At 43.4% G+C, this 72089-nt stretch overlaps 2 protein-coding genes, 1 long non-coding RNA gene and 1 pseudogene across 4 annotated transcripts; 3 read left to right on the forward strand and 1 right to left on the reverse strand.

Annotated features, from left to right (window-relative positions):
* The first annotated feature begins 294 nt into the window (after positions 1–294).
* On the forward strand, positions 295–9122 carry LOC129654965 (pepsin B-like; annotated as a pseudogene).
* A 10578-nt stretch (positions 9123–19700) lies between these two features.
* On the forward strand, positions 19701–36016 carry LOC129654969 (uncharacterized). The gene is made up of 4 exons (XR_008715685.1): positions 19701–19929; positions 26286–26414; positions 27678–27742; positions 35827–36016. It is a non-coding gene; the product is annotated as an uncharacterized LOC129654969 (long non-coding RNA).
* LOC129654967 (protein pitchfork) lies at positions 21351–26827 on the reverse strand. Of its 2 annotated transcripts, XM_055584761.1 has the most exons (6): positions 26809–26827; positions 26428–26574; positions 25708–25799; positions 24807–24937; positions 22798–22915; positions 21351–21419 (listed from the first exon to the last, which is right to left on the reverse strand). In XM_055584761.1, exons 1-6 carry the CDS (start codon positions 26825–26827, stop codon positions 21351–21353), a joined length of 576 nt encoding a protein of 191 aa, XP_055440736.1. The 2 variants fall into 2 exon arrangements, with proteins under 2 accessions (XP_055440736.1, XP_055440737.1); XM_055584762.1 differs by lacking the exon at positions 25708–25799 and having other exon boundaries at positions 26432–26574.
* A 16539-nt stretch (positions 36017–52555) lies between the features above and the next one.
* LOC129656101 (oviduct-specific glycoprotein-like) lies at positions 52556–63263 on the forward strand. The gene is given in 12 exon segments (XM_055586874.1): positions 52556–52580; positions 53102–53131; positions 53517–53721; positions 54665–54721; positions 55545–55710; positions 56587–56711; positions 57990–58098; positions 58198–58233; positions 58235–58384; positions 60050–60166; positions 61832–61967; positions 62797–63263. Coding segments are annotated over 12 exon segments (1623 nt in total).
* The last annotated feature ends 8826 nt before the right edge of the window (positions 63264–72089 follow it).

Genomic DNA, 72089 nt, shown 5'->3' on the forward strand with positions numbered 1-72089 from the left:
TTTTACAATATTGTATTGGTTTTGGATTCCCTCAGCAAAGCCATTAATTGCTTTTTAAGTTGACTACAAAGTGGATATTAAAGTCCTTGATACTTGCCAGAGGGAAAAACAAACAGGATCCATGAATGTGCAGGGGCACAGGCTGGTACAAAGATAGGAAAGCCGATGTGCCCAGAAATGAAAAGCACAAGGTAAATCAGGGCATAAGAGAGAGACCCAACCTCTTTCTGTGCATCCCAACCCTTGGGTCCGCCACTGTGTTCTGTGTGCTGGTAAACAGTGGAAATCAGCACCATGAAGATCCTGGTCTTGGTCTTGGTTTGTCTACAGTTCTCAGAGGGCATGGTAAGGTGTGTACTGGGATTTCGTTTCATCATGAATTTGTGTGAATGAGCATGACAATCTAGGGAAGAACAGAGGACTTCTCTCATAAGTCTCTTGGAAAGGCAGTCAGATTGTTCCTTGATATCATGAACCAGTGTTGGGCCACTGCTGTGGGTCAAGACTTAAATGAATGGTATGTGTGTGTGTGTGTGTGAGAAAGAGAGACAGAGAGAGAGAGAGAGAGAGAGATTGTGTGTTGGGTGTTTTGTTGCTTAAGAAGAAAGGACGCATGATCCCTGCCTCAGCTTACAGGAGGGACTGGGGAGAAACAGACATTTCTTCTCTGGAAACAATTTATAAGTACAAAACAAAATATATGGTGCAGTGTATTTCCATGCTGGAAATGCTTGAGTGACTGTGGTGGTCAGAAATTGCTCTGGGAGCACTTTCTAAAAGAGGCTTTTTGGGTAGAGTACTGAAGAAGTTTGGAGGACCTAGGTTAGGTCCTTGAAGGGACTGCTGTGATGGGATGTGTGAAGCTCATTCGTTTGGTTTACCCTATGTTCTGCAGAATCATCCTGAGGAAAGGCAAGTCTATCTGAGAGGCAAAGGAGGAGTAGGGTATACTGGAGAAATTCCTAAAGAACCTCCCAAATGTTGGTCCGGTTGCTAAGTATCATTTTGGTATTACAAGCCCTTACTTGCTTACAAGCCCTCCACCAACTACCTGGATGTAAGTGAAGTGGGATGTGGTGTTCATGACCCTCAGCTAATAACCATTGTTAAATACTTATTTGTGCCTCTCGTTAGCTTTGATTTTGTACTAGTTATTGAACCTAAGTTTCACATTCCTGTGGAAAGTATCTGAAAGTTACAAGTTGGTGCTGATAGTATGGGCTTCTCAGGTGGCTCAGTGGTAAAGAATCTGCCTGCCAGTGCGGGAACTGCAGGAGACACAGATTTGATCCCTGGGTCAGGAAGATCCCCTAGAAAATGAAATGGCAACCCACTCCAATATTCTTGCTTGGAAAATCCCATGGACAGAGGAGCTGATGGGCTATAGTCCATGGGGTCTCAAAGAGTCAGAAGCAACTGAGCTCGCACGCAGGGCTGCTAATAGTATAGTAGCTCCCTTTCTTTCTTTCTTTCCTCTCTTCTTTATTCCTCTTTTCCTCCCTCCTTTTCTCTTATTACTGGCTCATCTCTCTACAGCCTTGTCTTTGTAGTAAAGTGATTCATAGTGGGAGTGTTCGAGTCAATTGAGAGACTGAAAGAACATCCTAACAATGAGCTGCAGGGAAAGAAGGAAAACACATGCAAGTCCACCAGCCAAAATATCCAGTGGCTCCACACACTGTATACAATCTCCCTTTTCTGAAAAGATTCACAGGAACCTAGAGCAATTGTTTGAATGTTCTTGAGGCTACAATATCGGCATAGGCATCTTAACATACATAGAGTCTCAGAGCTGGAAGGTACTTTAATGGATCTCCTATTTCAAATCCCACATTTTACAGATAGAGGAGCTAGAGGCAGGTAAATGACACAATGGACCCCAATTCACCTAGAACTAAAACTATCTCTTCTTTTCTCTCCATGCTACCTTTCACTCAAGACTCTCTAGCTCCCTTTGCAAGTATGTGACCAGGAAGGAGGAGAATGGTGGTGGAAGTATCTCACACTGGAAGAGAAGGGGAGACTAGTATGTATGTGTGCATGTGTGAATGTAGGCGTGTGTCTGTAAAGCTGGACAGTGGATAGACACTGGGAAAAGAGAAAAAAGTGATTCTTCTCCTTCTTTGGGTAGTCTGATATTACAAACCAGAAAACACTTTTGGAAGAGGATATTGTCTTTCCAGACCAGGTCTTAGCTGGTCAAAGGTTTGCAATTAGGGATAAAAAAGTGGAATACTGAGAACATTTGACTCCAGGTGGAAAGGAGAATTGGAGGCAGAAGCCTCTTATTCCCCAAGGGAATCATTTGGGCAAAATGTGACTTCAAGTGGGCCAACTTCTTCCCCATCCTTTGGACAAGGCTTGGCTGCTTAATGAGGGCGACATACCTTTCTTTGCAGTCTTTCTACTTTGGGGCGATCAGCATTGGGGCACCACCCCAAATTTCCTGGTCCTCTTTGACACAGGCTCCTCCAACCTGTGGCTGCTGTCCACCTACTGCCAGATCGAGGCCTGCTGTGAGCACACCACCATCACTACCACCCCTGAGTGGGAGGGGCAGCGTCCAAATTGAGCACAGGCTTATACTACTAAGTCCAGAGTTCTTGCTGCATAAACATTATCTCTTTCTGCTAAAGTTGGGAACATCTGGACGTCTTGCCTTTGGTCTACGTTTCAGAAGTGCTGACAGTTCTGGGAAGAGACAGCAGACACAGACTGAGGCTTCCATTCCTTTCTACTTTGTTTTTTCCCTCAGCTCTCTCCCATGGGCTGGAATGCCTGGCATTTTTGAAGAGATCCATCCCTCAGGGATGGTGGGTTGGAGAGAATTTTGGCAATGTATGTTATCCATGGGGACAGGCTTTGCTGTGGCCAACATAGTGTGTCTACAGCACAAAATTGCTGAGGCTGAGGCCCTATCACATCTGTGGTCTGATGATCCTAGGTTGTCAAGGGTAAGTTGTCTCCAAGTATTTTGGGAATTAATGATTGACACTAGTATTTCATCTTCCTATAGCCACTCACAATAGGTTCAACCCCAGCAAGTCCTCCACCTTCAGTCTCAGTGGACAAACCTTTATGCTGTCCTATGGGAGTGGAAGCCTGAGTATGGTCCTGGGATATGACACTGTGACTGTGAGTGATAGTCTCATAGCTGTGGAGGCTCTGTGGTTTGCCTCCTAGTTTCTAGAGCCTCAAGCTTCCAGAAAAATCCATAATTACCAATTTAGTACAACCTCCATGGAAGCTAAGAGTTGGAAAGGATGTCAAAGGCCATGTAATTCAATCTTCCTCCCAAGACAGGCTTCCACAGCAGTCCTGACTGCAGAAAGCTCTTTATGGGATGCTAAGGTTGCTGTGTCTTGTGACTTTGTTTCCTAGTCTTAACTCTGCCCCCTGGAACCACCTAGAATAAATCCTCTCTCTCCTCCACACCATTTCAATTTGGATATTTGATGACTTGTTCTTTCACTATTTTCTTATTTCCTCATGTCTAATTCTCAAAGTTCTCTGTTGTTCTTGCACATGGACTGTTGAGCATAAAACCAGTTTTATGGTTTTATAAATAGAAAAATAAATAGAAGAATAGAAAAAAACTATTCTTTCACTGTAAATGGATGTGGAAACTATAACCCCAGAAAATGATTGCCTCTGCTTCCCCAAGACCTAGCTATTTTTTTCTGGGATACACATGGTTGAGTGATACTGTTGCCCTTTCCCCTTTCACCCTTCCCCTCATGTTTGAGCTCAGCATGAAAAAAGCCAACTTCCTCTCCTGGGAGGGGTTCTACATCCCAGACCCTGGGTACCTAAGTCTGGAAGAATTTACCCACCTGAACTCTGAAGCTCTCTGTCTGCTCACTCCAGGTTCAGAACATTGTCATTGATAACCATGAATTTGGCCTGAGTGAGAATGAGCCCAGCGACCCTTTCTACTATTCAAACTTTGATGGGATTATGGAAATGGCCTACCCCAGCTTGGCGGTCTGGGGCACCCCAGCAGCCATGCAGAACATGCTGCAGCGGGACAAGCTGACCCAACCCTTCTTCAGCTTCTACTTCTCTTGGTAAGAACCCTTGTCCAGGGAAGGACCCATCAAATGAGGCTCTGTGGGGGCTTTGGACAACTCAGCATCAGACAGAGCCCGGGTCAAAAAAGTTTCCTGATACAATGGGTATAATGTGCTATATACAACCCCACATATATTTCTGAAAATTTGTAATTACATTTTGGGGGGAATTTTATTTTAAATGCACTGGAAGAATTTTTAACAATGGCCATACTAGCCATATGATGACTCTCTTCTTAAAAATGGGCAATGCTCCTTCAACATTTATTCAGTAAATCCAGAGATTGCTGTGTTAGATATGCACAGCTGTAGAGTGATTGAATAAGCTCCATGAGCATTTACTATAAAGAGAACAGAAGTGAAGTGATAACTATAATAACACCTCCAGCTTTATATTGAGTGCAGCACTTTCACAGCATCATCTTTCAGGATTTGAAATAGCTCAACTGGAATTCCATCACCTCCACTAGCAGTCCATCCTAAAGGAGCTCAGTCCTAGGTGTTCATTGGAAAGACTGATGCTGAAGCTGAAACTCCAATACTTTGGCCACCTCATGCAAAGAGTTGAATCATAGGAAAAGACCCTGATGCTGGGAGGGATTGGGGCAGGAGGAGAAGGGGACGACAGAGGATGAGATGGCTGGATGGCATCACTGACTTGATGCACAAGAGTCGGACACAACTGAGCGACTGAACTGAACTGGCTTTATAAAATATTCTTGTAGCAATAACTTCAAATGACATCTGAAAAATCCTATTAGCCCCATTTTGCCAATGAGGAAATGGAGGCTTAAACATGTTGTGAATGTTAAACAAGTTCAGTCTTTGGTAGGCATGAAGCCAAGACTCCAGCTCAAAAATCTTGATCAGAAATCAAGTACCTTTCGTCTGGACTCAAACTTCATGGCAAACTTTATTCCCTGACCCTTTATTCCTAAACACATGGTCCTCAGGGTATCTGATCCAAATGGCTTACTGTAATGACTGGCAGGCCAAGATAGTAAACACAGGAGACCTAGAAACTCTTCAGATTATCTAGTTATCAAATTGACCCTGATAGGAGCGTCTCCATCATGGCCCGCTTGGGGTCTCTGTCAGGCCCCATCCCAGGCACTCTCAGTGGGGTTTCTTCTTATCCTCTCCCTGTCCGGGGAAGGCCTCTCTGGGATATGCTTATAGTCTGTTTTCAGGTTCCTGTCCTCTCTGTTATGATGCAGTCTGTGTTTCCAAGTCTCTGACATTTTGGGTGTTTCTCTGAGAATTCTCTTGATTGTACCTTGAGCAAGGTGGTGTCTGAGGAGCAGCTGAGAGGATAGCACACCCTTGTTCTGCAGTTCCTCTGTGTCTGAAGGAGAGAGGAAAGGGGGGAGGAGAGAGAGAGGAACTGCTTGACCCATCTGTGCTGCAGGACTCATGCACTTGGCCTTTCTCCCCAGACAGCTGACTTATCAGTATGGTGGAGAGCTTATCCTAGGAGACGAGGACACTCAGCTCTATTCTGGTGAGATCATCAGAACCCCTGTCACTTGGGAGCTGTACTGGCAGATTGTCATCCAGGAGTAAGTATAGTGGACAGTTTCTGGGATTATGGGCACTCCCATAGTCCCCCAGCATGACAGTATTGCCTGTTCCTCTCAAGACATGAATTTCTTAAAGAATCACCAAACCCCCGGCTGAAGTCGTCCTGGAGCCCAGTAGATGCTGGCGTCTAGCTCTTGACTGAACCTTTAGAACTGGCCACTGAGCTTTGCCATGCCAGCAGGTTGGTCATTCCTAGGCCCTGTGAATTCACAGCTTTGTTCTTAAAACTTCATTATACCATCAGCATAATCTCTACCCACTTCCATCATCAGTAACAGTAATGCTGTCACTTTTTCTTGGGGATGGTCTTGATCACCGCCTCTTGTACAATGTCACGAATCTCCGTCCATAGTTCTTCAGGCACTCTGTCAATCAGATCTAATTCCTTGAATCAGTTTGTCACTTCTACTGTATAATGTAAGGGATTTGATTTGGTCGTACCTGAATGGTTTAGTGGTTTTCCCTACTTTCTTCAATTTAAGTCTGAATTTTGCAATAAGGAGTTCATGATCTGAGCCACAGTCAGCTCCCAGCCTTGTTTTGCTGACTGTATAGAGCTTCTCCATCTTTGGCTTCAAAGAATATAATCAGTCTGATTTTGGTATTGACCATTTGGCTTTTGAACTGTGGCATTGGAGAAGACTCTTGAGAGTTTCTTGGACTGCAAGGAGATCCAACCAGTCCATCCTAAAGGAAATCAGTCCTGAATATACATTGGAAGGACTGATGTTGAAGCTGAAACTCCAATACTTTGGCCACCTGATGTGAAGAACTGACTTTTTGGAAAAGAGTCTGATGCTGGGAAAGATTGAAGGCGGGAGGAGAAGGGGACAACAGAAGATGAGGTGGTTGTATGGAATCACCGACTCGATGGACATGAGTTTGAATAAGCTCTGGGAGTTGGACAGGGAAGCCTGGTGTGCTGTGGTCAACGGGGTTGCAAAGAGTCAGACATGACTGAGAGGCTGAACCAAACTGAATTGAATGCGGTCACTGGTGTTTTCCACATTCCAGATATGCTAAATATTTTACTATACCATTGCATATAAGAATATACAACACTATAAGGATGTCAGCATCATATTGCATTCTATAGATAAAAAGAAATCAAGGCTGGGAGGTTAGTAAGTTAACCAAAGTCACACATTTCAAGAATTTTAAAATTTGAGCACAAGCTTATCAGATCTCCAATTCATGATCATGAGTCTGTTACTTCTACACTTAAAGCCGCCAAGTATTTTCCATCACATGCAAGTTTAAAGACAAAATGCCTTGGCCTTGTACTCAAGACCATACAAAACCTAGGCCTTACCTATCAATACAGCCTTCCCACTACTTCCTGATCTGAAGCATAGATGTCATCAAGTCCTTGCACCTTGTCATAACTTTCTGGCTTCTTTTGTTTGTATCACCTGGTGTACCCCTCTTCTCCTCTGTGCTTATTTGAACTTTAGGCAAACTTCAGAGCCTGGATTAATTCCTATCTCCTCCAAAACCTCTCCTGGAGGCCCAGTCTATGGTGATCTCTCTTTGAATCCCTCTTCTAGAAGCCCAGTCTATGGTGATCTCTCTTTGAATCCGTCTCCTGGAGGCCCAGTCTATGGTGATGTCTCTTTGAATCCCTCTCCTGGAGGTCCAGTCTATGGTGATCTCTCTTTGAATCCAATAGTATTTACCTGTGCTCGTATCACAGGTTGTATGTCCTAATCGCTGCGTAAGCACTGGAAAAACCTGGCACAAGTAGATTAAAGAAGACATGCACAGTTTTTGCTTTCCAAGGACTGGAGAGGTCACCAGTCCAAGACTGAGGTTATTATTCCAGTAATTACAAAGGCCCAGTAGCATCACGTGGGCAGATGTGTCATAGAGTGGCCCTGCTTCCTGGAAGATGCAGAATGTTAGAGCTCCTGAACTGGTGGGTGATAAGAGGAGGACAAGGCTCATGTTTGCAGAAGAGGCACCTGACTTTTTCTTTGTACTGGTGTCTCTGTCAGGTTTGCAGTTGTGACCAGGCCACTGGTTGTTGTTCCGAAGGCTGCCAGGCCATTGTGGATACAGGGACTTTCCTGCTGGCTGTTCCCCAGCAGTTCATGACCTCCTTCCTGCAGGCAATGGGAGCCCAGGATAATGAGGATGGTGATGTGAATAACTAGAAGCCAATGGTTTCTCTGCACATCCAGGTAGCCTCAGGACAGGAGCCCGACAGCATGAGTTCATGAGAGGAAGGAGGAAGCATTGCAGGGGACCCAAACCCCTGGCAGGACAGATCCGGTGGAAACAAAGCTTGAAACTCCAATGCAAAAAAGGGAAAGGGGAGGGAGTAATACTAACTCCATCCAGACTGTGAGGTTGCACTGAGTGGTTGTCAGGAGGTGCTGCTTGTCCACTGTAGGTTCTAGGGGCACATTTCAGCTCAGTCTGGCTGCTGTCATTTGCATGAAATAGAGTCAGGGCACAATGTACTTCTCCATTCCACTTGGTTTTCTTCCTTCACTAAGAATGTACCTTTGGGCTTTACTCTAAATAGCCTTCTGTCCCCTTCTGTCTGCTCCCCTTGGTACCCATATCTTGTTTGCTTTTCCTTGCATGCAAATATCTGTGTGTGTGTGTGTGAGAGAGAGAGAGAGAAAGAGAGAGATGAATACATGGACTGGTGCATACACACATGGACATGAGAGGGTGTGACTGTACTTGTACAAATGTGTGCCCATGCCTTTTCTCTATGATTTGAGGTTAGAATTTGGTCCTGGAAAAGCCTAACTCCTTATGACCATCTGTACTCCCAAAATCTAAGAGCTGAGATGTGTTTAAGGGAGGAGTCAAGAAGCCAGAGGGTTGGTCAGTGTTGCCCATGGGAGTCAGGCCTGGTCTTCCAGTTTCTGCAACAGTCTCTGCTGGACGATGGGGAAGAGAGTCCCACAGGAAAAGGGGGCCTTGGGCCCTTTTCTGGGCCCACAGCCCCAGGCGTTCTGCAGCGTTGTCTCTTCTCTCTCAGTTTGTGGTAAGCTGCAACTCTGTGCAAAGCCTGCCTACCATCACCTTCACCATCGGCAGGCCCCAGCTCCCACTGCCGCCCTCCACCTATGTCTTCAATGTACATATTCGCCCCAGGGTTCCTGCATGTGTGCCTAGATGGGTCCAGAGGCTGTTCTGTGTCCCAGCTCGCATCTGGGCACCTATGGGCGATTCCCAGGGGCAGGATTGAGGGTGAACAAGAAGTCAGGGACCCCCAGGTGTTGTGGGACATAGAGTGGGGGACATTTCCATGGGGCAAGGCCTCTGCAATGCCCCTGGTGATGGCCTGTCCACTGTCTCTTCAGAACGATGACTACTGCGCGTTGGGGATTGAGGCCACTTACCTGTCCTCCTCCAGCAGGGAGCCCCTGTGGATTCTGGTTGATGTCTTCTTCAAGGAGTTTTACTGTCTTTGACATGGCCCACAGCTATGTGGGCTTTGCCCTCTCCACCTAGAGGAGTGCGAGGCAGCCATCTCCACTCTCCCTGAGGACTCTGCGGTTGCCCTGATGCCTCTGGGGTGAGGGCAATGTTTCAAACAACCCTGATTCCTTCAGCTCACAAGAACCTTTCTTCATGAAACTAATAAACTCAAAAATCTTCAAACATCTTTGAGGTTCCTTCCAATGAACAACTTAGTATTTAATTCTAATTTGAAAGTTAGCAACAGCTGTTGGGGGATCTGTTAATTGATGGACGAGAACAGGAGGCATGGTATCTGGCTGCATGTAGCCTGGGTGTCAAGGACACGGTGGTTTCTGCATGAGGGTCCCTGGTTAGAGGTTTTCACCACACCTAGCACTCTCTTCTCCATCACTATTTTCTCTCCATTCTTAAAAAAGAAAGTGAACCAGAGCAATTGATGACTCAAGAATTTTTAAGTAAACAGAAACCCAAGATAGCTTTTTAAACAGGTGCTCTGATGGCCAAATCTGATCAGAAAACAGTTTTTGTGTGTGTTTGTTATTGAGAAGAGCAGTACAGTTTTAATGAATCTGAATACTCTCTGACTTTTTTGCCATTATACCCTACATGCACTCTCAGGCTGCCTAACAGATTCACGTTACCTGCCTGGGCCTGAAAGCATTTGAGTTTAACACCCCAATCTTATTTTACAGTGGAAAGAACTGAGGCATTGAATGACAATTACGTAGTTAGTGTTAAAATCAGATCCAGACATATTTATCATATTGCTATATAATGAAACTGATTGTGTGCAAGTTACCGGGGCATGTAAATATAGGTGAGGCTTGGCTCTGGCCCTCTAGTAATTTTCAGTCAAGTGGAGCATATTGCTTGTTTTCTTTTTAAAAAATTTTTTTAATTTTGTATTTAAAAATTTTTAAGTTTTTTATTTACTTTTATTTTTTCTTCCAGTTTTATTGAGATATAATTGACATACAGCATCGTCTATGATTAAGGGCTTCCCTGGTGGCTCAGATGGTAAAGAATCTGCCTACAATGCAAGAGACCCAGGTTCAATCCCTGGGTCCGGAAGATCCCCTCAAGAAGGGAATGGCACCCCACTCCAGTATTCTTGCTTGGAGAATTTCATGGAGAGAAGGAGTCTGGCGAGCTACAGTCCACAGGGTTGCGAAGAGGTGGATACAACCTAGCAACTAACACTTTCATAATGATTTGACTCACATACATCACGAAATGATTACCACAATAAGTTTAGTGAACATCCAGTCATCTCATATAGACACAAAAGAAAAAGAAAAAAAATATTTTTCCTTGTGATGAGAACTCTTAGGATTTATTTCCTTAACAACTTTCATATATAGTTGTTTAGTCACTCAGTCATGTCCAACTCTTTGCAACACAACTATAGAACATAAAGCAGTGTTAATCATATTTATCATGTTGTACATTACATCCCTAGTACTTACTTACAACAAAAAGTATATCTTTTCACCACCTTCATCCAATTCCCCCATCCCTCCACACTTTGTCTCTGGTAACCACAAATCTGGCCTCTTTTCCTGATGATTTTTTTTTTGTCTGTTCATTTGTTTTTGAAGTATAATGGACCTACAACACTGCGTTAGTTCCTGGTGCACAATATAGTGATTTGATGTGACTGGCTGATGGGCAGGTAGGCTGCCAGCTCTAGTAGACTTGAGTAAGGATTCCAAAGGGTCACTTTCCAGTACTAGAGTTCTCATGCTGGAAGGAGTACCCCTGATGGCTACTGCCAGTGTCTGTGTCCACAGGGAACGTCCCAGTTCCCTCCTGCCTCTACAAGAGGTCTCCAAGATCAGCAAGTGGGTCAGACTGGAATCCCTTCAAATTATTGCCTCTGCCCTGGGTCTCAGAGTGGGTGAGATTTGCACGTGTCTTTTAGGAGTGCAGTCTCTGCTTCCTACAGCCCTTTGGTTCTCCTGTAGGCAAGTCCCACTCACCTTTAAAGTCAGACATTCTTGTCATCCTAGTTACAGGATCCCCAGGCTAGGGAGCTCAATGTGGAGCTTGAATCCCTCACTTTTGGGGGAGAATTTCTGCATTTGTGATTATCTTCCTGTTTGTGGGCCACTTACCTGGGTGTGTGAGTCTAGACTATACCACATCTCTGTTTTTCCTACCCATCTCATTGTGATTCCTTCTTTATATTGCTAAATGTGGGAAATCTTTTCAACTAGTTTTCAGGTCATTCTCATCAATAGTTACTCTGTAAATAACTGTAATTTTGATGTGTCCATAGGATGAGGTGAGCTGAGGGTCTTCCTACTCTGCCATCTTGGCCACTCCCCTTGATAGGACATTTTACTTTTGGGGCACTTTTTCTGTTTGAAGTAAGCTCACTAGCTGAATTTGCATTACCTCATTATCAGTGATCATCTGGAGCGGTTCTTCTCACACAGAAATGCTGCCTCCAGGAAATTAAAGACAGTTATTGCTCTGGGACCTCAAAACTACTTCAACCAATGTAATTAGGACATATCTGGAAAGGAAGATGTAAAGTATTATCAGTCCAGATATATGTAAGTTGTTGATGGTGGATGTAGGTATGTATTTTTCTAGGGGCTTCCCTGGTAGCTCAGCTGGCAAAGAATCTGCCTGCAATGCAGAAGACCCTGGTTTGATTCCTGGGTTGGGAAGATCCCCTGGAGAAGGGATAGGAACTGCAGTATTCTCGCCTGGAGAGTGTTATGGACAGAGGAATCTGGCAGGCTACATAACACATAATGCATTGATTTTATTGAACTGAGTTGTGTCTACCTTATTTCTTTTCTGTTGCATTTCTCTGATGAAAGAAATAGAGTCTTTGTGTCAAAGGGAAGGGAGCTGCACGTTAGCCCCAGTTCACCTCCATCCTCATCCCCTGGCCTGTCAGCCACTGTCCCTGCCTCAGTTTCTCCTTTATTCATGCTCTGGCCTCTGGGATCAACTACATAGAACAAAGATCTTGAGTTAGAGATGTAATTTCTGGGAATTTCTCAATACCTAGATACAACCAGATGCAAGCTATCATGAGTCACCTGAAATTCATCGGCAAGCACAAACCTGCTGGGACAACATAGGATAGTACTGGTAAAGCCAGAGCTAGAGAATTCTATTTGCTTCTGGATTCTAGAAAATAACACCCAACAGAAACTGCTCCACAGATTAAGCTCTGTTCTGCCTTGACTATCGCTGTGGGACGTGGACTCGATTTACTAATATGAGACTATTCCTTCATATTTCACTAGCACCCCTTTGGCTCCACCATGCTAAATAAGATCTTGACTGACCAATTATCATATTTTCTGCTATAGAGAATTAGAGGAGTGAAAGGAGAGAGAGAACTTGTCTAGAGAAGTAGGAAGATAGAGGAAAATATTTAGTTGAAAGAGCTGACAGAGAATGTGGAAGTGAAAATAGTGGTAATTGTGGAAGGTGGAGGAGAAGATAGAGATCTGGAATCTGTTGGGGAAAATGTTGCAGAGCAACATCTCTGAAGGGGGATGTATGATGGAGATTTTGAGAAACGTTGCTTATGCTTACAAATTCTAATTTTTATCAGTCTTCAAGTGATATAAGATTGGAATCCTCTTTAATTATCATTGGCAGCTGTAATGTGCTTTTAAAACTGAATTCATGCAGACAGTGGCCATATGGGACCCTAGCTGATAGTTTGAATGTATTTGTTAGTAGGAATTGATCAGGTAGGAAAAGTTAAAGGCAACTCATGCAGCAAAAAAAAAAAAGCAAAGAACAGTCCAGAGGCTCAGAAGAGTTTGTGCCATTGTAGACCAGCAAGGAATCTGAACTGACTGCAGCACCCAGTACCTGGAAATGATGGCAGGGAACGAGGCTGCCAGGTGGATTGGATCAGATGAGCCTTGATAAAGTTTGGAGTTTATTATCCAATCAATGGGAACCACCGTGGGTTTAGAGGAAGAGAGAGACATGATCAGATCTTTGTTTTAGGTAGAGAGTCCTACTGGCAGAGCCCCATCTGCCCCACAGCTTCAGTTGGGATTCCCTGGGTTTCTACTCCTGTGGGAGACACAGCTCCAGATAGCTGCATATGCTTCACTCCTGGTAGAGCTTCTGCTGTAGGACCCTGGCCACTTTCCTAGCCAGGAGAGACCATGACTGAGAACCCGAAACAGAAGTGAAGGACCCCAAACCTAGAATTTACAGCCAACCCGAAACAGGGAGCACTCACATCCCTCTATCTTAGTTCCACTCTGACTCTCCTTTTTACTACCCCAAAGTCACAGGAACCACAAAAAGAACTCCCCACAGTTCTGGTGGAACATTTTGACAAGGCCTCCTTCCCTTTCCCTGTCATGGTCAAAGATATGGCAAAGGGATTTTTATCTTGAGAAGATTTGATGTGTAATGAGTTCTCTGACCTTGGCCACAGCATGTGAGAGGTCTGACAACACCTGCCCAAGTGGGCTGCCCAAGGCCCTGGGGAATGTGACAAGTGTGGAGCTGGATGCAGGCCCTGCAGATGGATTCCGGTACAATGCCCTGTGCAGCTCTTCTCCTGCCATGGAAATAACGAGGTCCTTCTCAGCTCAGCATTTCAAGGGCTTAGTAGATGTGTCCTAGCAAGTCAGGCATTCTCTGAATTCATCTAACCCCAAACGCTATGTATGTAGTTTCCAATCCAAATCTCACTTGTCTCTTTCTGCAATATCCCACTTAATAGAATGACTTTTACAATGATTCTACTCCTTCATCCATCACCTTTCTCACCACTCATAACTTTCCCAGTGCCACACTTTGTAATGAAGAACTAACACTGTCCTCAGTGCTTAGCTCTGAAACCTGGCACCACCCCACTCCTAAAGAGCCTTGGAAGTCTGTGGCCCATGAGCACCTGTGGATGCTGAACACCACCCATGGGAGCAGTACAAGAGGCTCTGGGGCATCCTGGGCCTCAGCAAGAATACAGCTGTTCAGATGTTGCCCTCGCTGAACATGCAGCCAAGTTAAGGCAAGATGAGATAAACTGGACCCTGGCTTGAGGTAATTATTGAGAGGTGAGAATCCAGTCCATTGGAGCCTTGATGGATGCAACAGGTAGATGGGCCAATGGTTTAATTAACATGCATTTGTTTGATTCTGACTGTACATTAATTAGGTGGGGCTTCCCAAGTGGCGCAATGGTAAAGAATCTGCCTGGCAATGTGGAGGTGCAAAACATGCATGTTTGATCCCTGGGTTGGGAAGATCCCCTGGAGAAGGAAATGGCAACCCACTCCAGTACTCTTCCCTGGAGAATTCCATGGAAAAAAAGTCTGGCGGGCTACTGTCCATGGGATCACAAAGAGTCAGACATAACTGAGCAACTGAGCATGCACGCACACACATATATTAGGTAATGTCACTTCAATTATCCCATCTAATACTTACAACAAAAATTTAAAGTAGGTTTTACTCTCCCCACTTGTCAGGAAGCAAATTGAGGTTAGGAGTCATGTGACAAGGTATTCAGGATCTTGAACCTGGAAGGAGAAGAGCTTATCTTCAAGCACAACAGTGTCTGCTCAGAGCCCATGCTGCTTCTACTCACCACTCATTAGGTGGTGGGGACCCAGGTCCAGGCCCCCCTCCTCTCCAGGGTGGCTTTGGCACAGCAGTGAAGAGGAAGACCTGTGCAGGACTCACTGCAGGACTTACTAGGAGCTGACTGTTCATTGTTAGGTACCCAGCAGTGGAACAGGTCTGTAGCTTCGCAGGAAGCCCTGAGCTGAGTCATGGGTTTGTTTCTTGCCTTGTTACAGGTCTGGCTGTGTTACAGCAGTTGCAGCTTGCTAAGCATCATGAGGAATCCTTTGAAAATCTAAGACAGCCAGAGTCTCCACCTCCTATAGCACAGTCAAAATCGTTACAAGAAAGGGAAAAAGAGAAAGGAAGGTATGAGGGAAGGAAGGCAGAAAGGTGAAAAGAAAGGAAATGTGAAAGAGAGCTTCTTTAACCTCACCTCCCGCATCACTGTATCCATATTCCTTTAAAGTAATGAGAATGAGCTTGCTAAGGATAATGATGACCCTTATCAAAGTAAAGAAGACAGTACTTGAATATATTAGTTTAGAGAGGATCAGTCATTAATTCCATAGAAATTAGAAATCTTCAGTGGGAAATGGTCCATTTTTATCCTATACCTGCTCTGACTCCACTCCCAGGTCCTTGAGAGGGAAATTTAGCTTTTAGCCTTACCTGCGCAATATACAGCCTTGACGTACTTCTTTCCTGATTTGGAACCAGTCTGTTGTTCCATGTCCAGTCCTAACTGTTGCTTCATGACCTGCATAGAGATTTCTCAAGAAGCAGGTCAGGTGGTCTGGTATTCCCATCTCTTTCAGAATTTTCCACAGTTTATTGTGACCCACACAGTCAAAGGCTTTGGCATAGTCAATAAAGCAGAGTTTATTGACTAGAGGAGTTTAGCATTGCTGTTTTTAAAAAATGAGACACTAGAGCTTTAAAAAGGAGTGTGAAGTCACAGTAAGCTCCCAGACCCTCTACCAGGAGTTCCTGGGCTTTTTCTTCAGAAGTGTCAATAAATATGACTTAGATTCAAGGAATATTATTGTCCTGTATCTCTTTGGTCAAGGTTACACCTTACCAGCACCTATCCCTGTATTTCAGGAGCTATTTCCAGAAATAAGGGAATAGCTATAAGTTGGAAAGTAGCCCCAAGCAATGCAGGATACCCTGGTTTGATTACTGGGTTGGGAAGATCCACTGGAGAAGGAATAGGCTACCCATTCCAGTATTCTGGCCTTGGTGAATTCTATACAGTCCATGGGGTCGCAAAGAGTCAGACACAACTGAGCAACTTTCACTTTCACTTGGAAAAAGAAGCTAAAGAAACAGAATATCCCAGACTGCTGATCACAGCAGCTGATTCTGCTGGCAAGGGACCACTGATACAGGATATAAAATTGCAACAACTGGGAAGTGAGTGTGATGAGCCTTCCAGGGCCCCCAAATCCTAGAACAGAGATTCCTAATCTTTTTGGTGGCGAGCACCCCAAGTAGTTATGTAATGTTTAAAAAGTTGATACCTTCAATTGCCAAAGAAATTTGGGTAATGAGTGGCTCTGGAATAAAGTGCTGACTTGTTTAAATTGCCACTATGATGGATCTTGGGGAAAAGAGGAACAAGGTTCAAGACCTTGCCAAATTGATATATATAATAGAAATCCTCATTAGCAGTTTCTTTTGGAAAAGTTTGTGAAATATGGAAAACTATTATTGACAAAGTTACTCACTTATGATTCCCATGATCCTGGAGATGTGTGTTTCTGAAACACATACCCTTCTAACAACATTTGCTTGACTTCTTTTTGGGTTTGCCTTTAATCTTTTAAGGAAGTAAAGGAGACTTTCTGTCTAGGCCCATGGGAGTCACAGAAGATAACAGGAAGGCGCTCAGGAAGCCATATTAGTGGGCCCATATGGATATCTATCTGACATCATGAATTTTCCGTGCTATCTTTTCTTGCTCTTAAATTGTCTACAAGAAAAAGCTCCCAGGATCTTGATGGCTCAAATCTCTTATTCCAGGCTCCTTGATTTCATAAGCATGAAGACCTATGACTTCCATGGTAGCTGGGACAGATGTACAGGTACAAAAGTCTCCTGTATGTAGGAACCAAGGATTGATATGACATGGGCTATTTCAACTGTGTAAGAAAGAGAAGACTCAAATATGCCGAAAGAAGATGAGGAAGGGATTTGGAGCCTTAGTTGTGGGAAAACAGGCTTTCTCTTTGGGGGACAATTAGCTAGACTTTGTTAATCATGTGGGACAAACAATGGTGATGAATAATGTCTGTTCTGCTTCTGCAGGGATATGCTGTGAAGTACTGGAGAGACAATGGCATCCCTTTGGAGAAACTCATCATGGAGTTCACCACCTATGGGAGGACCTTCCGGCTCAGCACTTCTGACACCTCAGTCTGTGCCCCAGTCTCTGGAGCAGGGTCATCTGGTCCTTACACACATGAGGCTGGCTTCTGGGCTTACTATGAGGTAACCACCATGGCTAATTCAGGCTAAAATGCCCTGGGGAAAATTCAACCCTCCAAGTCATCTTGCTATTCTTATATTCTTGAGATTTTATACCCTGGCTTTCACAGGTCTGTGGAAAGGAAGGTTGATGGCTGTGGAATACTTTTCACTTAAAAAAACTATCTGAATTGTCTTTTGGTGTTTTGAAGTGTATGGTACCATCTTTCCCACAGTCCAAAGCTATACTGAATTTCATTGCTGCTGCTGCTGCTGCTAAGTCGCTTCAGTCGTCACATCCATGTAAATAGGTGGAGAAGGATTTCAACAGACTAGCCTGGAGAGGGCAAATATTATGATTTCTCCACCAACCTGAATTGAATGAATTTACTCAAAATTTACGCTGAAAATACACAGAATGATTAGCAGTGTTCATTACTCAAGTGTTTGTGGAAGAATGATCTCAGCATGCGTGGTCATGCTTACCATTTCTCAATCTCTCCTATGTACAGAATTAAAATTTCACTTGCTTGCTGCCTGTTTTCATAGAGATTTGTGTTCATTTTATGAAACAAAATCACTTTTGAGATACATATGTGAAATTAATGTAGATATTTCACAATGTCCCCTTTTCCATCCCCTTCCCATTTCTTACTATTTTTCTTCCAGTTAAAGTCCTTTCTCCTCCAACACATGACATAATCTGACATGTTCAGTGTTGCCTTCCTCATTCCTCCATAGAGCTGTACATTCCTAAGTAAAGCCACAATTGAAGACCAAAAAGTCCTATATGCTTATAAAAATACTGAGTGGTTTGGTTGTGACAATATTAAGAGCTGTAGATATGTTATGAACAATGTAAAAAAAAATACAATTCTAGCTTTGAATCCTAAGCTTATCAGGAGCCCATTTCACCAAGATCTATGGTTTGAAAGTTTTAAATATTCACAGAGTGGGGTACACAGGAGGCAGTGTCTAGATAAGTACTTTGAATGCAGCTTCTATGAGGTCTGACCTTGGCACACCTAGAGTAACTTGTGAGACTTCAGGACATCACTAAAATGGGGAGAGGAGGGTAGCCAATTCACTGACCTCCCTGGGAAGTGCTTCTCGTACTTCAGTCCAGGCCCAAGGAGTCAGTAGATGAGTTTAATTCCTTTTGTGACCCCAGTGCTTGCCACTCTGCCTGATTTGCATGGTAGGAACTCAGCATGATGATGACTGACAGACTAAATAGATGATGTAATGGGAAAGGGGGGTTTTTGACTTGGTTTTACATGAATCTAGGACAGGCTATCAAATTGGGACATTCCCACTCCACACCAGGGAACTCGGACACTTGGAAGAGCTCCTTTTCAGGTATTGTATTCTTCAACTCTGTTCTCTATATTTTCTCTTTGTTAAAAAACTTCTTGTTACTTCTCACTCTGTGCATCCATTCTTTTCCCAAGTTCTTGGATCTATTTTATAATCATTACTTTGAACTCTTTCTCAGGTACACTGGCTCTTTCTACTTCGTTTAGTTGTTCTGGGGTTTTATCTGATTTCAAGTGAAGCCTATTTCTCTGTCATCTCATTTTGTCTAAACTATTTGTATTTTTATGTAGGCGTAATGTTAGTTATTAGTTATATTTCTCAGCCTTGGAGAAGTGGCTCTCTGTAGGGTATGTTTTATGTAACCTAGGAGTACACTCCCCATTCATCTCCCAAGGACTAGGGACCAGTGGTTGCCAGTAGCAGGAGCTCCGCCCATGGCAAAGGTCATGAGGAAGGAGGCTGGGCATACGCAAAGGTGGGACTGAGCCTCAGGAGTCCCCCTGGAAATTCTTGAGCATCTACCCCCAAAGCCAGAGTCTGCCTACTTTCTGCTTTGTGCTCTCACCTACACCTCTGACTTTACGGGGGGGGGGGGGGGGGGGAGTGCGCGGCGGCTGTCCCCCACTACCTCTCTCTGAAAAAAGAGTTAACTTACAGCTCCAGTTAATAAAGTTCCTGGGTGTGATAGTGTTTCAACCTACAAACTCCTTTGGAAGTCCTCTAGCCTGCCTGAATAGGTTTTTCCAGCCACATATGATTGCTCAGAGCCTCCCAACTGTGAGAGGCATGAGATGTTCTAAACTGTCTGAATACAGATTCCTTTGAACAGTTAAAAGATTGATTAGAAATTGTATTGGTGAAGGGTTTTTCACTTGTTGGGCCAATGTTTGCTGCTAAGTCTCCATATCCCTTACCTGCTGTGTCCCTGGCAGTGTTTGTAACCTTGGACCCTTGAGTTAATTCTTTTACTTGTTATAGCCCACCACACCTTTGCCCTGTAGGAATTCAATTTTATCTAATGCTTTTGGAGGGTGGCGCTTGACTAATCACCTTTAGAGAAAAATAAGTTTTCTGAAGAAAGGGTCTTAAAATGTTAACAGGCCTCCGGGCCAGAAGATGATGCAAATCACCTAAACTTTTGCATATGATAAGTTTGCAGGAAGAAAGCCTGGCTTACTGCATGACTCTACCCCTTCCCCCATTATCCTCTATGCATAACTTAAGGTATAAAAACTACTTTGGAAAATAAAGTGCGGGCCTTGTTCACCGAAACTGGGTCTCCCCATGTCGTCCTTTCTCTCACCTTCTGGCTGAATTATTCAGCCTCTTTTCTCCACTGAATTTCCTCACTGAGCTATCCTTATTTAACCACTCTTTATATCCTTAATTAACATTTAATTAAGCAGTTGTTTCCTGATCCTCGCCGATGCCGTCCCCGCTTCGAATTCCCTGGATCCATCAGGGCTGGACCCTGGCAAGTGGTCTCAGGGTAAGTTCTTACCTGTTTACAGACTGAGTTCCTCAGGCTGCAGGATTATAGTTTTCTGCCTTATGATGCTTGCCCTCTGGTGGGTGAGGCTAGACTAGAGGTTTGTCAGGCTTCTTGGTTTGTCTGGCCCCTGGAGGAGCCAGTGTCTGCCCAGTGGTGAGTGGAGCTGGAGGTCTTGGTCCTCCAGCAGGCAGGGCCATGTCAAGGGACATGTTTAAAGGTGGCTGTGGGCTCAGGAACTCTTTTGACAGGCTGTCTGGTGATGGATGGGGCTGCATCCCCACCCAGTTTGTTGTTTGACCTGAGACATCCCAGCTCTGGAGCCTAGAGTCTGTTGGATGGGGCCAGGTCTTGCTGCTAATGACCCAAGCAAGATGTCTACCTCCAGTCAGAGTTCATGCAGATGACCCTCCCCCCAATATTTTTACCACCAATATCTTTGTCCCCAGGATGAGCCACCACTCTCCTCACCTTCTGAGGAGACCCTCAAAACCCCAACAGATAGGTCTTTCTCAGGCTTCTATGAAGTTACTGCTTTTGCCCTGAGTGTTGGTGTGCATGAAATTTTGTGTGTAGCTTTTAAGAGTGGAGTCTCTATTTCCTCCAGTTCTGTGAAGCTGGAGTTCCATTAAGCCCCACTGGCCTTCAAAGTCAAAGGGTCTGGAGGCTGTTCTTCTCGATGTCCAATATGAGGGTGACATGGAGCTCAGAACTTTCACACCTGTGGAAGAACTTCTGTCATATTATTCTTCAGTTTGTGAGATCACAAGTGCACCCCTCCTAGTGTCTCATTGTGGTTACTTCTTTCTGTCTTTGGATGCAGGATATTTTTTGGCAGGTTCCAGTCTTTTTTTAATCAATAGTTGTTTAGCAGTGAGTTGTGATTTTGGTGTGCTTGTGAGAAGAGGTGAGCTCACGAAGTTTTTTCTACTCTGCCACCTTGTCTAGGAATTGGAAGAGCCCCTAAAACATTTACTCTGCCTTAAGTATCCTCTACATCTAGCAAGCCCAAATACAAAGTCAAGCAAGCCATCCAAATCCTTGATATGTATAGACCAACAATCTCCTATCACCAGGACTAGCAGTAGAAAACATAAAACTCATTCCTGGGACTTATAGCTAGAGGGCGGGGATGCACAAGTATAATATTTCAGTAAAATGAAGCCACTCTACTGAGCACTCAGTTAGGAAACCCTCGGACCCTTCTACATTTTTACAGAACAAACCAGCACGTGGAGGGAGCACCCTCTGTACAATGAGTCTTTATGCAGTCATATAGTAATTATGAGCCCTTTGCCCCTCCCTGCGCCCCATGATGGCAGACAGGAGGGTCAGAGCAATGCAGAAGGACAAGAGCAGCTCTGTCCTCAGTCCTGCAGAGTCTGTGGTCAGGAGGAGCATGTGAAGGTAGTCACAGCTTTTCAGTTGTAGTACAAGCTTAGGTAGGCCAAACGGTTCCGATGCGTTCTAAAGTCCTTGTCTGTGGACAGCTGCAATGAAAAATACTGTCAAAGTCAATATTCACATGAGAACTCCCTGCCTCTGTTCTTCCTGGATGTGTGAAATAGACCTGTATTGTTGGAGCTGTTTTAGCCTACCTGAGCCCCAACCACACAGTAACCTAACCTAGTGAATCTCTCAACATTGCTCTGTATATCTACTCTTTGTCATCTTTTTCTGGAATATATAATGCTAGGAATTATTTTCTACTTGGCAAATCATCAAGTATAGCTGGTAAATGTCTTGAAAACAAAGATTATATGTTTAATTCTTGAATGTTACCTGTAGGCCCTAGCACAATGATGTTAGTACATTTGGCATTTAATAAACACTTGCAGAATTAATACAAAGTTCCACCAGGGGGGAAAAGGACACCTCTGGAATTATTACAAGTGACACGGGCTGACCGTTTATTATGCTACAGGTCTGGTGTTATAATATCTCAATCTTTACAACTTCATCAGATCAAGTCTAGTTTATATCCATTTTAAAGATAAGCAAATTGAGGCTTAGAAAAGTTAGAGGATACATAGCAAACAAATATGGAACTAGTGTTTGAACCCAGGCAGTCTGTTCCTAAAATCCATGTTCTTGCCAGAATGATCCACTGCACCTTGATGATCTAATACTAAGTGATGTGATGGGAAGAGCACTGGCTTAGAAGTCACACAATCTATATTCTAGCTGAGAAACTTCAACAAGCCATTTAATCGAAGCCTCAGTTTGGACTTCCCTGGTAGCACAGCTGGTCAAGAATCTGCCTGCAATGTGGGAGACCTGGGTTTGATCCTTGGGTTGAGAAGAGCCCCTGGAGGAGTGCGTGGCAACCCACTCCAATATTCTAGTCTGGAGAATTCCCACAGACAGAGGAGCCTGGCAGGCTGCAGTCCATGGGGTTGCAGAGTCAAATGTGAAAGTGTTAGTCACTTCAGTCGTGTCTATTTGCGACCCCATGGTCTGTAGCCTGCCAGGTTCCTCTGTTCATGGGATTCTCCAGGCGAGAATACTGGAGTGGGTTGCCATGGCCTTCTCCAAAAGAGTCGGATGCAATTGAGTGACTAAGCACAGCACAGCACAATCCTCAGTTTCCTTCTCAATCATAGAGGATAATTATCTCAGACTACCACTAAAATTATTTGAGGACTAAATAAGAAACTGTGACTTATGTTCAGTCACATACACCTCTAGAAATCTAGTGAAATTGTGTAACTCTTCAAAATTTCCCATAAGTATATATTACACAAAATTGTGCAAGTACTTTCAGGGGATCAAGGATTTCTTGAAGTTTATTCACAAACCCCTGGTTAAGAATCACTGATACATGTGGAAGAATTAGGTAAAGGCTCCACAGAAGTCCAATCGTATTACCTCAGTTTTCAGGGTTCTTTTCTGTAGACATGGAACCTGAGCCCAGTCTGGAGATCCAAATTTCATTGGCCAGGTGACTTTCTGGGGTTCCTTTTTCTCTAGTTTATATGTGCCAGGGCTAGAAATAAAAATATAAAACCTTATGTTGAAGAGTTAGTGACCACCACAATTCTAGTTTGGAGAAATCCCACAGACAGAGGAGCCTGGCAGGCTACAGTCCATGGGGTCGCAAAGAGGTGGATGTGAAAGTGTTAGTCACTTCAGTCGTGTCTGACTCTCTGTGACCTCATGGACTGTAGCCTGTCAGATTCTTCTGTCCATGGGATTCTCCAGGCAGGAATACTGGAGTGGGTTGTAGTGACCACAAACTTCATCAGTACTACCTGTGTACCTGAACTAGTCCTAACTCTTTTGGAAAAGGCAACAGACTGATTAGATCTTAATGTCAGGCAAGTGTAGGGTGCCTTTGCCTGCTAATGTGTTTCTAAATAGGTGTTAGTGTTCAAGATTTTTAGTCCTGACATTTCAGTGAAAGTAAAAATCAACTCTAGTTTAAACTATTTCTGCAACCTCACTCTTCTTAACCGAGAAACCAAGAGATCCCAGCAGTGGTGGATGATAATAGAGATTTGCCACAGTGATGCTAATCAGTACACATGATGTGAAATTTCTCAACAACAGGGTATTTTGTCTTGCTTTTGTTCATATCATTTTGTCTTTTGGTGTAGACACTTAACTGTGGAAATAAGATGTAGAGTGGACATGGGAAACAAGCTTCATCATCTCCACTTCTTTACTAGAACCTTAAGAAAGTTATATTTTCTCTCTGATCCTTGGAATTCTCACTAGTAAAAGAAAGACCTTGACCACGCCCTATAATTTTCAATGGCTTCCTAAAGCACTGAGACCGCCTCCCTTGGTCTATGAGGTTTATGGACTCTAGCCCTTATTCCTCCTCTGTTCTCATTTTCTCTTTGCCCACTATACTGTAGTCACACTAGCCTTCTTTCTTTTTTCTGCACACCTCCCAACTACAGCCTTTGTACTTGCAGTTCCTTCTGCCTGGGAAGCTCTCGGCCTAGATCTTCACAGGGTCAGTTCCGTCTTGTCATTGTGCTTTCAGATGAAGTGTCATTTCCCAGAAAGACCAATCCTTGCCAAAGTAGATTCCAGCCATCACTCCATATCACATCATCTTTGTAAAAAATATTACTATTTTTATTTACTTATTTATTTTAGGCTGTACTGGGTCTTTGTTGGTTCACAAGCTTTCTCTCTAGGTTCAAGGAGCAGGGGCTACTCTCCAGTTGCAGTATGTGGGCTTCTCATTGCGGCAGCGCCTCTTGCTGTGAAGTGCCGGCTTCACTAGTTGTGGCTCCCAGGCTCTAGAGAACAGGCTCAGTAGTTGTGGTGCATGGGCTTAGTTGCTCCAAGGCATGCCAGATCTTTCCAGATCAGGGATCCAACCCATTTCTCCTGCATTTCCAGGCAGATTCTTTACCACTAAGTCACCAGGGAAGCCCCCTGCCTATTATATCATCTTGTTTGGTGTTATTCAGCACTCCACCAGGTCACCATACTTCCTGGTGGCCCTGTGGTAGCTCCAGCTCATGGCTACTATCTTGGTATAATTATTAATAATGCCCGCTTTAAAGTCTAAGAAGTGTCATGTGCTGACTAATAAATTATATGGTCACTATCACCACTGATTATTTTCTTGTTTATTTGCTTCTCATCTGTCTGGACTCTAGAATGTAAGCTCCAAGAAATGATGATGGGTGTAATGCAAAATCTTTGGAACCTACACGACTTCTTGGCCTTTTATAAATATTTATTGAATGAATCACCACACTCTACTATTTTATAATTCTAGAGACCTGGAAGGCAAGAGTTGAATCTTTAAAGATAGATGGTTTCTTATTTACAGGGCGTGGTTGGGATGTAGCCCCTTTTTGTACTTCCTTTCCTATGGCTCTTTGTTGAAGTGCACCAGAAGAAGGGGCACATACCCAGGATAACAAGGGTCCTTTGAGTATGTCCGAAAGCGAGGTGACAAGGTATTAAATGGAGCAAAATTTGGTTTGTGTGTTTGCTCCTGAAGATTGACTGTCTGGTACATGCCTGGGTAAGGTGTCACATCCTGTTTCCAAGAAAAAGATCAATATGTCAGAGGGTGATGTATATATATGTAAAGACTTTTAAGTAGAAAAAACAAAGTCATCCTCCCCCTCTTCATGTATCAGCTATGGTTTAACTATCTCAAGCTATAGAATTAGGCCCACAGTAGGTTGAAAACCAAGATAAGAGTATTGTTCAGCTACCTAAAGGTACCTAATGTTTTGGCTATAGAAATAAACCTATGGGGGCAGACAGTCAAGGTAACCTATTGTAGCTACTATCCCCACCATCCCACCATCCCACCATCCCACCATCCCACTCAAATTTTCTTTTGGAGCCAGTATCCCTCTCCCTCAGCTTAAGTGTCAAGAAAATGTCCAACAAGAGATTAGAAACCTATACTGAAGACTTGAAATCCAATCACACAAAAAGGTTAAGAAGTTAGAACTGGTTTTTTAACTGATAAGATATTATACAATATATTACATATAATTATATGATGCATATAAACAAAGCTTCCAGTATTTTATGAGCAGGTGTCTCAGGACTGAAGCTCTGCCTTGGTACCATTTCTTCTGAGAATTATTTTCCACTCTCCCAGGACACTCACACACACATTTCCCACATTAACACCCAAGTTTTCATGTAGACTCCTTAGTAGCTTTTGTCCAGATGACTTTCATCTTGAATTACAGGACATACTTTAGGTAACCTCCAACTGTGCTCCTCAATGAAAATACATGCAGCAACATGGATCCCACTGAAATCTAAGCACGTTCAGCCATTTCTAACCTTGTTCTTTGGCTTAAACCTCACAGCTGTTCTGGTTCCAAAACCATATCCTTTTACACTGGTTGGGATCTTAGCGAGGTTGTATGCCAAGTCTTTACTCTTCATGTGTTATGTAGAAAACAAACAAAGACAAAACATGCATAGAGAACATTATAGTTATTAAAACAGAGTGATCTCAGAGTATCCCTGAATCTTCTCTGCTCAAGTTGCCCTTTCTTTCTTGATTCCTCTGAATCAAGACCAAACAATTACATATGTAACACAGGCTTCTCTACAAAGAAATGTGGCTGGATAGGTAGAGTGAATGACATTTGAATCCAGTGAATCCACTATTCTGAGCCCCACAGAGCTGAATCAGCTTTATATGGTTTCAACTGAATCTGATTATGATTTTATAAACTACCTACCAGCACAGACACAGTAGGTTTGGACTAAGAGGAAATGTTTAGTCACCGGCCTTTGTAGGTATGAATGATGAAGGAACACTTACTGGGGATGGCATGAGGCCAAGACTTGCATTTAGTGGGGATGGCAAAGGTGAGTAATGGCCCTTTACTTTCTGATATTGGCCCTGACAGCTGGTTGCAGACAGAGGACCAGAGAGCACTTTCTCATGCCGGGACCCGGAAGGTCACAAATCGCCCAGGGCTTTTCTTCCAGAAAACTTGGGTATCCTTGGATAGTCTGGGAACTGACACCCACCTGAGGTAAGGTGAATACTCACTTCTTCTGCTATATAACATCCAGGCCCTCTGTGGGGCACTCCCCTAATAGGGAGAAACTTGTTCCCCAACAAGTCTGAGGGATAGAAGTGAGGAAAGATCTTCCTATGTTGACATGTTCCAAAGGAGTAGTTAACCAGCGTCTCTGGAGAACGAGAAAGAGGAGAAACTCCACATGAAGGAAGTCCCTGTGGTCCAAATGAGGGTGGGGGCAGGGGCGGTGTGGGGAAGGGTGGCCGAGACCTGAGCAGACTGCACTCTTAACGAAACCGTGACCAATCCAAGGAGACAGGCAAGCCACATTTCCCTCCTTTCCCGCTTGGTCTTTCCCAGTCTCCCCATCTTCCTTCTGTCTCTACTCTGACTCAGCCGTCCTCACCTGCTTTGCTGAAGCACATCTCGCCAGTGCCTCTAGGGCGAGCGTTTTGAACCGCGTTGCCTAGGGAACAAACAGGCTAGCAGACAACCCCAGCTCTGGTGCGCCTGCGTGGCAAGGGGGCCTGCCACGGAGCCACGTCGGGCCACGTTGGGTGGGAACCTGCACCGCTAGGGCCAGGAGCCCAGGAAGGTGTGAACTAACAAAAACAAAATAAGTGTATGTGTACCAAAGAAATGAGGGACATAAGAAGGTTGAGGAGTTACTTCAGATTTAGGCATATTGATGAAGCATGAAAATCTAATGTGGCATATGTTCCTAGATTGGATCTTGAATGAGATAAGAAAGCTACGTTGTTGGGAAAGTTATTTAGAGGTTTTTTTTTTCTACTTAGCCAGTCACTGAAAAGACACTGAATTATTATTCAACGTATTTTTTTATGACTGTGTAAGACATTTATTCAAGTTATTCAACAGATATTTATTAGTGTCCAAATAATGGTAAAAATTTAACCATACTGGACCATGTGCTACTTAGATCGTTTTGGAGATTTATCTTTGTCTCCTAAGAACTTAATTTCCAATGTTTTCTCACTGGAGGCAGAATGATGGATTTTACCAGCCAGCCCAACTCCCCCTGTCTTTTTCTGGAAGCTTTCCCCACCTAGTTTTCTGGACTGTTAGTAGGACAACAATAATGCCAGAATAAAGCTAAATGGCCTGTTAGTTAAACCCTCTAAAGATGTGGACTTTCCTTTTACAGAAATAATTTTGTTAGTTTAGTGACAATAGACTAATTGGATCCTAGAAGTGAATTGCTGTCCTGGTGTAAACCAAGCTTGTTTCACTCAGCCTCCTCCCTACCACCAACAGGTGCTGTTGAATTGTGGGAGCTGGATGAGAACACACCACTCGTCAGCAAGTTTTGCAAGTATGAGGTTTGTTCAAAATTATTATATTTACATAAACCTTTCTTTCAGTAAGTCACACACTTAGTGCTTCTATGCATTCTGAGGAAGCTTTAGAGCATCTAAGGAGAGCCAACAAACACGGAAGAAGCTGAGAGAATTTATATACAATCACCCTTTGCAGGGAGTTTCTTAGGGTTAAACTCTGGGTCACACTGAACATTATTAGAACCACTTGTGCAGAAACTGGTTTTGTTTGGATAAAGGGTAAGCAAGCTCTAGTCTCAATTTTGAGTTGAAGTTTCCCTAGAGCATCAGCAACCTATATAGATCAATTTTGGGAAAACAAAATAAGCAGAACAGTCTTGGACCCAAAACACATTGTTTTGTTGTGTTCTCCATCAAAAATGGGCATCTATGGAATTTTTCATCTTCATTATATGGTCACAAGACTCATTCAATCCAGAAAGACTCAAGCAGGCACAGAGATGGGGAGAGAAATTTAACTTATTTTAAGTTACAGAGGCATATGACACATAATCCATGATCCTAAAATCTTTTGTCATCTTGTGTAAGGTTAGTACCCTCCTCAACTTATTGTGGAAAATTTCCTCATCTTGTATGTGATATGCCATAGTTTCAATATATAATATATCATCAAAATCCAAAAGATCATCTGATCTCTATTCCTGCCCTGCAAATATGTGTTAATATACAATATTTGTTTTTTTCTCTTTCTAACTTACTTCGTTCTAACAGTAAAAGAGTGACAGTCTCTAGGCCCATTCAGGTATCTACAAGTGAAGCAATTTCATTCTTTTTAATGGGAGATTGGGATTGACATATATACTTTACCATGTGTAAAATAGATAGCTGGTGGGTATCTGCTATACAGTACAGGGAGCTCAGCTTGGTGCTCTGTGATGACCTAGATGGGTGGCATGGGAATGGTGGAAGAAAAGTCCAAGAGAGAGGGGATATACAGAGGAGCCAGGCGGCCTACAGTCCATAGGGTCATGCAGAGTCAGACATGACTGAAGCGACTTAGTACAACACAACACATAGCTGATCACTTTGTTGTACAGCAGAAACTAACACAACATCGTAAAGCAACTATACTCCAGTAAAAAATAAATGAAAGGAAGAGTAGACAGAGTTTACACCAACCTTTTAGCTTTCTGGTGGGAGCCCAGCCACTGCCACTTGTTACAAGTTCCCTCAGTAAATAGAGTCATATTTCAATATCACCATAATGTTGAGGGTCAGATTCTAGTAAAGCATTTTACTTTGGGAGGCACCATGTTATATGCATTAGGAACTTCAGTTTCAAGATAAAATTTTCCACTCCAATAGTAACTTTTATCTGGGATCTCAGCTGAAAAAATGAAACTTGTTTAGATCAGAAAATGTGCTTTACATGTACAAGCAAATCGGCTTCAGGTTCTGCCAGATCTTTTTTTTTTTTTTTAATTTTTTTAAATTTAATTTTATTTATTTTAATTAGAGGCTACTTACTTTACAATATTGTATTGGTTTTGCCATATATCAACATGAATCTGCCACGGGTGTACACATGTTCCCAATCCTGAACTCCCCTCCCACCACCCTCCCCATACCATCCCTCTGGGTCATCCCAGTGCACCAGCCCCAAGCTTCCTGTATCCTGCATCGAACCTGGACTGGCAATTAATTTCTTATATGATATTATACATGTTTCAATGCCATTCTCCCAAATCATTCCCCCCTCCCTGTCCCACAGAGCCCAATCTTTAACAAGCACTTTGTCTCTCACAAAAGCCCTCTGATTAGGTCAGAAACTGCCTGATGTACAGGCCTGTGACCATTATTCAATGTCAACTTGCCTGGCAGTGTTAGCATAAATTCTACATTTGACCTTGGCACCTGAGACGCAGACTCCGCCCAGCACCATCCCTGGGCCCAGTAGATTCCTCATAGCAAGACCAATTTGGGTTTCATTTGTATAGTTATTTTTACAAATTATAGTAAGATGTAATATACAAATTACCATTTTAATCATTTTTAAGTTGGCAATTAGGTGGCATTAAGTACTTTCACATTATTGTACAACATCAGCACCATCCATCATCCCAAAATGGAACTCTGTAATCATTAAACAACAACTCTCTCCTCCCGGATCTTGGCAACCAACCTAGTACTTTCAGGTTTGTGGGTTTGACTATTCTAGGTACCTCATATGAGTAGAATCACATTGTGTTTGTCCTATGTGACTGGATTGTCATTTGATTTTATAAGGTGTTGCCTTGCTCCTCAAAGTGTGGGGCCAGCAGCATTGGTATCACCTGGAACTTGTGAGAAGGGCAGAATGTTCAGATCTCTTAAATCATAATTTATACTTTCGTGGTGACTAGTGCCTGTTGAAAGTTGAGAAACACTGACTTTGATTATCCTTGGAGAATTCTAACTGGCTCAGGAACCAGGCAGGGAAGTGTCCAGCCATTCACAAGTGAGCCACTCTGATGTGTCAGGAGCTTTTGGGGATTGGGATGTGTGGTAGTGAGCAAGACAGATGTGGTCAGCCCAGCCTCCAGCAGCTTAGTCTAGAGAGAAAGAGATCAGATCAGATCAGATCAGTCGCTCAGTCATGTCCAACTCTTCGCGACCCCATGAATCGCAGCATGCCAGGCCTCCCTGTCCATCACCAACTCCCGGAGTTCACTGAGACTCAAGTCCATCGAGTCAGTGATGCCACCCAGCCATCTCATCCTCTGTCGTCCCCTTCTCCTCTTGCCCCCAATCCCTCCCAGCATCAGAGTCTTTTTTCCAATGAGTCAGCTCTTCACATGAGGTGGCCATACTGGAGTTTCAGCTTTAGCATCATTCCTTCCAAAGAAATCCCAGGGCTGATCTCCTTCAGAATGGACTGGTTGGATCTCCTTGCAGTCCAAGGGACTCTCAAGAGTCTTTTCCAACACCACAGTTCAAAAGCATCAATTCTTCAGCACTCAGCCTTCTTTGCAGTCCAACTCTCACATCCATACATGACCACAGGAAAAACAGCCTTGACTAGATGAACCTTTGTTGGCAAAGTAATGTCTCTGCTTTTGAATATGCTATCTAGGTTGGTCATAACTTTCCTTCCAAGGAGTAAGTGTCTTTTAATTTCATGGCTGCAGTTACCATCTGTAGTGATTTTGGAGCCCCCCAAAATAAAGTCTGACACTGTTTCCACTGTTTCCCCATCTATTTCCCATGAAGTGATGGGACCGGATGCCATGATCTTCGTTTTCTGAATGCTGAGCTTTAAGCCAACTTTTTCACTCTCCACTTTCACTTTCATCAAGAGGCTTTTGAGTTCCTCTTCACTTTCTGCCATAAGGGTGGTGTCATCTGCATATCTGAGGTTATTGATATTTCTCCCGGCAATCTTGATTCCAGCTTGTGTTTCTTCCAGTCTAGCGTTTCTCATGATGTACTCTGCATATAAGTTAAATAAACAGGGTGACAATATACAGCCTTGACGAACTCCTTTTCCTATTTGGAACCAGTCTGTTGTTCCATGTCCAGTTCTAACTGTTGCTTCCTGACCTGCATACAGGTTTCTCAAGAGGCAGGTCAGGTGGTCTGGTATTCCCATCTCTTTCCGAATTTTCCACAGTTGATTGTGATCCACACAGTCAAAGGCTTTGGCATAGTCAATAAAACAGAAATAGATGTTTTTCTGGAACTCTCTTGCTTTTTCCATGATCCAGCGGATGTTGGCAATTTGATCTCTGGTTCCTCTGCCTTTTTGAAAACCAGCTTGAACATCAGGAAGTTCACGGTTCACATATTGCTGAAGCCTGGCTTGGAGAATTTTGAGCATTACTTTACTAGCGTGTGAGATGAGTGCAATTGTGTGGTAGTTTGAGCATTCTTTGGCATTGCCTTTCTTTGGGATTGGAATGAAAACTGACCTTTTCCAGTCCTATGGCCACTGCTGAGTTTTCCAAATTTGCTGGCATATTGAGTGCAGCACTTTCACAGCATCATCTTTCAGGATTTGGAATAGCTCAACTGGAATTCCATCATCTCCACTAGTTTTGTTCATAGTGATGCTTTCTAAGGCCCACTTGACTTCACATTCCAGGATGTCTGGCTCTAGGTCAGTGATCACACCATCGTGATTATCTGGGTCATGAAGATCTTTTTTGTACAGTTCTTCTGTGTATTCTTGCCATCTCTTCTTAATATCTTCTGCTTCTGTTAGGTCCATACCATTTCTGTCCTTTATCAAACTCATCTTTGCATGAAATGTTCCTTTGGTATCTCTGATTTTCTTGAAGAGATCTCTAGTCTTTCCCATTCTGTTGTTTTCCTCTATTTCTTTGCATTGATCACTGAGGAAGGCTTTCTTATCTCTTCTTGCTATTCTTTGGAACTCTGCATTCAGATGTTTATATCTTTCCTTTTCTCCTTTGCTTTTCGCTTCTCTTCTTTTCACAGCTATTTGTAAGGCCTCCCCAGACAGCCATTTTGCTTTTTTGCATTTCTTTTCCATGGGGATGGTCTTGACCCCTGTCTCCTGTACAATTTCACGAACCTCATTCCATAGTTCATCAGGCACTCTATCTATCAGATCTAGGCCCTTAAATCTATTTCTCACTTCCACTGTATAATCATAAGGGATTTGATTTAGGTCATACCTGAATGGCCTAGTGGTTTTCCCTACTTTCTTCAATTTAAGTCTGAGTTTGGCAATAAGGAGTTCATGATCTGAGCCACAGTCAGCTCCTGGTCTTGTTTTTGCTGACTGTATAGAGCTTCTCCATCTTTGGCTGCAAAGAATATAATCAATCTGATTTCGGTGTTGACCATCTGGTGATGTCCATGTATAGAATCTTCTCTTGTGTTGTTGGAAGAGGGTGTTTGTTATGACCAGTGAGATAGGTTGGAATTATTGTTTTAGTGCTGGCCAAAAGAAATGAAGACCGTTAGAAAATGGAGAAATCGTAGCCAGTAATGAAGATGTGGTAAATCTTCGCTGATGAAGTGACATTTGGATTGAGTCCTAAAGGTTGAATGTGGAGTAGCTGATTCTTTGGGCTGAGGAAGAATTTCAGATGGAAGTGGCAGTGTGAACAGAGTCCTGCTGTGGAGGGAGCTCAGAGCTCCCTAGAGAAGGAGGTCACTGCTGCTGCTGCTGCTGCTAAGTCGCTTCAGTTGTGTCCGACTCTGTGCGACCCCATAGACGGCAGCCCACCAGGCTCCCCCATCCCTGAGATTCTCCAGGCAAGAACACTGGAGTGGGTTGTCATTTCCTTCTCCAATGCATGAAAGTGAAAAGTGAAAGTGAAGTCATGTCCGACTCTTAGCGACCTCATGGACTGCAGCCTGCCAGGCTCCTCCATCCATGGGATTTTCCAGTCAAGAGTACTGGAGTGGGTTGCCATTGCCTTCTCCGGTAGGTCACTGCAGCTAGGGTTAAATGGAGGTGGGGGTGCAGGATAAAAGATGAGGCTAGTTGCTGCTTGCAGTGGTGCTATGAGTTATGGTGAGGATCTCAAAACAGTCAAGTAACCTGTTCAGTTCAGTTCAGTTCAGTTGCTCAGTCATGTCCGACTCTTTGCAACTCCATGGACTGCAATATGCCAGGCCTCCCTGTCCATCACCAACTCCCGGAGTTCACTGAGACTCAAGTCCATTGAGTCAGTGATGCCATCCAACCATCTCATCCTCTGTCGTCCCCTTCTCCTCCCACCTTCAATCTTTCCCAGCATCGGGGTCTTTTCAAATGAGTCAGCTCTTCGCATCAGGTGGCCAAAGTATTGAAGTTTCAGCCTCAACATCATTCCTTCCAGTGAATACCCAGGACTGATCTCCTTTAGGATGGACTGGTTGGATCTCCTTGCAGTTCAAGGGAAGCTCAAGAGTCTTCTCCAACACCACAGTTCAAAAGCATCAGTTCTTCGGCACTCAGCTTTCTTTATAGTCCAACTCTCACATCCATACATGACCACTGGAAAAACCATAGCCTTGACTAGATGGACCTTTGTTGGCAAAGTAATGTCTCTGCTTTTTAATATGCTGTCTAGGTTGGTCATAACCTTCCTTCCAAGGAGTAAGTGTATTTTAATTTCATGGCTGCAGTCACCATCTGCAGTGATTTTGGAGCCCCCAAAAATAAAGTCTGACACTGTTTCCACTGTTTCCCCATCTATTTCCCATTAAGTGATGGGACCAGATGCCATGATCTTCGTTTTTTGAATGTTGAGCTTTTAGCCAACTTTTTCACTCTCCTCTTTCACTTTCATCAAGAGGCTCATTAGTTCTTCACTTTCTGCCATAAGGGTGGTATCATCTGCATATCTGAGGTTATTGATATTTCTCCTGGCAATCTTGATTCCAGTTTGTGCTTCCTCTAGCCCAGCCTTTCTCATGATGTACTCTGCATATAAGTTAACAGGATGACAATATACAGCCTTGACATACTCCTTTCCCTATTTGGAACCAGTCTGTTGTTCCATGTCTGGTTCTAACTGTTGCTTCCTGACCTGCATACAGATTTCTCAAAAGGCAGGTCAGGTGGTCTGGTATTCTCATCTCTTTCAAAATTTTCCAGTTTATTGTGATCCACACAGTCAAAGGCTTTGGCACAGTCAATAAAGCAGAAATAAATGTTTTTCTCTGGAACTCTCTTGCTTTTTCAATGATCTAGCAGATGTTGGCAATTTGATCTCTGGTTCTTCTGCCTTTTCTAAATCCAGCTTTAACATCTGGAAGTTCAAGGTTGACATACTGTTGAAGCCTGGCTTGGAGAATTTTGAGCATTACTTTACTAGCATATGAAATGAGTGCAGTTGTGTGGTAGTTTGAAGATTCTTTGGCATTGCCTTTCTTTGGGATTGGAATGAAAACTGACCTTTTCCAGTCCCGTGGCCACTGCTGAGTTTTCCAAATGTGCTGGCATATTGACTGCAGCACTTTCACAGCATCATCTTTTAGGATTTGAGATAGCTCAACTGGAATTCCATCACCTCCACTAGCTTTGTTCATAGTGATGCTTCCTAAGGCCCACTTGACTTCATATTCCAGGATGTCTGGCTCTAGGTGAGTGACCTGTTGGGTATGCTTTTGAAATGGATTTCAGTGCTGGACTTTGGAAGCGAGACTGTGAAAACTTAAAGGATACTAGGTTTTTGTTTTTTTCCTTTAACATGAGCTGCTAAGGTGTAGGCAGCTAAATTAGGCTTGGTAATTTGGCTACTCCCATCTGGAACTTAAATCTGGAGGCAGAGCTGCAAAGATTCAAGGAATGGGTATATGACAATGATGAAGACAGCTCAGTAGCAGCAGCACCAGTGCCATCATTGGAACTTCCTAACCAGACTTCCCATGGCAGGACTCTGGCAGTATCTTTTATAAATAGTCTTTCTTGCCTCCTGTCTGTGTTTTAAGACTATTCCACAACATGTCCATTGATTCCACATTGCTTTACAGGCTTTCCTTTGATTTTCTGTTTGGATATATTTAGCCAGAATTGCTGTCTGTTGTTTGCATCCACACTACCCTGATAATGACTGTCTTGGTCAGTGCTGAAAATGTTGCATGTTCCATACAGTTGGAAGTGAAGTAGAAGCTGTTGTCAGAATGATGGGAAACTTTCTGTGACCTCATCATTGTCATCAGGAATAACAGCCCCTCTTTGTTGGTTTCTATTAGGGGCATTTTCCTTCTTGTTCTGACACTGCTCTGCTGACTCCAGCCCCTACCCTCCCAATATTCTTTCTGGGGCCCATCCACTCTTATGGATGTGCTGCCAGAGAGGCTAGTTAGTGTTAGTTGCTCAGTCGTGTCTGACTCTTTGTAACCCCATGGACTGTAACACCATAGACTGTAGCCTGCCAGGCTCCTCTGTCCATGGGATTCTCCAGGCAAGAATACTGTAATGGGTTGCCATTTCCTCCCCCAGGGGATCTTAACAACCCAGGGATCAAACCTGGGTCTTGCACATTGCAGGAAGATTCTTTAACACCTGAAACACCAGATAAGGACTTAGTAATAGTGTAGCAGGTCCAGTTGGCTGTATAACATCTATCCTCCTTCCTTCCTCCCTCCATCTTTACTGATAGGACTTTGGTTTTGTTCATCCACAGGTAGTCATGTCCTTCAGAGAAGAAACATATCAAGAACTTGAGTCCTGGATGATTCTGCTGAACACCTGAATTAAGAAATGCTGATTAAGCCACCTCTTCTGGATTTCTTGTAATGAACGTTAATAAGTTTTTATTTTAGTTAAATTGCTTCTAGTTGAGTTTTCTATTGCACCTAACAAATACAAGTAGTTAATAGTGCATGATATTTTTGAGTACTTAGCCTTTAAAGTAAGACTTTTAATAATCTAAACACTCTGTAAGATAATTATAAATATATTAATGTTATAGATGGGAAAACAGGCTCATGAATATTAAGCAACATGATCCAAGGTTATACAATCTATCAGTCAGCATCCTAAGGAAAATAGATAGTACAGTCAAGATAATTTGAGGGGGATTTATTTGCAAAGAGACTACAAAGATTAGTGTTGTAGGGGAACCACAGGGTTAGTCCATGAAGCCAGGGCTAGAACAGTGGAGCTGGTACAGGGAGAGGTTTCTAGAAGCTGGAAGAAGAGAGAGTCAGGTATAGCAGTCCTCCTTGAGAGGAGCAGTGACCCTTGATGGAGGGATGTAGTCACCTTGATGTGACTTCATAGGGAGAGATCAGGGGAGTAAACACCCTGACCTCATTCTCCTCCTTACTGTACCCTTCTTTCAAGCAGAGCCTACTGAGCTATTGGATGTAGTCCAAACAGACTTCCAGGGTCAGAGAGAAAGGTGGAGAAGAATGGGGAGGTAGAGGGACAACTGGAAAATATTTGTTACAATCCACCCTGCTTGCCTCTAGTGTCCTCTCTTGCCTGAAATGCAGGTAAAATTTCATGTCCTCAACACAGGAGATGCCCGAAGTTCCCTCAACTACTTATCATCATGGGACAGTGTTCATTTGTTCATAATCGCCTTAAACTAAACAGCTATCCAAAAACAGATGAACTAGCAGGAGGGAAATGGGAAGGTAAACACAAGTAATGTAAAATATACCTGTTACAACCCCTGTTTCTGTAACAATGCCAGTTGCTTCTTTCTAAGCCAGAGTGTACTCTTAGCTGTGTATTTTCCTATCTCATGCATTCCAAACACAGACTACTTAATTGTACTGGGGCTAAAAAGGTAAATTAATCATGTATCCTCACTAAAAGAGCTCACTTTGCAATAGATGAAACAGTTTTTTAGGGGGGTGGTCCTAAGATGGCAGAGGAATAGAATTGGGAGACCACTTTCTCCCCCCCAAATTCATTGACAGAACATATAAACACTGAGCAAATTCCACAAAACAACTTCTGAATGCTGGCAGAGGACATCAGGCATCCAGAAAGTCAGCCCATTGTCTTCAAAAAGAGGTAGGACAAAATATAAAAGATAAAAAGAGAGACAAAAGAGTTAGGGACGGAGATCCGTCCCGGGAAGAAAGTCTTAAAAGAGGAGAAGTTTTCAAACACTAGGAAAGCCTCTCACCGGCTGGTCTGTGGGGAGTTTTGGAATCTTAGAGGGCAACATAACCAGAAGGAAAAATAAATAAATAAATAAAACCCACAGGTTATGTGCCTAATGGCAACTTCCAGCAGAGAAGTAGCCCAGATGCTCGCATCCACCACCAGCAAGTGGGGGCTGAACAGGGAGGTGCAGGCTACATTGCTTAAGGTAAGGAATGGGCCTGAATGCTCTGAGGGCAATCTGAGGGAACTAACATGAGATACCAACCCAAACTATGGGATAACCAGAGAGAGAGAGAGAGAGAGAGAGAACGCGTGCGAGAGAACTATCCTGCGAAAAGCCCTAACCTAAGGCACTGCCAAGCCTGCTCACAGAACAAAGGACTGAGCGAATACCAGAGGAGAGCTAGCCAGCTGTGGACTGGCCCATTTCCCACCAGAGGCAGGGAAGCAGGAGGGGGACAGCCAGAGCCGGAAAGGGGCAATCTCAGCCCCAGAGACAGCATCCTCTACCAAACTGCAACTGGCTCCCAGTTGCTAACCAAGACTTCTGGGGATTCTGGATGGTTGACATCTGCCAGGGGGGTCGCAACCAGAGATCAGCTCCCCAGAAGAACCACACGGCACACCTAAGACAGGCACTCCTGCTGCCACCCAGGAAACTGAGCAGCTGGGACCGGGGAGGTGATAAGATGCACCCCCCACCTGGGGAGACTGCACTCACCAAGCACTGGTCGCCTAAGCTGCGCAGACCTGGGAAGGGCACAAAACACATGCCCAACCGAGTCTGTGCCTTTGTGGAGTGCCTGAGAACCTGAACCTGAGTGGCTTAGACCTGGGAAGTGCACACAACTCAGGGCCCGCCTCAGACAGTTCTCCGGCAGAGCAATCTAGAGCCTGAGAAGTGTAGACTGGGAAAGAACACATGCCATGAGCAGGGCAAACCCAGTGCGGCTGACACTGTGAGCACTCCCCACACACACCAGTGATATTTGTTTACAGTGTTTCTCACTCCCAACAGCATGACTGAACAAGTGAGCCTACATAAGTGACCACCTTCACCCCCTTGTGTCAGGGCGGAAATTAGACACTGAAGAGACCAGCAAACAGAAGAAGCTAAAATAAACAGAGGGAACCACTTTGGAAGTGACAGGTGCAACAGATTAAAACCCTGTAGTTAGCATCGACTACACTGGAAGGGGCCTATAGATCTTGAGAAGTATAAGCCGGATCAAGGAACTATCTGAAACTGAACTGACCCCACACTGCCCACAACAGCTCCAGAGAAATTCCTAGATATATTTTTACTATTATCATTTTTCAAATTAAAAATTAAAAAAATTTTAAGTCCTTTATTATTCCTTTAATTTTCATTTTTATAACCTACTATTACCTTGCAAAGAAAAGACCCTATTTTTAAAGCAAACTTCATATATATATTCTATAATTTTTGTGACTTTGTTTGGTTTTTTTAAGATTGTATTTTTGAGAGTCTAACCTCTACTCTAGATTTTTAATCTTTGCTTTTTGGTATTTGTTATCAATTCTGTACCTTTAAGAATCCAATCTTCATTACCTATTTTTACTTAGGAGTGTGATTCCTGGGTTGATTACTCTCTCTCCCTTTGACTCTCCTTTTTCTCCCCCAGGTCACCTCTATCTCCTCCCCCATCTCTTCTCTTCTCTACCCAACTCTGTGAATCTCTTTGTGTGTTCCGAGCTGTGGAGAACACTTAGGGAACTGATTACTGGCTAGATCTGTCTTTCTCCTTTTGATTCCCCCGTTTCTCTTCCTGGTCACCTCTATCTCCTTCCTCCCTCTTCTCTTCTCTATGTAACTCCATGAACCTCTCTGAGGGGTCCAGACTGTGGAAAGCACATACGAAATTGATTACTGGCTAGCTTGCTCTCTCCCCTTTTGATTCCTCCTCTTCTCCTCCTGGTCACCTCTATCTCCCTCATCCCTCTTCTCTTCTTGATGTAACTCTGTGAACCTCTCTGGGTGTCTCTCACTGTGGAGAATCTTTTCATCATTAACCTGGATGTTTTATCATCAGTGCTGTATGGATGGAGAAGTCTTGAGGCTACTGTAAAAATAAGACTGAAAACCAGAGGCAGGAGGCTTCAGTCCAAAACCTGAGAACACCAGAGAACTCCTGACTCCAGGAAACATTAATCGATAAGAGCTCATCCAAAAGCTTCCATACCTACACTGAAACCAAGCACCACCCAAGAGCCAACAAGTTCCAAAGCAAGACATACCACACAAATTCTCCAGCAATGCAAGAACATACCCTGAGCTTAAATATACAGGCTGCTCAAAGTCACACCAAACCAATAGATATCTCAAAACTCACTACTGGACACTTCATTGCACTCTAGAGAGAAGAAATCCAGCTCCACCCACCAGAACACCGAAGCAAGCTTCCCTAACCAGGAAACCTTGACAAGCCACACGTACAACCCAACCCACAGCGAGGAACCTCCACAATAAAGAGGAACCACAAACTGCCAGAATACAAAAAGGCCACCCCAAACACAGCAATCTAAACAAGATTCAAAGGCAGAGAAATACTCAGCAGGTAAAGGAACATGATAAATGCCCACCAAACCAAACAAAAGAGGAGGAGATAGCGAGTCTACCTGAAAAAGAATTCAGAATAATGATAGTAAAAATGATCCAACATCTTGAAAACAAAATGGAGTTACAGATAAATAGCCTGGAGACAAGGATTGAGAAGATGCAAGGAATGTTTAACAAGGACCTAGAAGAAATAAAAAAAGAGTCAATCAATAATGAATAATGCAATAAATGAGATCAAAAATACTCTAGAGGGAACCAACAGTAGAATAATGGAGGCAGAAGATAGGATAAGCGAGGTAGAAGATAGAATGGTAGAAATAAATGAAGCAGAGAGGGAAAAAAGAAAAAAGAATTAGAAGAAATGAGGACTAACTCAGAGACCTCTGGGACAATGTTAAATGCCCCAACATTCGAATCATAGGAGTCCCAGAAGGACAGGACAAAAAAAAAAAAAAAAAAAAAAAAAAAAAAAAAAAAAAGGCCATGAGAAAATACTTGAGGAGATAATAGTTGAAAAATTCCCTAAAATGGGAAAGGAAATAGTCATCCAAGTCCAAGAAACCCAGAGAGTCCCAAACAGGATAAATTCAAGGCAAAACACCCCAAGACACTTATTAATCAAATTAACACAGATCAAACACAAAGAACAAATATTAAAAGCAGCAAGGGGAAAACAACAAATAACACACAAGGGGATTCCCATAAGGTTAACAGCTGATCTTTCAATGGAAACTCTTCAGGCCAGGAGGGAATGGCAGGACATACTTAAAGTGATGAAAGAGCAAAACCTACAACCCAGATTACTGTACCCAGCAAGGATCTCATTCAAATATGAAGGAGAAATCAAAAGCTTTACAGATAAGCAAAAGCTCAGAGAATTCAGCACCACCAAACCAGCTCTTCAACAAATGCTAAAGAATCTTCTCTAGACAAGAAACACAGAAAGGGTGTATAACTTCGAACCCAAAACAACAAAATAAATGGCAATGGGATCATCAGTTCAGTTCAGTTCAGTCACTCAGTTGTGTCTGACTCTTTGCGACCCCATGAATTGCAGCATGCCAGGCCTCCATACCATCACCAACTCCCGGAGTTCACTCAAACTCATGTCCATCGAGTCAGTGATGACATCCAGTCATCTCATCCTCCGTCATCCCCTTTTCCTCCTGTCCCCAATCCCTCCCAGCATCAGGGTCTTTTCCAATGAGTCAACTCTTCGCATGAGGTGGTCAAAGTACTGGAGTTTCAGCTTTAACATCATTCCTTCCAAAGAACACCCAGGACTGATCTCCTTTAGAATGGACTGGTTGGGTCTCCTTGCAGTCCAAGGGACTCTCAAGAGTCTTCTCCAACACAACAGTTCCAAAGCATCAATTCTTCAGCGCTCAGCTTTCTTCACAGTCCAACTCTCACGTCCATACATGACTACTGGAAGAACCATAACCTTGACTAGATGGACCTTTGTTGGCAAAGTAATGTCTCTGCTTTTGAATATGCTATCTAGGTTGGTCATAACATTCCTTCCAAGGAGTAAGCGTCTTTTAATTTCATGGCTGCAATCACCATCTGTAGTGATTTTGGAGCCCCAAAAGATAAAGTCTGACACTGTTTTCATTGTTTCCCCATCTATTTGCCATGAAGTGGTGGGACCAGATGCCATGATCTTCGTTTTCTGAACGTTGAGCTTTAAGCCAACTTTTTCACTCTCCTCTTTCACCTTCATCAAGAGGCCTTTTAGTTCCTCTTCACTTTCTGCCATAAGGGTGGTGTCATCTGCATATCTGAGGTTATTGATATTTCTCCCAAAAATCTTGATTCCAGCTTGTGCTTCTTCCAGCCCAGTGTTTCTCATGATGTACTCTGCATAGAAGTTAAATAAGCAGGGTGACAATATACAGCCTTGACGTACTCCTTTTCCTATTTGGAACCAGTCTGTTGTTCCATGTCCAGTTCTAACTGTTGCTTCCTGACCTGAATACAGGTTTCTCAAGAAGCAGGTCAGGTGGCCTGGTATTCCCATCTCTTTCAGAATTTTCCACAGTTTATTGTGATCCACACAGTCAAAGGCTTTAGCATAGTCAATAAAGCAGAAATAGATGTTTTTCTGGAACTCTCTTGCTTTTTTGATGATCCAGTGGATGTTGGCAATTTGGTCTCTGGTTCCTCTGCCTTTTCTAAAACCAGCTTGAACATCTGGAAGTTCACAGTTCACGTATTGCTGAAGCCTGGCTTGGAGAATTTTGAGCATTACTTTACTAGCGTGTGAAAGTGAAAGTGAAGTCACTCAGTCGTGTCCAACCCTCAGTGACCCCATGGACTGCAGCCTACTAGGCTCCTCCGTCCATGGGATTTTCCAGGCAAGAGTACTGGAGTGGGGTGCCATTGCGTGTGAGATGAGTGCGATTGTGCAGTAGTTTGAGCAGTCTTTGGCATTGCCTTTCTTTGGGATTGGAATGAAAACTGACCTTTTCCAGTCCTGTGGCCACTGCTGAGTTTTCCAAATTTGCTGGCATATTGAGTGCAGCACTTTCACAGCATCATCTTTCAGGATTTGAAATAGCTCCACTGGAATTCCATCACCTCCACTAACTTTGTTCATAGTGATGGTTTCTATCAATAATTACCTTCAATGTAAATGGGTTGAATGCCCCAACCAAAAGACAAAGACTGGCTGAATGGATACAAAAACAAGACCCCTATATATGTTGTCTACAAGAGACCCACCTCAAAACAAGGGACACATACAGACTGAAAGTGAAGGGCTGGAAAAAGATATTCCACGCAAAGAGAGACCAGTAGAAAGCAGGAGTAGCAATACTCATATCAGATAAAATAGACTTTAAAATAAAGGCTGTGAAAAGAGATCAAGAAGGACACTACATAATGATCAAAGGATCAAGCCAAGAAGAAGATATAACAATTATAAATATATATGCACCCAATATAGGAGCACCACAATATGTAAGGCAAATACTAACAAGTATGAAAGGAGAAATTAACAATAACACAATAATAGTGGGAGATTTTAATACCCCACTCACATCTATGGATAGATCAACTAAACAGAAAATTAACAAGGAAACACAAACTTTAAATGATACAATGGACCAGTTAAACCTAATTGATATCTGTAGGACATTTCATCTCAAAACAATGAATTTCACCTTTTTCTCAAGTGCACATGGAACCTTCTCCAGGATAGATCACATCCTGGGCCATAAATCTAGCCTTGGTAAATTCAATAAAACTGAAATCATTCCAAGCATCTTTTCTGACCACAATGCAGTAAGATTAGATCTCAATTACAGGAGAAAAACTATTAAAAATTCCAACATATGGAGGCTGAACAACACGCTTCTGAATAAGCAATAAATCACAGAATAAATCAAAAAAGAAATAAAAATATGCATAGAAATGAATGAAAATGAAAACATAGCAACCCAAAACCTATGAGATTCAGTAAAAGCAGTGCTAAGGGGAAGTTTCATAGCAATACAGGCTTATCTCAAGAAACAATAAAAAAAGTCAAATAAATAACCCAACTCTACACCTAAAGCAACTAGAAAAGGAAGAAATGAAGTACCCCAGGGTTAGTAGAAGGAAAGAAATCATAAAAATTAGGCCAGAAATAAATGCAGAGAAACAAAAGAGACCGTAGTAAAAATTAACAAAGCTAAAAGTTGGTTCTTTGAGAAGATAAATAAAATTGACAAACCATTAGCCAGACTCATCAAGAAACAAAGGGAGAAGAATCAAACCAACAACATTAGAAATGAAAATGGAGAAATCACAACAGACAACACAGAAATACAAAGGATCATAAGAGACTACTATCAGCAACCATATGCCAATAAAATGGACAACTTAGAAGAAATGGACAAATTCTTGGAAAAGTATAACTTTCCAAAACTGAACCAGGAAGAAATAGAAAATCTTAACAGGCCCATCACAAGCATGGAAATCGAAACTGTAATCAGAAATCTTCCAGCAAACAAAAGTCCAGGACCAGACGGCTTCACAGCTGAATTCTACCAAAAATTTAGAGAAGAGCTAACACCTATCCTACTCAAACTCTTCCAGAAAATTGCAGGGGAAGGTAAACTTCCAAACTCATTCTATGAGGCCACCATCACCCTAATACCAAAACCTGACAGAGATGCCACAAAAAAAGAAAACTACAAGGCAATATCACTGATGAACATAGATGCAAAAATCCTTAACAAAATTCTAGCAAACCGAATCCAACAACATATTAAAAGATCATTCATCATGATCAAGTGGGCTTTATCCCAAGGATTCAAGGATTCTTCAATATCCACAAATGAATCAATGTAATATACCACATTAACATTAAACATTAAACACCACATAAAACATTAAAACATTAACATTATTATTGAAAGATAAAAACCATTTGATTATCTCAATAGATGCAGAGAAAGCCTTAGACAAAATTCAACATCCATTTATAATAAAAACCCTCCAGAAAGCAGGGATAGAAGGAACATACCTCAACATAATAAAAGCTATATATAACAAACCCACAGCAAACATTATCCTCAATGGTGAAAAATTGAAAGCATTTCCCCTAAAGTCAGGAACAAGACAAGGGTGCCCACTCTCACCACTACTATTCAACATAGTTTTGGAAGTTTTGGCCATAGAAATCAGAGCAGAAAAAGAAATAGAAGGAATCCAGATTGGAAATGAAGAAGTAAAACTCTCCCTGTTTGCAGATGACATGATCCTCTGCATAGAAAACCCTAAAGACTCCACCAGAAAATTACTAGAGCTTATCAATGAATATAGTAAAGTTGCAGGATATTATATTAACACACAGAAATCCCTTGCATTCCTATACACTAACAATGAGAAAACAGAAAGAGAAATTAAGGAAACAATTCCATCCACCATTGCAACGAAAAGAATAAAATACTTAGGACTAAATCTACCTAAAGAAACAAAAGACCCTATGTATAGAAAACTATAAAACACTCATGAAAGAAATCAAAGAGGACACAAATAGATGGAGAAATATACCATGTTCATGGATCAGAAGAATCAATATAGTGAAAATGAGTATACTACCCAAAGCAATCTATAGATTCAATGCAATCCCTATCAAGCTACCAATGGTATTTTTCACAGAACTAGAACAAATAATTTCACAATTTGTATGGAAATACAAAAAAACCCTAGAATATCCAAAGCAATCTTGAAAAAGAAGAATGGAACTGGAGGAATCAACCTTCCTGACTTCAGGCTATACTACAAAGCAACTGGTCATCAAGACAGTATGGTACTGGCACAAAGACAGAGATACAGATCAATGGAATAAAATAGAAAGCCCAGAGATAAATCCACAAACCTATGGACACCTTATCTTTGACAAAGGAGGCAAGAATATACAATGGAGAAGACAGTCTCTTTAACAAGTGGTGCTGGGAACACTGGTCAACCACTTGTAAAAGAATGAAACTAGAACACTTTCTAACACCATACACAAAAATAAACTCAAAATGGATTAAAGATCTAAATGTAAGACCAGAAACTATAAAACTCCTAGAGGAAAATATAGGCAAAACACTCTCTGACATAAATCACAGCAGGATCCTCTATGACCCACCTCCCAGAGTAATGGAAATAAAAGCAAAAATAAACAAATGGGACCTAATTAAACTTAAAAGCTTTTGCACAACGAAGGAAACTGTAAGCAAGGTGAAAAGACAGCCTTCAGAATGGGAGAAAATAATAGCAAATGAAGCAACTGGCAAAGAATTAATCTCCAAAATTTACGAGCAACTCCTGCAGCTCAATTCCAGAAAAATAAACGACCCAATCAAAAAATGGGCCAAAGAACTTCCCCAAAGAAGACATACAGATGGCTCACAAACACATGAAAAGATGCTCAACACTACTCATTATCAGTTCAGTTCAGTCGCTCGGTCGTGTCCGACTCCTTGTGACCCCATGAATCACAGCACGCCAGTGAAATGCAAATCAAAACCACAATGAGGTACCATCTTATGCTGGTCAGGATGGCTGCTATCCAAAAGTCTACAAGCAATAAATTCTGGAGAGGGTGTGGAGAAAAGGGAACCCTCTTACACTGTTGGTAGGAATGCAAACTAGTACAGCCACTATGGAGAAAAGTGTGGAGATTCCTTAAAAAACTGGAAACAGACCTGCCATATGACCCAGCAATCCCACTGCTGGGCATACACACAGAGGAAACCAGAATTGAAAGAGACACGTGTACCCCAATGTTCATTGCAGCACTGTTTATAATAGCCAGAACATGGAAGCAATCTAGATGTCCATCAGCAGACGAATGGATAAGAAAGCTGTGGTACATATACAGAATGATGTATATGTGAATATATGAAACATAATGATGGGAATATTCAGTTCAGTTCAGTTCAGTTGCTCAGTCGTGTCTGACTCTTTGCGACCCCATGAATTGCAGCATGCCAGGCCTCCCTGTCCATCACCAACTCCTGGAGTTCACTCAAACTCATGTCCATCGAGGCAGTGATGCCATCCAGCCATCTCATCCTCTGTCGTCCCCTTTTCCTTCTGCCCCCAATCCCTCCCAGAATCAGGGTCTTTTCCAATAAGCCAACTCTTCGCATGAGGTGGCCAAAGTATTGGAGTTTCAGCTTCAACATCAGTCCTTCCAATGAACACCCAGGACTGATCTCCTTTAGGATGGACTGGTTAGACCTCCTTGCAGTCCAAGGGACTCTCAAGAGTCTTCTCCAACACAACAGTTCAAAAGCATCAATTCTTCGACACTCAGCTTTCTTCACAGTCCAACTCTCACATCCATACATGACCACTGGAAGAACCATAGCCTTGGCTAGATGGACCTTTGTTGGCAAGGTAATATTTCTGCTTTTCAATATGCTATCTAGGTTGGTCATAACTTTCCTTCCAAGGAGTAAGCATCTTTTAATTTCATGGCGGCAATCACCATCTGCAATAATTTTTGAGCCCCCCAAAATAAAGTCTGACACTGTTTCCACTGTTTCCCCATCTATTTCCCATGAAGTGATGGGACCAGATGTCATGATCTTCGTTTTCTGAATGTTGAGCTTTAAGCCAACTTTTTCACTCTCCTCTTTCACTTTCATCAAGAGGCTCTTTAGTTCCTCTTCACTTTCTGCCATAAGAGTGGTGTCATCTGCATATCTGAAGTTATTGATATTTCTCCCGGCAATCTTGATGACAGCTTGTGCTTCTTCCAGCCCAGCGTGTCTCATGATGTACTCTGCATAGAAGTTAAATAAGCAGGGTGACAATATACAGCCTTGACGTACTCCTTTTCCTATTTGGAACCTAGTTGCTATTAAAAAGAATATATTTGAATCAGTTGGAATGAGGTGGATGAAACTGGAGCCTATTATACGAGTGAAGTAAGCCAGAAAGAAAAACACCAATACAGTATACTAATGCATATATATGGAATTTAGAAAGACGGTAACAATAACCCTGTAAGCGAGACAGCAAAAGAAACACAGATGTATTGAACAGTCTTTTGAACTCTGTGGGAGAGGGCGAGGGTGGGATGATATGGGAGAATGGCATTGAAACATATAAATTATCATATGTGAAATGAATCGCCAGTCCAGGTTCAATGCATGATACAGGGTGCTTGGGGCTGGTGCACTGGGATGACCCGGAGGGATGGGATGGGGAAGGAGGTGGGAGGGGGTTCAGGATGGGGAACACATGTACACCCATGGCAGATTCAAGTCAATGTATCACAAAACCAATACAATATTGTAAAGTAAAATAAATAAATAAATAAATTTAAAAAATAATAAAGAAATGAGCACCTAAACACACACACACACACACACACACACACACACACACACACACACACACAGAGATACAACAGTCTTTTGGACTCTGTGGAAGAAGGCAAGGGTGGGATGATCTGAGCACTGAAACATGTATATTATCATATGTGAAACAGATCGCAAGTCCAGGTTTGATGCATGAGACAGGGTGCTCAAGGCTGGTGCACTGGGATGACCCAGAGGGATGGGATAGGGAGGGAGGTGGGAGGGGGGGCTCAGGATGAGGAACACATGTACACCCATGGCTGATTCATGTCAGTGTATGGCAAAAAGCACTACAATATTGTAAAGTAATTAGCCTCCAATTAAAATGAATTAAAAAAGAAACAGTTGTTTAATTTAAAATCTAAGGTAATAAGAGGTAAGTATATATACGATCTCAGGTTTGTGATAGAATTAAAAGAACAACAATGAAAATAACTCAAGTTTAACCAGGATATTTCACCTTTTTGATTATTCATTATCAATACTGGGTAATTCTTTGTTATGAGGGGCTGTCTTGTGCAATGTAGGATGTTTAGCAGCATCCCTGGCTTTTATCCGTCTTGTACTAGTACCACCCCTGCCTCTACTGTGACAATGAAAAATGTCTCCAGACATTGCCATATGTCCGATGGGGGGCAGAGTATTGCCCAGTTGAGAATCGCTGGCTTAAAAGGTAAAGAAAGAGGCCATTCAATGGATAACAATGTGTAATAACATGTTTATATATCTCTCAATAATGGTCATTTAGTCAGCTGAGATTTGCCTGTTGTTTTTTGTTGCTATTGTTGTTACAAATAAACCTGCAGTGAACATACTTTCTTTGTATAATTGGGCAGATATCTCTGTATGGCAAATTTCTTAAAGGGAAGTTGCTGGGTTATAGGATTGTGGTGTTCTCAAAATGACTTCTGAGGAGATTGAATAGTTTTTACCTTTACTACTTTATTAAAATATTTCTTTTTGAGTTGCCTCAATTTTTACACTTTAATATATGAAATCATGGGATTTGGGGGTAGTGTACATTTTCTAATACACATTAAAATAAATGCATAAATGTGAAAATAAAAAATCATAATACACAGCCAAAAATCATCTTTTATATTAAATACTGGGAAACAACACTCTAGTCCATCTCCTTCATTTTAGAGACATGGAAACCTCTCCAAGTTTATACTGATCTGTAGTTGATTCTCTTTGTGTTCTTATGTTAGTCAACCAGTTGCTTTTGTTCAAATCAAACTTCTCCATTTCTTCCACATGAGAATCATGAAAAATTTGGTCAAATGCTTTGTTAAACCCAAAGCCTTTTGCATCTGTGATCTTGCCCTCATTTAGTGGAGTGCTGTAGAATATGGGAGGGGCTGTTTGCTGTGGAATTTCTTCAGCAGGTCAACTAAAAGACATTTGTACATGTCTTTTCTCATTTCATGAGAACAGGCTAAGCATTGGGAAGGAGTGTTTTCTAAGTATCTGGTGGGTGTGTAAAAATACAAAGCAGTGGTTGTATTTTGACAGCAAGAACTCAAGAAGGAGGATCGGGAGTGACCGGAGCGACATGGCACACTGGTTTTCAACATAGCCCAGCGTTTCACTGTTCATCATCTGCTACACACAGAGCTTTAGTTGCCCACTCTTTGGCACAGTCACCCCTGAATGAAGCAAGGGTCACTCCTGGGCATCCATTGTTATATCTTGCCATTCTTCTCAGTATCATTAGTCACTTTTGAATGTATGGGACAGGTAGGTCTGGGATAGGAGTCCAGAGCACTGACCCAGGTACAGATGAAGTAGGTTCAGCTGGCCAACAGATTTGTCTCTGTGATGGGCACAGCATTAACAACCAGCTCCCTTGGCAGGAGAAGAGAACAAACCTTGGGTGGAAGAGAACAAACCTTGTGGGAAATCTCAGTGATGCAGAGTCTGGGTGGCAGGAGGTGGGGTGAGAGAAGGCTCAGAAGCAGAGAGAGGCAAGCATTCACATCAGGGAGGTCTTAAAAGGCAGGCAGTTAAGCCCCAGGAGCTTGGCAAGAATGAGTCAGGATCCAGGCCCCAGAAACCAAGTGTGGTACCTACAGTTTATAAACCAGGCAGAGAAATCAAAGCAGAGACCTAGAAACAAGACTTAGGGCACAAGGGCTAGGAACTGGGAAGCAAATAAGAGATTGGTCATTAGAGTTAGAAACCACACTAGGGGTGACCTAACCAATGGTGTGAGTTGTTGCCAAACATGATCCAGTGTTGCATTCAGGAATCTCTTGATTCAGGTTCACATTAACCCAAGGTATGGAAGGTGGCATTGAGCATGCAGGTGGACCTAATGATACTACAGAGCAGGTATTGGATCTCAAGGTTTTTTGGAAACAAAACTCATGTATCTCCCACTGCACTTAATCCAAGAGACTAAGATAGAGACACGCTTTAACTCTGGGAGATGTGATCCATGTGTTCACTATACTAGAGGTTCCTTGAGCAGAAACTGTTTCTTGGTTAACACATACCTAGGGTGTCTATCAGGGCCTGTGTGCATGTGCCTAGTCGTGTCTGACTCTTTGTGACCCATGGACTGTAGCCCTCTGGGTTCCTCTGTCCATGGGATTCTCCAGGCAAGAAATACTGGAGTGGGTTGCCATTTCTTTCTCCGGGGAATCTTCCCTGATGCAGGGATCAAACCCTCATCTCTTTCATCTCCTGAATTGGCAGATGGATTCTTTATGACTTGCACTATGTGGGAAGCCCATTAGGGCCTGGCCTATGCTCAATGAAATATTCATTGAATACGTAAAGGAAGACAAAGAGGGATGAACAAATGGAGACACAGCCTCTGCTGGGTAGAGTATTTCCTCAGGCTTTCCCAGGTTTCAGTGAAATATTCTGACTCTAAACATTCTATACCACTTATTGTTTTTGTTCCATGATACCAAACAACTTACTGATACAAGTTACACTTTCCTGGTGTTCATACTAGAAATGAAGCAAATTAAACCACTAGTCATTGTTATTTCCCAGTGGCATTTATTATATTGACGTCTGATTAGTCCCTCCATTGTGTGTGGATTAAGTGAGCAGTCTGAATCTCTAAGAAGACAGGTGTATTGGATACACTGATAACAAAATTTCTGTCCCTATGATGGAGGGTCACACTCTGAAATATGGGACCTACTCAAGGTTTGAGAACCTTGGTAGCAGAAAAGAAAACTGGTGGATCATGCAAACATTTGCTTATATACTTATTTTATTTATCCTTCATATTATTATTGTGTTTTAAAAAAATTGACAATTAGGTGTCCAGAACTGCATTCATTATATTTCTTAGATTTATGATACCTCTCATGACAGTGTCATCATTGGCTCATATATTGGCTCAAACACTATTGACTCATTCAAAAATTCAGATTTTTGTCTTCTCTTGAGAAACTGAAGAATCCTCCAAAGTATTGGTTCTATTTCACTGCAAGGCAAACATTAGTGGCACTAATGTTTGGCACTCAGAGTGCTGTCCCTATTAATACTGATCTTTGATGTCTCCCAGCTGAGAGACTTCATGTTAGCTGAAATGTATCACTGGGCTTGCATTGTTATTCTTTTTTGTAAACTTTTCATTTTATACTGGAGTATAGCTGATTAACAATGTTGTGATAGTTTCAAGTGCATAGTAAAAGGACTCAGCCATACATATCATGTATCCACTGTCCCCTAAATGCCCTTCCCATCTAGGCTGTCACATAACATTGAGCAGTTCCCTGTGCTATACACTGTTATTCTTCTAATCAATTGGAGCGTGAGCTATTCTATTGTGTCCACTTCACCAATTTACATTACCTGCCTGTCAGCACTTGAGTTTGAGAACCCTGCTTTGGGGGCAAACTCTTGTGGCTTCTCTAATAACTGCTATCTTTCGCTGAGCCCTTGTTGTTGTTCAGTTGCTCTGTTGTGTCTGACTCTTTGTGACCCCATGGACTGCAGGACACCAAGCTTCCCTGTCCTACACTATGTCCCGGAGTTTGCTCAAACTTAGGTCCATTGAGTCGGTGATGCAATCCAACCATCTCATCTTGTTTCACCCTCTTCTCCTTCCACCCTCAACTTTCCCAGCATTAGGGTCTTTTCCAATGAGTAGGATCTTTGCATCAGGTAGCAAAAGTATTGGAGCTTCAGCTTCAGCATCAGTCCTTCCAGTGAATATTCAGGGTTGATTTCCTTTAGGATTGACTGGTTTGGTCTCCTTGCAGCTCAAGGGACTCTCAAGAGTCTTCTCCAGCACCACAATTCAAAGCACTGAACTAAGTTTTTCACATGCTATGTCTTTAATCAGTATAAAATGCTATGAAGCAAGTTCAAGTGTTATCTCCATTTTACAAGTGTAGAAACTAAAGCTCAAAGAGCTAACTAACTGGCCCCAGATGCTAAAACTAATTTTTGACACTGGGATTCAAACTTTGCCCTTCCTGAGTCCATAGTTGGGAATTTTTAGCTTTACATTACACAATTTTCCTAACCACTAATATAACAACAGAATCACTGCTGCCCTTCAGTGTTTCTTCCTTGTGCTCAGTCCATGTGGGGCTGAATTCCAGGAAGAGGGGCTGAACACGGCCCTGCCCTCACTAGGGCCGGTCACGGACACCTCCTCTGTGCCAGTGTCAGAGGGAGTTGTTGTTTTGTTGGATCTCAGAGCTATGGCTCTGCTGGGTGGGAGGACAGAAGATGCTGGGGTCACTGTGACTCTGGGGCGGCCATGCATTAATCACTGGTTTTGTGTGTGTGTGGCTGGGCTGTCTCAGCGCTGTCCCACGGTTGTACCTGGGGAATCTCATATAAAGGGGCTCCAGCCCTAGGCCTGCAGCTGTCAGACCACAGAGATGGGGAAGCTGCTACCGTGGGTTGGTGAGTGTGGTGGGTCCCAGCCCCCAAATGTCTCTTAGTTCAGGAGGTGCTGGGCTTCATCAGCTTGTTGTCTCTGTGGTACCCAAGAAGCATCCTGGGCCTCAGGGGCCTGGATTAGGTAGAGGTGGACAGGACACAGTGAAATGAGAAGTGATCAGAGCAGTGGTTCTCACCGGCTGCACATTAAGTATTTTTATGCCTGGCCTCCACTTCAGACCCATTGATCAGAATGTTTGTGGGAGGAACCAGGAAATCACTATGTTTACATATCTTCCAAGGTTGAGAACCACTGGCCCCGAACCTTTGCTGGGACTTCTCAGTGTCATGGTCGTCCCAAAGCCTGTGTGTCTACACGTAGAATATATTGGAGTGGAAAGGAGCTTAGATGGATCTGGCTTCACCCACTCAGTGTAGAGAAGAGGAAGGAGGGAAGGGTATGTGTGTCTGCATTTGTGGGAGCTGGAGGGTGAGCTGGGGTGTGCGTGTGAATCTGCCTGTGTTTCTTCCTTTGTCTCCTGCAGGGCTGCTCCTTGTGCTGAAACACCATGATGGTGAGGAAATGTCCTCTCCAGAGCCGAGGAGAGTGTCTACTGAGAACTGCTCCAAGTCCAGTGTCCCCTGTACCCGCCTTGGCTCTGCGTCGAGGATCATTGACCCAAATTGGCTCAACAGTGGATTCTCAGTCACTGTTGGGTCTTCTCTGTGCCAGGATCCAGACTCTTGGATCCATTCTGACCAGGGTTCCAGGAGGTGTTCTTTCCCCGGGGGACCCCAGCAGTGGGGGAAGGACCTGCCCTCCTTGTAGCTCTGGAGTGTGTGTGTGTGAGGGAGCAGTTACAGTAGCCTAGCCTCTCGAGCAGTGTCAACACTGCTCTGTGGATGCTGAGCTCCATCCCCACTTGGTTTCTATCAATAATGCCTGCTGTCCCCTGCCAGGTGCTGCCCACAAGCTGGTGTGTTATTTCACCAACTGGGCATTTAGTCGGCCCGGCCCTGCCTCGATCCTGCCTCGGGATCTGGATCCATTTCTCTGCACCCACCTGGTATTTGCCTTTGCCTCGATGAGCAACAATCAGATTGTTCCTAAGGATCCCCAGGATGAGAAAATCCTCTACCCAGAGTTCAACAAGCTCAAGGAGAGGTGTGTTCACTGTGTCTGTGGGGCTGTATTTTACAGGTAAAGAGGAGTAAGTCTTTTCTTCTGTTAGTCATCACCTTTCCTCTGATCCTTGGGTCCCTCCTTCTGTCAAGGGCTCTCTGTAGTGTCCCTGCTCTGGGAGCTCCTCGTTGATCAGCACTTTGAGCTCGTCCTTGCCTCCCTGCCCTTGTGGCTGCTGTGCCCCTGCCTAGGATATGCTCCTCTCTCTTCTCTGCCTTGCACCCAAACTCAGCCTTCAAGCCCAGTGCTCAGGATTCTATTTTCAAATGCTTCAGAGAGAGCTGCGTATCACAAAAGCTTCACAAATGCTAGTGTTTCATTATCACTTGTCACCTGCAAATGAACCCCAAGGGAAGGGCTGGTGTCTATGGTCTTTGTACACCAGTGTCTGGGTCAGCGCCCAGCAGAGAACTGGTGCTCAGTGTTCTCTCTCCAGGCTTCCTGGGCTGTCCTCTGTGGGGAGTGGTCTGTCGCTGTGTGCATGGTTGTAGAAGGGCAGAGAAAATCCATGTCACTAGAGCACAGCCTCCAGAGAGGAGAGCAGGGAGCTTGTCCATCTGTTCACTGCTGTGTTTCAAGCACCTAAAGCAGTCAGAAGCACATATTAATTGCTCAGTAAATGTTTGTTGACCAAAAAAGTGAGTGAAGAGAAAATTTAGGCTGCCTTTTCTTTTTCTGGGAATGTCATGGGAGTGGGGAGTTTGGGGGGCTTAGACAGCCTGGGATCCTGGGTGTGATGATGTATATGTGGACTGGTTGCTGTCTCTTTTATCCTTCTTCCCCATCTTGGGCTCCACTCCTTTCTCCCTTAGGTTACTCCACCTGCTGCCCCCTTTCTCTCCCCCTCCTCCCATCCCCACTACTTCCCACTGTTCCCCAAATGACTGATGAGAACCCAGCTCACCGACTCTGTCCCCCCTCACAGGAACAGAAGGCTGAAAACACTGCTGTCCATCGGGGGGTGGAACTTCGGCACCTCGAGGTGAGTCTGTGCTATTGGGTCTTCTCTCTGGGGTGGGGTTGAGGTGATAGGTCAGGGGAGCAGGCCAGCTTTACACTCATTATCTCATGATTGCTAGGAGAAAGGATTACAAAGTGGCTGTTTGCATTCCAAATTTGTAGGAAAAAAGCACGAATGAGGGCTTTGGTGACTTACTGTATTTCACCCAGGTGTTCCTGAGAGATGATCAGCTAGGGATGATGATCAGGTAATGGAACCAAGCCTGACAAAGTCTGAATCTGGTTAATCATTGCATGTAGGACTAGCCCCAAATTACTTAAAGTTAAGCTTTACTATTCTAAAGGTTTTCCAATAATGTCTTCACTATGGAAGAGAAAATACTAGAAAAAATGGAGAACAGTCAAACAGCTAATAAACAGAATAGCAAAGACTCTAGAACCCCTGGTCAGAGCTTGGCCATCTTGTGCCATGTTATGAGGCCCATTAGCTCAGAGATCTTTCTGGAAATGCTGGCCCTTTTCTCACGTTCCCTCCCCTTATCTGTTTAGACAAAGAGTCAGTGCCTGGCCAGGGGTGACCATTTTAAAGGCAGAGCTGTTCTGAGCCACTGTCTCCACCCCAGGCTGAGTGTTGCTTCCATCTGGCAGGGGGAGGTGTGGTTTGCAAATCCTCCCTGGAGCCTGAAGTTCAGGGCTGGGAAGGGAATTAAGAAGGTTTGAGAGTTTCAAAGTTCCACCTTCCTTTCCTCAGTCACATATGAACCAAAGAGCCTTGCAGGGGAGTGGTTTGGGGGAGCATGGTTATACAGAAAGCACTCCTGGCCTCACCCCTGGTCCCCCTGAAGGTTCACCACGATGCTGTCCATATTTTCCAACCGGGAAAGGTTTGTCAATTCAGTGATCCCCCTCCTGAGGACACATGGCTTTGATGGTCTGGACCTCTTCTTCTTGTACCCTGGACTCAGAGGCAGCCCTATGCGTGACCGCTGGACCTTTCTCTCCTTACTTGAAGTAAGTCCAGCTTTGTTGTTGTTGTCCAGTGGCTAAGTCATGTGCGACTCTTTTGCCACCCCATGGAGTTGCTGGCTTCCCTGTGCTTCATGATGAAAAGGCCAGCATGCTGCTGCTGCTGCTGCTAAGTCACTTCAGTCATGTCCGACACTGTGTGACCCCATAGACGGCAGCCCATGAGGCTTCCCTGTCCCTGGGATTCTCCAGGCAAGAACACTGGAGTGGGTTGCCATTTCCTTCTCCAATGCATGAAAGTGAAAAGTGAAAGTGAAGTCGCTCCGTCGTGTCCGACCCTTAGCGACCCCATGGACTGCAGCCTACCAGGCTCCTCTGCCATGGGATTCTCCAGGCAAGAGTACTGGAGTGGGGTGCCATTGCCTTCTCCAAAAGGCCAGCATGGCAGCTCCCAAATCCAAAAGTGATTCTGTTTTGACCATGTCTGGGCTCCAGGCACAGGAGGAGCCTAGGGCCGGGGGGCAGGGCAGGAGAGTGGTCACAGAAGGTTCTTTTACTGCTGTCATCTGCAGGTGTGGACAGAGGGCTGCTGAGCAGGGGCCCTGTGGAGGCCTTTCCCTCCGTCACCACTGGCCTGGCCCCAGCCCTCCAGCCTGAGTGACACTTTCTCCATGCATCTGCTGGACTCCCTCAGGCAGGCTGTCTGAACTCTGCTCCTGGGCCTGCAGCCAGCCCCCTGCTCAATGCCTTACTGCACTGGCTCACGTCCCCCTTTCTTGGGAACCTGTGGGCAGGGCCTGTGTCTGACTCTCCTGGCTCCAGGGGCTCTGTTATTGTGGAAGATTGTTTCCCGGATGACTCCTGCTTTCCCCAACTCGACTCTATTTTGTCCATTTCTCTCATCTGCCTCTCTCTTCCCAGGAACTCCTGCAGGCCTTCAAAAATGAGGCCCAGCTCACCATGCGTCCAAGGCTGCTGCTGTCTGCTGCTGTCTCTGGGGACCCCCATGTCATCCAGAAAGCATATGATGCACGCCTTCTGGGCAGGTGAGTGGGTGCTCCTTTGGTGTTTAGTGGGGGGCACTGGAGGGAAGAAGGCATCTTGGGCTCAGAACCCAGAGGTGCCCAGCACTGTCCTGGAGCTTTGACTTCCTGCCCTGCTGTGAGAGCACCTGTGGGAAGTGGGCTAAGCACAAATGTAGGTGGGGACAAGGATTATTCCTTATAGCCTGGACTTTCCTGAGGAGATCAGAGGGGAGTAATGGAGCATCTGGCCACACCACAGCATCCCTTTGGGTAGGTATCAGCATCGTCCATAGCTGGGCCTCAAGGAGTGAATCCAGGGGCTTGACCTCTGCTCTGCTGGAGTCCCCTGTGGGTGTGCACTGGGTGCCAGAGGGCTGGCATCAGAGATATGGGTCAATTACCAACTACTGCCTCTGAAACAAAAATAGGAATGCCCAGTCAGGGCCCATTTTCAGAGCAGAGGTCTTCATGCCAAAGTCACAAAACCAGATGGAGGGAGCTCATATCTCTCTGGACATGCCAGTTCTGGACTAATTCTATCAAAGTTCAAGAATCAAGTGTTTCCTGATGTTAAAAGTGAGGCAGATGCAACATACAAGAGATGATGCTATTGCTGTATGTGATGACACTTAGGGAGAGTGGGTTCCGTGTGTCAGGAGAGAGGTGAGAGATCCAGTGAGCTGAGTTGGCTAGTGTTGGTCTTACAGCCAGGCAGGATTGAGGACTCCACCTTCATCCAGCCGGGTCACCTTAGCCAAATTAGGTAACTGCGTGAGTTTCAATTTTTTCATTTTAAAATGGAGACAATTATGATAATTAGGACATTAACCAGATTAAAATTAAATTAGATAATCCATGTTAACCTCTACACTGTGACTTGGTAAGGCTCAATTACACTTCACCATCTGGAAAGCTTTCTGGAAGAGATGGGTTTCACTGGCTCCTCAAACAGCAGAAAGATGGATGCACTTTTATGCTGTCTGATTACACATGTCATTTATGCAGACCTCTGCTACACTTATATCAGCCTGAATGCCTTTGTTTCCTGGTCTGATCCCATCGACTCCCTTGGATACTCTCCAGAGGGCATAGGTCCTGACACACCACTGTCCCTCACCAGCTGTGTGTTCCAGGGCAGGCTCTCACAAGCGGGGCACGGCTCAGGCAGTCCCTAGCCCCCATCTCAGTGGGCAGAGATGGCAGGGGTGTTGGGTGGTCGATGTTCAGCTAGTTAGCTAGTTGGTGCTGTGAAAGTCTAGCTAGCATGGTCTTTATACCTCCTGTTCCTGCCCCTTATAGACTCCTGGATTTCATCAGTGTCTTGTCTTACGACTTACATGGAAGCTGGGAAAAGGTCACAGGACACAATAGCCCTCTGTTCTCTCTTCCTGGAGACCCCAAATCTTTGGTAAGAAAAGGAAAGCTGTCAGGCAGCCCAGACCTGCACCCCTGAGCCAGGCCAGTGGCTCTTGGTAACAAGGAGGGGTTGTGTTCTTCCTCCCTGCAGGCATATGCCATGAATTACTGGCAACAGCTTGGGGCCCCCCCCTGAGAAGCTCCTCATGGGGCTCCCCACCTATGGACATACTTTTCACCTCCTCAAAGCTTCTCAGAATGAGCTGAGGGCAGAAGCTGTGGGACCAGCATCTCCAGGGAAGTACACCATGCAAGCTGGCTTCTTGGCTTATTATGAGGTGATGGGAGCGGGAACCTCTGTCTGTGAACCTCTGTCTGTGAGTTAGGGCTCCCCGACCCAAGCCCAGGGCCAAAGTAGGAACAAGGGACCAAGGCAAGACTGAGGGCTAGAGACAGGACAAGGAGGTGGCTTGCTGTGGTAAGGGACATCCAGTCTCTGGGATATTCTCTTTTCTTTTGGGGAAGTTATTTGAACCCTTTGTAAGAGGTGAGGGACTGGATGAAGTCTGAATGGAGGGGGAACAGATATTTCACTCCTTAGAAGATTCTTAAATAATATTTAAGTCAATCCTGAATTACTATATGGCCTAAATAGACATAATTAATATTTGAAAGATATATATATATATATTTTCAAAAGTTCAAATATTTTCAAAAGTAAGAGAATAGCATAGCATCCTCTCATTCCCTGAAAAAGCCATGGACCCAGGGCAGATATTTCACCCCTTAGAAGATTCTTAAATGGCAGTTAAGTCAATCCTCACTTACTATATATCCTAAATAAACATAATTAATATTTACCATATGTATATAATCAGACATATGCAAACATAAAAGAATAGTATAACGTCCTCTCACTCCCTGGTGCCCAAATGCCCTTCACCCAGCTTCAGTCATTAACCGCTCATGGCCAGTCTTTTTTTTTCTCTGCTCCTGACTCCTTCCTTCTCACTAGTCAATTATTTTGAGACAATTCTATGACATCCCCCATCACAGATTCTTTCTCCTCTACCTCGATTCCATACCCGAATCCCCATCTCAACAAAGCTTGCTGTTGAGTTGGGGGAAGAGACATGGATCCAAGGGAATGTGGAACACAAGAGAAGACAGTAAGAGGCACCAAGTGCATGACTGTAGGGTGTGGAGTTGGTGGATTTTGAGCAGAACTGTGAAGCACAGTAGAATCCTGATGGGTGGGCAGGACCTCCTAGGCAAAGAACAGCAGGCACCAGAGGGAGAGTTGCATTTTTGCCTGAGGTGGTAATGGAGATGCTGTTGTCTCTCCAATCTCTGCACTGTGCCTGCTCCTGGAGATGTTTCCCTGCTAATCCATTGAAGCCTGATTATGAGTGATGACATAGTCAAGGGAGCATAATGTTAATGAGGTTTTGATAACACCTTTAATGAACAAAAAAATAATAACTTCCGTATTAGCTTCTGCAGCCCAAATGGAACATTTCTATATCTTTGCAGCATACCGTCTCCAGCACAGTGTTGGGTACCCAGTTTACAGTCAGTGGTTTTTTGATGTAATAACCTAGTTCTCCCTGCCTTCCAGGTCTTTGAATTTATTATAGATTCAAAAGTTAGTTTGATAAATACCTGGATGGATCAGTTTATGTTGGTTTAATGAGCAAAGTAGATACTTGTTTATGAAAAGTCTTTGAGAAAGGTACAGGTTTGGTCTAGACTCAGGTTTGTTATGTAGTAGTTTGATATTGACATTATTTACAAAGTCTAGTTTGATTTCTTAAAGGCTGCCACTCACTCCTTGGTTCTCTACCTGTTTATCCATCATGGATACTAGAGAAAGGAATAAGCAATAGTAAGAATTCATCCAAAATAGAGAGGAAGTCTTTACCCCTGGGTGTGAACAGTTTGTCTGTTGGTGCTTCTCTTCATGGAACGCCACACAGCTGATCACTGTTCTGATGCTCCTGCAGATTTGTTCCTTCACTGAGGGAATGAATAAACGCTGGATTGATGATCAGTACGTACTATATGCCTTCAAGGGGAAAGTGTGGGTTGGCTATGATGATGCCATCAGCTTTAGTTACAAAGTGAGAGCTTTCTCCTTTATCGCTCCAACATAGTTTCCCTCTGGCTTCTATGAGACCCTTGTGTGTACAGCGTGTGTGTGTGTGTGTGTGTGTGTGCGTCTGTGTGTGCACTCACGTGAGTGTGTGTGTGTGTGCCTATAAAACTGCCAGAGGGATGGGATGGGGAGGGAGGTGGGAGGGGGGTTCAGGATGGGGAACACATGTACACCCATGGTGGATTCATGTCAATGTATGGCAAAACCAATACAATATTGTAAAGTAAAAATAAATAAAACTGGAAAAAAAAAACTGACAGGTTAACTTGTTAGCCTAAAAGTAGGAAAAAAAAAGTCAGAATCTTCACAGTTTCCAACTTAGCAATAATTGGTTCCTCCTTATTTTACATTTGGGGAAATTAAACCCCAGAAAGAAACCAATTGATTTGGCCAAATCATGTATTTATTTGCATATGACAATCTTTTCCATCAGTCTTACAAGAGAACTCTGGTAAAGTAATAATAAAATCTGGATTCAATGCTAAACAACTTCCATTTAGTTATATCTGAGGTTTTAAAAATCATGGATAAAATGCTTCATTTTCTTTTATGTGTAAAGGGCATGATATTATCCGTTCTATTCCTCTTTTATGGCATCACTAAGTCATAGGATATGTTGAAATGATTTTTTAAAAATAAAACAATATCTCCAATTTAATATGATGATAATGGTGATTAGCAGGCTGGGGAACCAAGCAATATTTAATATTTATGAACATATACTATGTGCAAAATATTGCTCCAAATATCTTACATGTATGAATTAAAAAATCTTTTTAAAATTATGGCAAAATATACATAACATAAAATTCACCATTTTATTCATTTTTTAGTCACCATTCAGTAGCATTATGGAGAAGACAATGGCACCCCACTCCAGTACTCTTGCCTGGAAAATCCCATGGATGAAGGAGCCTGGTAGGCTGCAGTCCATGGGGTCGCTAGGAGTCGGACACGACTGAACGACTTCACTTTCACTTTTCACTTTCATGCATTGGAGAAGGAAATAGCCACCCACTCCAGTGTTCTTGCCTGGAGAATTCCAGGGACAGAGGAGCCTGGTGGCTGCCATCTATGCGGTCACATAGAGTTGGACACGACTGAAGTGACTTAGCAGCAGCAGTAGCATTAAGTACATTCACATTGCTGTGCAGCTATCATATCTACCTCCTCTTTCCAAACTGAAATGACTCCCCACTCTTTCCTCACTCAGCTCCTGGTAATCACCACTCTACCTTCCATCTGTACGAATTTGACTACTCTAAGCACCTCAATGAGTGTAATCATAGTGTTCTTTTGTAATTGGCTTATTTCACTTAGCATTTTATCTTCCACTTCCACCTATGTTGTAAAATGTGCATATAGGAACTCTGGATCCTAAAAATGTTGGAAATGTTATCCATTTTTTTTTTTTTTTTACATAGAAGGCAATTAAAACCCACAAGGCTTATGTATCTTTTTTTTTTTTTCAAGATCCCATAGCTAATAAGCAATAGAGGCTAGAGTCAAATACAGGCTACATGGCTAAGCATCCTACCATATTGCCTTCTGAGAGTCCATCTGATTTTGCCATTGTACTCAGTCTGGAGGATGGTCAGAACAGCAGGTTGACTGACCACTGCTTTTTCAGGCATTTTTCATAAAGAGAGAGCATTTTGGGGGGGCTATGGTGTGGACATTGGACCTGGATGATGTCATGGGTGCTTTCTGTGGCACTGGCCCTTTCCCCCTTGTCTACACATTGAATTATCTTCTGGTGAAGGACGGTGAGTAGCTATGACCTGGAAGCTGGGTTGGCAGTTGCAAAACCACTGGGTGGGTCCCTTCTGTGATATTTAAAGGCTTTGTTGGGGCAAAATGACAATGAAAGAAGAGAATAAGCTTTGATGCCAGGCCAGTCTGCTTTCTAATTTTGGTTTTGATGCTTGCTCCATTTGACCTCTCTAAGCTTTGTTTTCCCATCTACAAAATGGGAATAATCCTTATACTCATGACATTATTATACACACTGGCAGTTAGGAGATGGAACCTGGCATGCTAAATCTGCAACATCCTTGGAGATGGTCTATAACCCCCGTTTTGTGAGGAGACCTGGACTCAGAAAGATAATACAGCTAGTCAGGGGTGGAAATGAAACTGCAACTTAATTCTTTACAACATGCTTTCTAGGGCAACCTCCTTGCACTCAGCCTTGTTCCTTGTGCCTCCCAAGTAGAGGACACAAAAGGATTCTTCCTGAGGATTCCATAAGTTAGGAAATAGGCCTCAGGGTCCATGTCTTATGCAAAGTGTGATGGCCAAAGTGAGGGGCTGAGCACAGAGAACTGACAGACCTGCTTGGGGTCACTCAACTGGAAATGTAGCAAACCCACTGACTGTCCATGTGTGCCTGGGATCATGTTGATATGGTTAAGTGGGGAAGCTGGACTTCTGTGTGTGGAGACTTTATCTGTGTTGACAAGTGGGTGCATTCAGAAATCCTCTGCTTCTGGTTTGGGAGCTGGTACTTCATCCCTGGAGCAGCTCTAGTTCTGCCAGTGACAGGATGGGAAGGAAGAGGTAGGAGTCTCACCCTCTTCTGTTGATTTCTTCTAGAGTTCAGCTCAACTCCTTCACCAAAATTGTGGTTTTCAACTGCTGTGAATTCTTCAAGAATTGGCCCTGAAATGCCAACTATGACCAGGGATTTGACCACTAGTTTGGGCATTTTGCCCCCAGGAGGAGAGGCTGTGGCCACTGAGATCAAAGGAAAGTCTGCAACAATGGCCACAACCACCAGAAGTGAGATTATGACCCCTACAAGGACCCCTATGACCTTTGAAAGGCACACTGCTGCTCCAGAAGGGAAGACTGAGAGCCCTGGAGAGAAGCCCCTGACCACTGTGGGCCATCTGGTGGTGAGCCCTGGAGGCATAGCTGTGGGTCCCGTGCACCTTCAGACTGGACAGAAGGTCACGCCCCCAGGAAGGAAGGCTGGAGTCCCTGAGAAGGTGACCACCTCCTCCGGAAAGATGACAGTCACCCCTCTTGGGAGGGCTGAGACACTGGAGAGGAGACTTTGACCTCTGAGGTGGACCCTGAGACCTGGTGGGTTACTTTGGTCTTCAGACAGAAGCTGAAAAGTGGATGCTGCTCTCTGGCTCTGTCATCTCACCTCCTTGGACAACTCCTCTTGCTTTTGACAACCACTTTGTTCCCACTGATGGACTCATTCTTTGGATGACTTGATAACCCTTCTAATGAGTCCTCTCTTTAAAGAAACTTGGAAAACTCTGCTGTGAATAAAAGATCTCAAAATCTGTTGTGGGCAAAATCTGGGGGAAACCCTTATCTCTTCGTCTAGGTCCCCTGATGGAAGCTGCCTGTGCCCAGCCATTCATGCATCATTTTTGGGGCAAACAGGCCCCAGATCATAGTGAGTTAATCTCTTCTCTCTCGAATAAACTAAAAGCATAAGAAGCCGTCTGAGTTCTCTGAAGCTCTTTTCTTGAAATGACCAGTGATAGTCAATTGTTATCTTCTTCCTTCCAAGATCACTTCCCCTTGCTAATTTTGGAAAGAGGGAGTTTGTGTCTGTCCCACGCTGATGTTTTCCAGTGTTGATTACGTGTTTCTCTCTCTGCAATGAACACTGCTGACTTCACCGATGGTCAGAGCCAGAATCTCCTCTACGGAAGTTTTTCCTACTGCTGAAGGGGCCTGAGAGAAGGAGGAGGGAGTTGTCTCTTCTAGTTATATTCCCTACTTTGGAAAGTCTTAGTTGTCTTTGGAAAGTCTGATAAAACACCTCCAGCCCCACCTGTTCTCTCCATAAGGAGTGGTGGAGGGGAAGACAAAATCAACATATTTTGGTTATCTGCACACTTCTCCCAGGTCTATACTACACACTGCAGTCTATCTATGGTGTATTTTCCTAAGCATGATTCACCCTTATAAGTCAGTATAGACATAGGACCAACTTCTAGCCCTCCCTTCCTGGGAAGCAATGATAGTGAGTGTCCAATCTACCATCAATGTTACCTTTTCTTTTGGAAGTGCAGCCTCTAAGGCTTGAAAATTAAGGTTCATTAAAATACCTATGGCAGGAGGCATTTATCATAAATGATAAAGCAGGTGAAGGCTGTATCCATACATGGGTGGGCACATGGCCTTGGGACCATGTTGCCACAGCATAAATCACAAATCAGTTAAGCTACAAAACAAATCAACCTCAAAACCAGTTTACAAAACAACCATTCATTTAGCTGATAATTCTAGAGGTTAATCATTTAAGCTGTGTTCAGTTAGGTAGTTTTTATGATCTGGACTGGTCTTGACTGATCATGGCTGCAGTGACTCAAGCATCTGCTGTTAGCTAGTGGGTTGGGTTGGGGTGGGCTGGTTTATTATGGCCTCAGCTGGGCTGCCTGAGGTCTCTTTCCATGAGACCTCCCATTCTTCAATGGGCTACTTTACAAGGTTGCAGTCTCTTTGTTACTAGAAAACAAGAGAGAAATCTCCAATGGGCAATTTATTTTTAAATCTCTGCTTGAATTGCATTTACTATTGTTCCATTGGTCAAAGCAAGTCAAATGACCAAGCACGAAATTAGAATGGTTGCTAATTATGCAAATGAATATGGGGAAGCATAAATAAGTTGGTAGTTATTACTGCTAATCTGTTTCACAAACTCAATCTTCCAGTATTTAAGAAAACCTGAAATTAGGGGTGTGTGTGTGTGTGTGTGTGTGCATGTGTGTGTGTGTGTGTTTAGTAGAAACCTATTGGCTTCAAAGCATTGGCTAAAATGTCTGTGACTGGATATGTCTGTGGGTGGCAGTCATGCCCCCTGGACCAGGGTGCTTTGATAGAGCAATTGGATCAAAGCGTTCTATGTTTACATTAAGGTATGATGGAATAGAAGTGGGTTCACATTTCATCCTGGGCGCTGGACTTTCAGATTTCTTCTCCTAGTTGTTGTATAGACCCTACTCTCATCTACTTAAAGGTTAGGGATTATACATTTAATTGGACATTCTTAGAGTATAGAAAAGAAATAGAGGTGAAGTTTTTCCCACTAGCTCTTATGTGGACAATAAGTATTTCTGAGAATCTTTCTAAGTTTTTTTTCTGTCACCTTTTCTGGATGTGCTTTATTCATGGATAATGCATCTAAAAGTTTCTATTTATCTATATATAAATAGATAAGTGTCTAGAAGTTTCTATTTTATCTATTTTTAAAATCTAACTTATAAGCTTCCTGGAACTTATCTTTTTGCTGTAAATTGATTGGGACTTCCAACTTCATCATCTACCTCAAAATATACATTAGTGGGCAATCAACATAAGTTGATACAGCCCCTGTAGAAAACAGTATGGGGCTTCTTCAAAAGTAAAAATAGTACTACCATAGTATCTAGGAATCCCACTTCTGGGTATCTTTCCAAAGGAAACAAGAGCACTAATTCAAAAAGATGTGTGCACCCCTATGTTCACTGAAGCATTATTTATAATAGCCAGTACGTTCATCAGTAGATAGAGCCAACCCAAAGCAGGGAGCTTGCACTTCTCTCTTTCTTAGCTCCTTTCTGACACTACTCTTTACTATCCAAAATTTGTGGGAGCCACAAAAAATTCCCTACAGTCCTGGTGGAACGTTTTGACTAAGATCTCCTTCCCTGTCCCTCTCATGGTCAAAGACATGGCAAAGGGATTTTTACCTTGAGAAGATTTGATGTGCAGTGAGTTCTCTCAACTTGGCCACAGCAGGTGAGGGGTCTGACAACACAGTGGGCTGCCCAGGGCCCTGGGGAATGGGACAAATGTGGAGCTGGATGCAGGCCCTGCAGCTGGATTCTGGTACAATGCTTTGTGCAGCTGTTCTCCTGTCACAGAGATAACAAGCCTCCCCTCAGCTCAGATCTTACACAGAGAGACAGGGCCCCAGGCCTTTGTGTGAGGCCTGCAGCAGAGATGGGGAGGATGCTACTTTGGGCTAGTAAGTTACACAGTCTCACTCCCCTCTTCACTTCTAAACCCAGAAAATCCTCTCCATCAAGCATCAGAAGGCAGGGACCCAGCCCCTAGGCTCTGTTTGGATTTTTCTGCATCATTTCTCTCTTGTTTGGGCATGTGCCATCCCATCAGGCCCCTGCTTTGTCAGGCTGCTGACCTTTTCTTTCTCTTGCACATGCTCAGGGTCCAGAATGAAAAGAGTGATGCCATCTGTACATTGATAGGAAGTGCTAAGTCACAAAGTACTGCATTTCAAAGAGCTTAGCAGGTGTGTCCTAGCAAGTCAGGCATTCTCTGAAGGCGTCTAACCTAAAATGCTGCTTCTGTAGTTTCCAATCCAAATCTCAGTGCCTCTGTCTGCAATATCCCACTTAAATAGCATGGCTTTTACAACAATTCTACACCTTGATCCATCATCTTTCTCACCACCCATAACTTGCCCAGTGCCACCCTTTGTAATGAAGAACTAATGCTGCCTTCAGTGCTCAGATCTGCGACCTGGCACTACCCTACTCCTAGAGAGCCTTAGAAGGCTGTGGTCCATGAGCCCCTGAGGATGCTGAACACCATCCATGGGAGTAGCTGATACAAGATGCTCTGGGGCATCTCAGGCCTCAGTGAGACTGCAGAGCTGTTCAGCTTTTGCCTTCACTGAACATGCAGCTGAGTTAAGACAAGAACAGGTAAGCTGGATCTTGGTTTAAAGTCATTGTCAAAGGGTGAGAATCCAATCCGTTGGAGACTTAATGACTGTACCAGGTAGACAGTCCAATGGTTTAATCAACATGCATTTATTTGATTTTGACTGTATGTTATGTAATGTCACTTTCATTATTTCATCTAATCTTCACAATATATTTTGAAGTAGGTTTTAATCTCCCCATTGTGTCAGTAAGCAAAGCAAGGTTAGGAGTTCTATAACAAGGTATCTAGCATCCTGCAGCTGGAAGGAGAAGAGCCAGGTTTCAAGCACAACAGTGACTGCTCAGACCCCAGGCTCCTTCTACTCACCACTCACTAAGTATGGGGTGGACCCAGCTCCAGTTCCATTCATCCCCAGGGTAGCTGGGGAATATGTAGAGAGGAAGATGTGTGCAGGACTCACCAGGGGCTGACTGTTCATCGTTAGCAGTGCAACAGGTCTGTAGCTTCCATGGGAAGCCCTGAGCTGAGCCATGGGTTTATCTCTTGCCTTGTTGCAGGTCTGGCTGTGTGCTTCAAGCACCATGACTCTTCTTCATTTTGACAGAGGAGTTTCCACCATCAGCAAACTTACATGCTTGAAAATCTGAGACAGCTGGAGTCTCCATCTACTATGGCACAGTCAAATTTGTTACAAAGAAAGAAAGAAAGAGAGAAAAAAAGAAGGATGGAAGGGAGAGAGGGAAGAAGGGAGGAAGAAAGAAAGAAAAGGAAAATGAGAAAGAGAGCGTTCTCAGCTCAACCTCCTGCATGCTTGTATCCACATTCCTTTGAACTCATGGAAATGAAATTGCTAAGGATCATGAAGACCCTTATCAGAATAAGAAATTAAGATAGCAGTAGAGTGTGTTAGTTTAGAGAGGATCAGTCATTAATTCCCTAGAAATTAGAACTCTTCAAAGGGAAAAGGTCTACTTTATCCTACATCCGCTATGACTCTTATTCACCAATATGAACCTTCCTCATATCTCCAAGCCTAGGTCTAGAGGAAGAACCAAGATATTCAGAGTGTTTCTGCTGCTCCTCCTACAGGAACCAGTGAAAGAAGCATTGAGATAACAGGTCTCAAGGCCTCTAAGTTCTAGCCCCTGTTCTTCCCACCTGAGTATACTACAAAGCTTATGTGTTACTACCAACTGGTCTCAATATCACCTAGGCCCTGTCAAATTCGTACCAGAGAATGTTAGCCTATGTCTGTGTACAGGCCATCTATGCCTTCACCACTATGGTCAATAAAAAGATGGCACCCTATGAGTGGAACAATGATGTCATCTACCCCCAGTTCCAGAACGTCAAGCAGCAGTCAGCACCTTGTTCTGGAATATCTGGGAGAGTCAGATATTGAGTGAATTTGAAACTCAGAGCTAGTTTTGGGAGCCAGCTCCCCACTCAGGGCTAAAGTACGCCATACAGACAGTTCAGTTCAGTTCAGTCACTCAGTTGTGTCTGACTCTTTGTGACCCCATGGACTGCAGCACACCAGGCTTCCCTGTCTATCACCAACTGCCAGAGCTTACTCAAACTTATGTCCAAGGAGTCAGTGATGCCATCCAACCATCTCATCTTGTCGTCCCCATCTCCTCCTGCCCTCAATTTTTCCCAGCATCAGGGTCTTTTCAAATGAGTCAGTTCTTCGCATCAGGTGGCCAAAGTATTGGAGTTTCAGCTTCAGCATCAGTCCTTCCATGGAACACCCAGGACTGATTTCCTTTAGGATGGACTGGTTGTATCTCCTTGTAGTCCAAGGGAAGCTCAAGAGTCTTTTCCAACACCACAGTTCAAAAGCATCAGTTCTTCGGCACTCGGCTTTCTTTATAGTCCAACTCTCACATCCATACATGACCACTGGAAAAACCACAGCCTTGACTAGACAGACCTTTATTGGCAAAGTAATGTCTCTCTTTTTTAATATGCTGTCCATGTTGGTCAGTTTTTCTTCCAAGGGGCAAGCATCTTTTTTTTTTTTTTCAGTAATAGGTTTTTATTTTATTTTTTAACTTTACAATATTGTATTGGTTTTGCCATATATCAAAATGAATCTGCCACAGGTATACATGTGTTCCCCATCCTGAAGCCTCCTCCCTCCTCCCTTCCCATGCCATCCCTCTGGGTCGTCCCAGTGCACCAGCCCCAAGCATCCAGTATCGTGCATCGAACCTGGACTGGTGACTCATTTCATATATGATATTATACATGTTTCAATGCCATTCTCCCAAATCATCCCACCCTCTCCCTCTCCCACAGAGTCCAAAAGACTGTTCTCTACATCAGTGTCTCTTTTGCTGTCTCGTACACAGGGTTATTGTTACCATCTTTCTAAACTCCATATATATGCGTTAGTATACTGTATTGGTGTTTTTCTTTCTGGCTTACTCCGCTCTATATAATAGGCTCCAGTTTCATCCACCTCATTAGAACTGATTCAAATGTATTCTTTTTAATGGCTGAGTAATACTCCATTGTGTATATGTACCACAGCTTTCTTATCCATTCATTCATCTAGGTTGCTTCCATGTCCTGGCTATTACAAACAGTGCTGCGATGAACATTGGGGTACACGTGTCTCTTTCCCTTCTGGTTTTCTCAGTGTGTATGCCTAGCAGTAGGATTGCTGGATCATAAGGCAGTTCTACTTCCAGTTTTTTAAGGAAACTCCACACTGTTCTCCATAGTGGCTGTACTAGTTTGCATTCCCACCAACAGTGTAAGAGGGTTCCCTTTTCTCCACACCCTCTCCAGCATTTATTGCTTGTAGACTTTTGGATCGCAGCCATTCTGACTGGTATGAAATGGTACCTCATAGTGGTTTTGATTTGCATTTCTCTGATAATGAGTGATGTTGAGCATCTTTTCATGTGTTTGTTAGCCATCTGTATGTCTTCTTTGGAGAAATGGAGCATCTTTTAATTTCATGACTGCAGTCACCATCTGCAGTGATTTTGGAGCCCAAGAAAATAAAGTCTGTCACTGTTTCCATTGTTTCCCCATTTATTTGCCATGACATGATGGGACCGGATGCCACTCAGTTTTCTGAATGTTGAGTTTTAAGCCAACTTTTTCACCCTTCTCTTTCATCAAGAGGCTCTTTAGTTCTTCTTCACTTTCTGCCATAAGGGTGGTGTTATCTGAGTATCGGTGGTTATTAATATTTCCCCCAGCAATCTTGATTCCAGCTTGTGCTTCATCCAGCCTGGCATTTCACATGATGTACTATGCATATAAGTTAAATAAACAGGGTGACAATATACAGCCTTGACGTACTTCTTTCCTGATTTGGAACCAGTCTGTTGTTCCATGTCCAGTCCTAACTGTTGCTTCTTGACATGCATACAGATTTCTCAGGAGGCATGTTAGGTGGTCTGGTATTCCCATCTCCTTTAGAATTTTTCACAGTTTATTGTGATCCACACAGTCAAAGGCTTTGGTGTAGTCAATAAACAGAAGTAGATATTCACTGGAACTCTCTTGCTTTTTTGATGATCTAGCATATGTTGGCAATTAGATCTCTGGTTCCTCTGCCTTATCTAAAACTAGCTTGAACATCTGGAAGTTCTCTGCTCATGTACTGTTAAACCTCGCTTGGAGAATTTTGAGTGTGATTTTGCTAGTGTGTGAAATGAGTGCAACTGTGCAGTGGTTTGAGCATTCTTTGGCATTGCCTTTCTTTGGAATTGGAATTACAACCGACCTTTTCCAGTCCTGTGGCTACTGCTGAGTTTTCCAAATTTGTTGGCACATTGAATGCAGTACTTTCACAGCATCATCTTTCAGGATTTGAAATAGTTCAACTGGAATTCCATCACCTCCACTAGCTTTGTTTGTAGTGATGCTTCCAAGGCTGACTTGATTTTGCATTCCAGGATGTATGGCTCTAGGAGAGTGATCACACCATTGTGATTATCTGGGTCATGAAAATCAATTTTTGTATAGTTCTTCTGTGTATTCTTGCCACCTCTTCTTAATATCTTCTGCTTCTCTTAGGTCCATACCATTTCTGTCCTTTATTGTGCCCATCTTTGCATGAAATGTTCCCTTGGTATCTCTAATATTCTTGAAGTGATCTCTAGTCTTTCCCATTCTATTGTTTTCCTCTATTTCTTTGCATTGATCACTGTGGAAGGCTTTCTTATCTCTCCTTGCTATTCTTTGGAACAATGCATTCAAATGGGTATATCTTTCCTTTTCTCCTTTGTCTTTAGCTTATCTTCTTTTCTCAGTTACTTGTAAGGCCTCCTCAGACAACCATTTTGCTTTTTTGCATTTCTTTTTCTTGGGGAGGGTCTTGATCACTGCCTCCTGAACAATGTCATGAACCTCTGTCCATAGTTCTTCAGACTCTGTCTATCAGATCTAATCCACTGAATCTATTTGTCACTTCTACTATATAATCATAAGAGATTTGATTTAGATCATATCTGAATGGTCTAGTGGGTTTCCCTACTTTCTTCAATTTAAGTCTGAATTTGACAATAAGGAATTCATGATCTGAGTCACAGTCAGCACTTGCTCCTATTTTTAAAGGCTGTATAGAGCTACTCCACCTTTGGCTTCAAAGAATATAATCAATCTGATTCTTGTATTGACCATCTGGTGATGTCCATGTGTAGAGTCTTCTCTTGTGTTGGTGGAAGTATGTGTTTGCTATGACCAGTTCGTTCTCCTGGTAAAACTCTTAGGCTTTGCCCAGCTTCATTTTGTACTCCAAGGCCAAATTTGCCTGTTACTCCAGGTATCTCTTGACTTCCTACTTTTGCATTCCAACTGCCTATGATGAAAAGAACATCTTTTTGGGGTGTTAATGAACCCTTCAACTTCAGCTTCTTCAGCACTACTGGTTGGGGCACAGACTTGGATTACTGTAATACCAAATAGTTTGTCTTGGAAATGAACAGAGATCATTCTGTTGTTTCTGAGATTGCACCCAAGTACTGCATTTCAGACTCTTGTTGTCTATGAGGGCTACTCCATTTCTTCTAAGGAATTCTTGCCCACAGCAGTAGATATAATGATCATCTGAGTTAAATTCACCCATTCCAGTCCATTTTAGTTCACTGATTCTTAAAATGTTGATGTTCACTCTTGCCATCTCCTGTTTGACCACTTCCAATTTACTTTGATTCATGGACCTAACATTCCAGGTTCCTATGCAATATTGTTCTTTACAGCATCGGACTTTCCTTCCATCACCCGTC

The sequence above is a fragment of the Bubalus kerabau genome, chromosome 6 (genome assembly GCF_029407905.1).
Source record: "Bubalus kerabau isolate K-KA32 ecotype Philippines breed swamp buffalo chromosome 6, PCC_UOA_SB_1v2, whole genome shotgun sequence".
Lineage (NCBI taxonomy): Eukaryota > Metazoa > Chordata > Mammalia > Artiodactyla > Bovidae > Bubalus > Bubalus kerabau.

Coding starts and splice junctions, on each gene's coding strand:
- LOC129654967 (XM_055584761.1), bottom strand. Junction 24,938..25,707: donor GGTTTAAGCCAAAGAACAAG/GTTAGAAATGGC, acceptor TCTTGGAAACAG/GATGTGACACCTTACCCAGG. Junction 21,420..22,797: donor AAAGAACCCTGAAAACTGAG/GTAATACGATTG, acceptor TTTTCATTGCAG/CTGTCCACAGACAAGGACTT.